The following is a 72,089-nucleotide window of genomic DNA, read 5'->3' as shown; positions in this document are numbered from 1 at the left end:
GTGTGTGTGTGTGGGGGGGGGGGGGTGTCTCCCTGGACCATTTTGTAGAGTGCTGCTAGCCCACTGAGTTCCTCTCAAGACAGCTGCCACTTTTGAACATGGGGATGTGGGTGCCCCTGGGAAGACATTATGTGGCGAAGCAGCATTTCCCACGGGATATTCACTGCGCAGGTAGCAAAAGATGACTTCCCCCTTTCCCCTCTATAATGTCCTGGGAAGAGCCTGTGCTGCCACAAAGCTGAGCATGACAGAACATCTGTTTCATACTCAGGAGGCCCCAGCTTCTCCAGGTAGGGTCAGGAAAGCCTTCTGCTTGAATACCCTGGAGGGACCCAGCTTTCCTGATCTGGCCATACCGGCTGAGAAAGATGGTGCTCCGAGGTATCTTGAGGGCACCAAGACCAACGTGGGACTCTATGATACCTTGAGCCAAGGGGGGAGCCCAAGGTATCTTGCGGGCATCAGGACCAAGGTGGGACTCCATGATATCGAGGGCACCAGGTTGGAAAAGGAGGTTGTAGCTTATAGGCAATACCAAATTAAAGAGACACTGATCTGAATTTAGTATAAGGCAGTTTCCTATTTTCTTACTGAACACATTGAGCCATATACATCTCTTACAAATGGGACACTAATTCTTTCATTCTAAAAACTCCACTCTAAACTAAAATAATAATGATAATAATAAACTGCAGCAGTCTATACTTCTGAGGAAGCCAATGACTGATTTCCCCACTTGATTTTATGTCATTTTTTTCACTTGCTGCTGTGTAAACAAGAAAGTAAATGTTCTTATGTAATGCACAGCACACAATTTAATCCTTGGTTTAGTAATGTAAATGTTAAGATGAGCCTTATGTTAAACACAAGTTGACTCAATCCTACAGACTGAGAAAGAGCTCAGTGTAAGGGCAATGTCAAATTAAACTGTGGTTTATGAAAGAATGCACGCAACTAGCCCATTGATCCCACAAAGGTGCCACCAGGTTAGCCCTCCATGGGTGGGACTCCTGCTTGGAAACCGACAGGCATTTCAAATTGCAGATGGTATATTTCAGTCAGGCTCTCTCTCACACACAGAGTCATTCTGCCATTTTATCTGTCCCTGCACAGCTTGCCAAGTCTCATAATTTCCTCTAACAGCACTTCTATTTCCTCACAAAGTGGGACATACGCAGTATTAGCATTTTGCTCCTTTGGATTCCCCTGACTGTTTTATAAAAACACAGAGAGGGAAGGTCTCCGAGAAAGAAGGCTTACATTATGGACTTACCATTCCAGCCACGCTGCTCCAGTGAGACCAGCTTATGCAGAAGAGAAATCTGAAAAGTAAAATCACGCCAAATCAAATCAAATGGTTAGCCACCATCATGTGACACTATTTTTTATTACTATTGCTGTTAGATTTTATGAATCATGCCACCCTGGACAGATTTTCTTTTTATAACTCTGGGTTTGCATTTGACAAGTGTAGGATAATAAAGAACTGTGACGAAGAAGGCTCGTCCTTTGCAGAATATGGGGACATCCCAGAGAGGGGTAGCCACTTACAAATTGCCCCAAAAAGGAAACACATCACAAAACCCGAGAATAGAAGAGGGTACAAATTTGCTCATGTGCACACGTACGCATATACTAATTTAGATGGGAAAAGCGTAGTGCTTGCAAGAATTCTTATACCTGAAATAGAAATGAAGCAAACTCACACCATGTGAAAGAACGAGACCTGAACTCCTGTGTTCTCCAATTTCCCACCTCCCAGTTTCAGTGCAAATGTAAATTCGCACCATCCTGTAAGTCTCTTCTATACTTTTGCATCCATGAAGCTGTGTTGCAGCCATTCACAAGTGCCCCAAAACCCTGGGAGAGTGCAAAATACTTGCTTTTTTAAAACATTGCTTGCTTTGGGTGACTTTTAATCAGAAAAGATCTCCAGACAATTCAAAATGGCATCCACCTAGTGGGGGGTCCTTCTTTTCTACATTAAACACACACACCAGCTCAGATCATTTTGCCATGATTACCGCTCAGTTGGTGCACCGCTATCTCAACTCCAGTGAGGTCTGTAATGATATTCACTAATGTCTTTTGCAGAAATGCAGTGCTCCACAAAAATCTTTTTTTTTCTTTTTTCCTCCATGAAGGAATGGGTAAGCATTGTCTGTGCCTATGTCTAGCATGGATAAAAAATTAAACCTGAAACAGACAAGATCAGGGTGCTGTTGTGTTTTATGCTGAAATGGCCCTGCTATTGTTCATTGCCAGAAATCTGGGGTTCCACCCACAGGAGTCTGCGTGTTTGGTCCTGCAGAGAGACAGCAGTGTGTATTGCAGCCTTCCCCAACGTGGTGCCCCACATATGTTTTAGACTATAACTCCCAGCATTGTTGACTATTTGCCATGTTGCCAGGCCCAAATAAGTGCTGAAGCCCCAAACATCTGGAGGCCCAGACTGGGGAAGACCTTGTATGCAGCACATTTCTGTTTGCCACCTGGTGGGGAGTATGTTCAAGTGCGTACAGTCAAGGCTATGGTTTTTCCACTTGCAATGTATGGCTGTGAAAGCTGGACCATAAGGAAGGCTGAGCGCCGAAGGATTGAGACCTTTGAATTGTGGTGCTGGAGGAGACTCCTGCGAGTGATCAAACCGGTCAGTCCTAGAGGAGATCAACCCTGACTGCTCTTTAGAAGGCCAGATACTGAAGATGAGACTCAAATACTTTGGCCACCTAATGAGAAGGAAGGAGTCCCTGGAGAAGAGCCTGATGCTGGGCATAATAGATGGCAAAAGAAGAAGGGGACAGCAGAGGATGAGGTGGCTGGATGGAGTCACTGAAGCAGTTGGTGTGAGCTTAAGGGGACTCCAGGGAATGGTGGAGGACAGGAAGGCCTGGAGGAGTGTTGTCAATGGGGCCGCGATGGGTCAGATGCAACTTTGCAGCAAACAAGCAAGCAAGCGGAGTATGTGCAGGAAGAGGCTGCAGCATGCATGAGCTGCTTGCAGACTTCCCCCAGGTACCTGGGTCACTTATGCTCAGACATCATGCTGGAGCTGGGCAAGTTTTTGCCCTGATCCAGCATGACTCTGCAAAGGTTCCTCTCAAGTTTAGTGGCATGGCAGCAAAAAGGGACCATTTCTCCATGTTTAGTAGACCAGTGGTTTGCAGCCAGGGTCCAGATGTACAGCAGCAAACAAACAAAAATGGGGCGGGGGCTGATCTCTGGGAGACAGTCAGCATCTTTTGACCCATCTCAGACCTGTAGAGGAGAGATGGCCCATGAGGAATTGGCCCCAAAATTTGACAGTACAAAAGCAGCAGTAACAAAATTGGTCATTCAGCAACAAAAGCTTGAAAGGGGGAACGATCCGCCTTCTTTTGCTGCCACACTGCCATATTTGCAGACAAACTCAGTAGTGGGATTTCTGCGGGGAAATAGTCCTTGGGCCCTGGCTGTCCCTCTGCTTGTACTAGTTAGTACCAAAAGGAGCCAGAAGGCTAACGAGCACCCTGAGCCTGCCACCTGCTGGAGAAGGCAGCTCTGGACCCCTACAATCACCTCCCAGGAGCAGGGTTGCTGGTGAAGCATCGAGCTTCCATTCCTTGAGCTCTGGTTGTGATGTGGAATCCATTTGCATGCGAAGCTGGCCCTCGCTGAAGTGTCATCCAACACTGCCGTGCCGTTGTTGGACAGCTCCTCCATTATCTGGCACATCCTGAATCCTGACCCATTGGACAGCTCCTTGGCCTCAAGGCCAAAATCTGAGCCACGCGCAGTGACGCCTTGCTCTCAGTTCTTGCCGCCTTCTTAAGATGATGATGCCATGGCGGTTCTGTTCGTGTTCTTTCGATGACGATCCCATTCTGCTTCTGTTATTTAGGAGCATGCTTGTGAGTATTCTAGAGCAGGGGAAATGAAGTGTTAGTTGAGAAAGTGGAATGAAGTCTACTGTCTTGTCTTCAGCACAGTGCCAGCTAGAGATCGCATCATGGAAAAACTGGAAATGAAAAGTTCTTTGCGTAGAGCATCTTCTGCCATGGGACTGGAAGTGGATACAGTGGGTGGGCAGACTCACGAAGAAAATGCAGAGCATCTGGAGCAGAGACAGGATGCAGTCCCAGGACCTTGCTGTATGCACCACTATTGGAGCTTGCCAGAATGGGAAGCTGCCACCCAGCATGCTGCCCTGCTGCTCTTGGCAATGATGATACTCCTGGTGAGCTTCCCTGGTTCAGTCCCTGGCTTCTCCAGGTACGGTTCAGAACACGTCCTGCCCCAGACCCTGGAGAGCCGCTGCCAGCCATTGCCCTCTCGCGTTCAGCTGGGTCCCCCAGATGGCTCTACAGGAGCCCTGTCTCCCTGGTCTCTCCCAAAGGGCAATAGTTCAGTGGCAGAGCTCACACTTTCCATGCAGAAGGTCCCTAGCATCTCCAGGTCAAGCTAGGAAGGGGGACATTATGCTTGAAAACTCCTGCCTTTCCAAGTCTGGTATCCTCTGGATGTCCTGGGCTGCAACACTTGCCATTCCAAGTCAGCTTAGCCATTTGTCCGTTTAGACTGAGTGTAGATTTCCAAGTGTTTTGCGCTCTGATGCCCACAATTGGCCACACTGGCAGAGCCTTCTGGAAGTTGAAGTCCAAAGCATCTGCAGATGCACCTTCTACCCACTGTTGGTGCACCTCAGGGATGGAGAACATGAGATCCTCTTGATGTTGGACTACTGTTCCCACCAACCCTCCCTATCAGCTGCTCAGACCAAGCATTCCCTGCTGCTGGTGTAGATGATACTGGGTTGGTTGGCCCAGTGCTTTAGATCAGTCACTCTAGTTATGGCTGGCGTAAGGGTCCAGCCACATGGTGCCCGGCTTGGAAGCATGTTTCTTCAGCCAGAACATACTGTTATGTGCATAAAGGCCAGGCTGTTCTCCTGCAATCCTTATCAACCAGGTCTTCTCAGTGGTACTAGTTTTGACTCACTTTGGGGTTGCCTGCCTTATGCAAAATATTTCTGTATAACATCCTCTACACACACACACACACACGCTACTTTTTGGCCCCACAAGGTAGCTCACACTCATAATTAAGAGTACAACAAACATATCAGTCATGTGGGCTTTAGTGAGAGTTTAGATACCATACCAAGAGGCAAACAGTGGTGAAATGTATATTCCAGGTCTATATGGCTGAACTTGATTTGACTGATGCTTGAAATATTTTGTATCCTGCTAGGAGAGACTACAGCTTCAGTTCAGGAGTTCATCATAACTGCTTTTAAGTAGATTATTATTTTTGTTTGCTTCTACAGGTTTACTACATCAAATAAATGTTTGTAAAAGAGGAGGTTTTTGGGTAGTCTCAGGCCATGCCCCAACATTGCTTGGAGCTGAACTTTTCAGATTTGCCAGGCAACTTGCTCTCTGGTGTGCTCATGTTTCTCTTCTTAGTGATGAGGTTTGTAAAACCAGATTTCTACTGAGTTGCCAAGTATTTTAAAGCTGATGAAGGCACTGTTGATTCTTGCACCATCAAGCTTGCACCAAGAGTGCTTTTATACAGGGGTTGATTGATACCTATACTTCCTATAATTTGGGGGTTTTTTTAATGCAAACATATTTTCTACTCAAGAAGCTGAAATCTCTTATAAACCAGATTGCCATTTGTCTGACCACACAAATTTATCAGGCCCAAAATGTGAAATATAAAGCACAGCAGAAGGAATTTGCCTTAACCCATTACAGCAGACATGTTGGGAAAACAGTGAATGTCTCAGACAGACTGCGGAATATCCTCCTAAACAGCAAAAATAGGGTGATTTTAGCTATTAAGAATATGCACTTCTCCCATAGATATAAACTCATGATTTTTAAGGGTTTTCTCTGATTTATATAGTAGATGTAGTCAAACATCAGAACAAGACACAAACATTTCCCATACACCCCACACTGATCTTCGATGTCTTCTGTCTATCTTGCATGCATGGATTGAACTATGTAGTTGAAATGCTTTCCTCTTTATGATTCTGTTTTCTTGAAATTTCATAATATAAAAACAATCTAAATAATAAAACAGATCTAAAAAATCAGAACCAATGAAAACATTCTTCTAACAGCAGAGAAAACAAATAAAACCAAGATTAAAATCAAATTGAAAGCTTGATTTTTACTTTTTTTTTAGCTTCACAAATCACAGGAAAGACAAGGACACAGCCGCCAGTCACCCCTTGTGAGGAAGAAAATAGATGCTGGAACTTGGGCTTTGCCACTGGGAAGGAAACATTCACTCACTTTAACAAATCCACATTACTGCTGATCTGAATGAACTACGCATTAGCACCAATGAACATTTGTTAATGTGGATTTGTGCAAACATTCCAATTTTCGTGTGTGTGTGGGTGGGTGGGTGTATGCACAGCTTTGGTGTTTTTCTGTCCTCATATTTTCCTATGCCTAAATTTGCATAAATTTGAATTGGATTTTAAAAAAGAAAAAGAAAAGAAAAACAGTCCGCAAGTTGTTAAAGCACAAGAAGAGCTCTGCTGGATCAGACCATCATGCAATGGCTGATAAGGAGCTCATGGACAAGCCCCAGGCAAGAAATGTATATAGGCCTCCAAAACTTCTCAACTGGTATGCGTGGACATGTGACCCCTGAAACTGGAAGTAGCCTATATTGACCAGAACTAGCCGTTACTGCTAGTCTTTTCTTTGGAGACATTGCCCAATCCTCTTTTAAAGCTGTCCAATTGGGTGGCCATGAAGACATCCTGTAGGACTTGCTATTCATATGAGCAAAAAACACAATCACAAAAAGCTGTGGGTCTTTTTCATAGAAATCTGAACTTATTATCTGAATTCCCTGCAGACATCTCTAGCATCCTAAAGAGTGTGATCAGTTTCTTTCAGCTCAGTCTGACTCCGAGATCGCCGTTCAGACAGTTTGTGAACCACTGAAGATCTTTTGGGAGACACACACTCACACCGTGGTGACTCCTTGTCTTTAAGGAGATAAATTTTCTGGCATGTTTTATTTCATAGAAGTAGAATCCTGAAAAATAGCTGGAGCTAGCACCATCCATTCACCTTCCTGGAAACTGGTTTCAATGACCCCTGTCTTGCTTTTCTGGGAAGTCTGCCAGAGACCTTTGAAAGGATTGAGAATGCTGATGGCCCATCTGGAGAAATTGTTGCAAACATTAACAGGAGGCCTGTGGAAAGGGTTGAGCAAAACAAGCGTACCTGGAACCTTCCCTCTGGCCAAGGCAGGTTAGCGGCAGAGCAACTGCAGAGGCAAGGAATCTGGGTGGTGCGAGGGGGACCATAGAGGGAGAAGGCTGGAAACAGTGCCCTCCTACTGCTACAAGATTGGAAGAGGCCAATAACTGTGTCTGAATGTGACCCACCTCTCCTGATGCCCAGCCTAATATTGATGCTTGCTCTGATGCGTGCTGAAGTGTTGACTAATTTATATGTGTCAGTGCAGTGGTCCTTTGTAGTAACCTGTAAGGCACTGGGGCAGTCTTCCTGCCCAGGTGAATGGATGGCGCTGTGCCAGTGGATCTTGGCACTGCTCATTTGCCATAGAGAAGGCACAATTACACATTCCTCAGTGACGGTATAGACCTTGCATTTGACACATTTTGAAGCCGCAGGAGATGAGGCGGCCCAGGGTGAGGGCTCCACAGCCCGTCCTCACCTCCTGCTGTGAGGCAAGAGCAGGCTGGCATGGAGGGATCCCCCCTTGGGGCATGCACCATGGCAAGGGCCATGCCTGGGACCCACCCACACACAGGGTGGCACAAAGTGTCCAACTCTGACAGCTGGTGAGTTTTCTTGGAGGTGTTGCTGTATCTATTCTAGAGCTATTCTAACTCCTGCAAAGCTGGGTGCATTTGCAGGCATGTCAAAAATGAATCATCTCAGGGTAGCAAGTTGTGGGGGCAAGAGAGATGCCTTCTATCTTCCCCTGGTCCCAACTGCAGCATTCCTGTCACACCATCCTCTCGCTTCCCGACTCCACTTTTTACATGGCACAGGAGGTGCTGGAAAACCCATATGATGATTGTGTCTGGCCAACTGCACTGGCTCTTGGTTCATTTCTGGGCCTCATTCAGAATGCTGGTCATGACAATTGAGGGTGATGGGATCTGGAAAATCTGCTGTCCCAGCCTGTCTTTGCCCAAGCTCTGAGATCCTCACCAGAAATCTTTCTCTGGGTTTCCTATTGATTGTACAGCAGGTTGTTACTGGGGAAGGACTTTTCAGTGGTGGCACCCTGTCCCTGGAGAGGTTTACCTGGTAGTTGCTCTGACATTTTGCTGGTGTCGGGTGAAGGCTTTCCAAGCCTGGAGGGACAGTGCAACAAAATGATCAAGTGTGCACAATACTGTCCAATGCCACAGCCAAGAATACAGAACCATAAGAAGGGAGAACAAGGACCCATCACCGTGTTTTGTTTCCCCTGGATTAATTTTCACTCCGCTTTCATAAATTTTTTCTTTTTACCTTACTTTAACAAATTTGCATTTTTATGGGGTTTTAAATATTTTATTGCATGCCACCCTGATAACATATCGAAAGGGTGGGGTATAAATCTAAATAATGCCTAAATATACTCCAGCTGCATGGCAGCTCACACCCCCATAGACATAAGTTGTCTCCTACAGGCCAGGGAAATGGTCATACACAATTCTTGTTACATCTGTGTGTGATGACTCCAATCTCACACACAGAGGGATGAAAAGACGGTCCCGCTACGATGAATCGTGGCACCCCTCATTTGCCATGTACAGGATGCAATTGGTCGTTACTCAGCCATGACATAGATAAAAGTATCATCTCACTAAAAATATTGGTATTACTAAAATATTGATCTTAATAAGTAGAGGCATATCATTCATCAGGGAAATATTTGGCCTCCATAAAATGATAAACGCTTATATCATTAGCCCAGTTATTTTTATTGGAGTCTTTCATCATCACTTAATGACTCAGAAGGGTTTCAAGTGAGAGGAATAAGACAATGGCCCCATAAGGCTTTGGTGGAGGACACTCTCGCACAGTGGAGTAGGGTGGCCGTTTTTGTGTTGTCAGTGAAGAGGAAAAAAGAAGATGAAAATAGCATAGGGAGGAATGTTCCTCTCCATCTGGTATGCAGAGAGGCAAATTTAGAAATAATCAATGTACTTTAAAGAAAAATGCAAAGAACTTGCCGTAATATGAAGGACTGTGAGTAGGTTAAAAAGGGTCCAGAGGAGGGCAACAAAATGACACAGGGTTTGGAAACACTGCTCTGTGAGGAGAGACAGAGAAATGGGCATATTCAGCCTGGAGAAGAGAAGAATGAAGGGGGACATGAGATCCCTCTATAAGCACCTCAAAGGCTGTCACAAAGAGAAAGGTCAAGATCTCTTCTTGCTGATGCCAGAGTGTAGGGCACGGAATAATCCATTCAAGTTGTGACAACCCAGATTCAGGCTGAACATCAGGAGAAGCTTCCTCACTGTCAGAGCAATACAACAGTGGAACCAGCTGCCTAGAGAGGTGGTGGGTTCTCCCACACTGGAGACATTCAAGAAGAAACTGGACCTCCATCTGAGTGGGATGGTGTAAAGTGGTATCCTGCAAGACCAGGGGGCTGGACCCAATGGCCTTCATGGCCTCTTCCAACTCCACCATGCTTTGATTCTAGGTGATGGGTGCCGTGTTCTCCCTTCTTATGGTTCTATATTCCTCGGTTGGAGTTGGGCACTGCTGGGGATGCATGATCATACTGTTTCACAAATCTTCAGAACTTGCCCAATCCACAAGGAATGCAAACAGGAGAGCATGGGCAGAAAAGAAGGGGGCACGGAAGGGAGAAGAGAGAAAGGAGAAAAGAGAAATAAATTTGCATGGTCCTGTATGTGTGATCAGAAAAAAATGCACTTTCAAATTCTCATTAAAAAAATGAAGCATTTTTATGCTTTGGTTAATGGGAGGAAGTGCACACTTCTGAAAAACATGCCTGAAATTGCATGCTTTACCCACTTGAAAAACCAAAACAGAAGTGAGGCAAAGCTAGCTTCAGCCTGGTGTTAAGGGTGCTGTGGTGAGGCCCTGCATCTCTTGAGCAGGCAGCCCTTCAAACAGAGGACTGTCCTCTAGGGCACACCACCTCCCCAGGGCAGAGGATGCATGCACCGAATCAGCAAGAGGGTGGGAAATGGAGGATAAGAGGTGAAGATGCACTTGCATACGCTCTTGTAAGGTGACTGCAGCAGCTTGTGTGGTCAGAGCAAGGAGTGCCATGCACAAGGTTTGGATCCTTTTTCAGCCACAGGCCAACTTCCATTTTGGAGAGGCTCTTGAAAGTTGCCTTCCAGTGCTGGCAATACCAAGGCAAAAGGAGTGGAGCCGAAGTACCCCAAATACCATCACTTTCTAGCTGAAAGCTCTTCCTGCAACAGCTAAGTCATAGGGATGGCATCTGAGTCTCTTCAAACATCAAAGGCCAGAAAACCTAATTTGGAGGTGGAGAGGCTGCAGAAAGGGGATTGGGTGGAAGCCCTGGAGGGCCAGGTGGAATCCCAGCTGGACAAGCTGGAAGTACAACACCCCTGGGCTAAAACCATGAGAAGAGATGTACCATTGTGATGTACCACCCTAGGAGCTGGGAGCCCCAAAACTCAGTGGCTGACACTGGGACCATCCTCTCTCTTTCTGTCCCTCAACCTAACTTTTCCAGCAGGGTTTTTGTTGGACACATGGGCAGCTTCATTTGAACCCACTTGAGGAATTATAGGATGGCAATGTCATAAATCGGAATAGTCCTGCTGGACCATACACCCCAAGTCCTTGGGATTTACAAAGCATGAGACCAAAAGATTCTGGGAAGAATCCTGGAGTTACCCATATTGTGGCAAGCTCAGCCTACCTGCTCAATGCAAGAGCATTGAACAGAACTGGTTTCTGCTCATTCTAATTTTTACAGCTGCATCCAAATATTATACAGTGGAACGGCAATTAAATTCATCCCAATCTCTTAGCATAATTTCCCTTTGCATTAATTCTCAGCAAAGCAAGTTATGGGTGTAATATTCTGCTCGGTACTGGTTTTCATAAAGTGAGAAATGGTGCCACAGCATTGTAGTAACAAACATTTTTATCTAGGAGAGTGAAGCAATTTTTATTTTTATTTTATAAAGTGCACATTATGTTGCTGGGGGTTTTAATTGCAGTGGAGAAGGGAAACGAGAACACAGCATTTGTCCCTTTAAATTATAGTTTGTGTGTTTCCTTGCCCCCTCACTTAATCTCTGTAAGCAGGTAATTTACTAGCTTTCTAGAAAGCACCCATGTGCAAGGCAATGTTAGTGCACTCCAGGGATGAATTCAAGATTGATTGAAGTCTAACTCTTTGCACTGTGCTAAGCTCTGTTTTACGTGCACCTAAATCTACAATGATTTCCAGACAAATAAGATGGAAAAGAGCATTTCATTCTACATAATTGTAGACCTGGGTCTAGTCATGCAAAGACTAGAGAATTGGAAGGGAATGTTTAAAACTGTGATTTCTACCTGTAACTTGAAGAGGGGGCTTCCATTTTCCCACCAGAGCACTCTGCAGAGCACATTCTGCTGCCTTGTATAGGTCAAGCTCACCAAAACCTGAGTTTGTCCAGGTCCCCCAATCCCGCTTTGAAGCTTTCCTGAATTGTGCTGGTATCAGATAGAGAACTCATTGCTGCATAGAAATTCATACGTATTTCCCCAAATGTGCACATTGATTTTTAAATGCAAGCACTTTCTCGCATGGCTTAAAATGCATTTGATTTTTTTTTCCCAAAAATATGCTTATGTGAAGGCAGAAGTGAACACAGTGCGTGTGGGTACATGCTCAATTCCATGAGGTGCAAACTGGGAAAACTCTGGGCGCAAACTGGGAACATTCTGGTCAGAAACAGAGGCTTCTGGCCAGCTTCACATTGAACCCCATATTGGGAAGCACACAGTTTTCCTTGGATGTTCTTCACAGTGGTTCTTTTTCCTGGATGAACAATCTGTTTCACACAGGAGCAAAAATTAAAGCCGCCCATTTCAGCCCCCATGTCAGCTATGAAAAGTCTGCCCATCTTGTCGCAGTGCCTTTAGGATTCTAACCGGGTCTGTCCAAGGGCAGGCAAGCTGACACACGTGAGGAACTGGTCAGGTTCTCTGGTCTCAGCCACGTGCAACAGCCTGTGTTTGTGCTGCCACGTGTAGCAATGGGGGAAGGCCACCGGTTGAGCGGCCTTCATTCTTGGAGCATTCAGGCTTCCTCGTGACTCGGCTCATGTTCCGACACAGGGCTGCACACAAGAGGAAGTCCGTGGACACTGGATTCTGTGGAGCTCCAACACATCCTGAGATGGGGGTCTATGGCTGAACGTGTGTGTGTGTGTGTGTGTGTAAAATGCTTCTTGCACAAAGACAAGTAGCTATCAGGGAGCAGGATTCTGACCTTGCTTGGAAGCTAGTTGGTTATGCTTGTGTCCCACCCGCCAACAAAGAACTTGGGTGGAAAGGTGGAGGGCACTCTTGTTCCCCATATTTGAATGGGAATTATGGTGGTTTGCCCTTCTGGTCTGGGGAGCAAGCACCAATGCGGTTTTCCCATCTTTGCCATGGGAGGGGAATAACTGGAAAGAGGAGAGTAAAAGGAGCAAAAGTTTGCTCATGTAACATGAAGGCATCATTTCAGCTGAGAGTGGAGGAAAAGTCTGTTTTTGTCTTCTTTTCTCTCACTGTATGAAGGCAACTTTACTGTCCAGTGGAGAAAATCAGCTGAGAGCTGAAGGAACAGGCCAACATGTGAACACATGGGGACATTTTGGAAGATGCTGAATGGAGAAACGGCATGAATAATAAGCAGAGCTACAGCTGCAGAAATATAATTCACTTACAGTCTAAACGGAAGGGGTGGCACAAGATTCAGGAGTAAAAGGCAGAGCAAACCGATTTCTCCCATGACCTGGGGGAATGCTAGAAAAAGGAGATATTGATGCCGGGCTTATGACTCAAGCAGCAAAGCCAAAAGCATTATTTGTTGCCTCAATGGGCCTTTCCCCAAGACAGGATCTACCAGAGCTAGGTGCTGTTTGCTCTTGTTGATGTCAATGGGTGATTGGGCAACAGACAGTTTGAAGGGACCTAATTGGGACTGAACCATGCCCAAATCCAGCACATTTTCATCTAGATTTTTCTTCTTGTCCATCAAGATTGAAACACTTTAAGACTATTAACCCCATTGAGTATCTAGTATTTATGGTAATTGAAACTTTGGTGGGGGGATTCCTTTTGCTTTGCTTTTGTAAAATTACAACTGGCATGGTAAGTATAAATGCAACTATAATGAAATAACAACCCTAAATCAAGGAATCACAAACACTGTTGCGATAAGGAATTAGAATGTTAAAGCTCATGCATGAGACATCTAAAGTTCAGCACCTTAGAGAGTTAATTAAGACTTAAGTTAATTGGCAAAGATCTTATCATTGGATGGGAAACACAACTGATGATCTTGTTTGTGCTTAAACAGAATAACTGAGGTCATTACAAGACTTCTTGGTACATTATTGACCAAATGTATAATTTCTTAATTAATTTTGATTGACTTCTAAAGTATCTTGTTTCTTGTCTTTTAATTCTCTGACTTCTTATCACGTAGAAGTGGGGAATACTAAAATCTTTTCCTATTATGGATCTGCATTTCTGGTCCCCAATGACAATTACCTAGAGTTAATTGTATTAATGCCACTGTATTCATTAATCCACTCCAGCTCCTATCTCTGATACACAGTTTTCATCCATACTTCTGCTCACCTTTTGCCCTCTCCAGAGATAGGATGATGCTTCTGACTCCTATGAAATAATTGTTATTTGTTGGAGAAACTGTGGTAGTGTCCTTTTCAGGTGAGTTAGTAGGGTTGTTCTAGAATACACTTATGTACAATCTGAATATTGTTCTCCAGAAGATGACAGGAAAAGCAGCTGTCTTGCAGTCTCTCTGTATCACAGAGACTGCTTTGAAAAAGTTGGATCCTTTTCATTCATTTATTTATTTAAAACATTTTCATGCCACCCCCATCGCAATGAAGCCTCGGGGCGGCTCACAACAGAAACAAAATACATAAATAAACACAGCAATGGTGGTGTTTGGGAAGGGTTAGCCGTTCCCGTCCTGTTTGGTTGGTTATGCTTTTGCTCCTCAAGTCATCACAAGGATGAATGAGACCATATATGTCATCTCTTCTGAGGCCCCAGCCAGCAGCTCTGTTTTCACTCCCTCTCCCTTTTTTCAGCTTTCCTCTTCACGTTCTTGTGATGGCTTGGGAAATTAGGCCCCCAAACAAGACAACAGGTAGATGAAAGTTTCACCCTTAGAAGTGGGTGAAGACTTAGTCTACCTGTGTCCCCTGCTTCACTACTTTTCTGCCACATCTGCCAGTGTTTCCAGGGTTCGGAAACACTGCCCTATGAGGAGATACTGAGGGAACTGGGCATGTTCAGCCTTGAGAAGAGAAGACTGAGGGGGGACATGGTGCCCCTCTAGAAGTCCCTCAAAGGCTGTCAAAGAGGAAGGTCAAGATCTCTTCTTGCTGATACAAGAGTGCAGGACATGGAATAATCAGTTCAAGTTGCAATAACCAAGATTCAGGCTAAATAGCAGCAAAGGTTTCCTCACTGTCAGAGCAATACGACAGTGGAACCAGCTGCCTGGAGAGGTGATGGTCTCTCCCACACTGGAGACACTGAAAAAGGAACTGGACAGCCATCTGAGTAGGATGCTGTAATATGGTGTCCTGCAATGAGCAGAAGGTTGGACTCAATGGCATTTATGACCCCTTCCAACTCTACTATTCTATGATTCTATGATCTTTCCCCAGAAGACTTGGCTCACAGAGATAGCACGTGCATAAAAACAAGCACCAAGCGCCAATCTTAGCATCACATAGTGGTGCCAGGATACTAATGAAGAGGATGATTTTGTATGATTCTGCCTCATTTCATTATGCTAAGGGGCACTCCCCACCTGCAGAAATATTTGAATATGCTCTGACATTTCTCTCTCTCTGGGCTACATTATTGCAAACGCTAAGTTTTGCCACTGCCTCTCAGACTTATGGTCGTATAGTTTCATGAGGGATGATATAAATGAGCGCCACACAGAGCAACATAAAACAGCATTTAGTTTTCTGTTAAATCAACTCCAAGACCAAAGGAGACATCAAGTTCTCTTTCTCATTTGGCTTTGGTTTAATTCTAAAGAGCTGGTGGTCAGAAAATGTAATGTAGACACATAATTATATTCAGGAAGTGAAAGGGAAATGCATTTATTGGACAGTCCCTGGAGTCTCTGCATTTAGAGAGCAAATTCTATCTTATGGAGCTTATGGATCTGCTAAAAAGCTGTGGAGTCACCATAGAGAAGCAGGCATGGGAAGGCTGGAACAGCAAGTGGCCCTGGATGGTAGGTTACGCTGAGCGGCAGTGATTCACCCAGAATTCCCCAGTGACCTTCATGGCTGAGTGGACTGGAACCCAGAAAGCCAGTCAGCCACCATACCCCACAGCATATCTTAAGCCCCACTCATTTCTACAGGTCTACTCTAAGGAGGATTGACACTGGATAAAACCTTACAGGAGGATCACTGTTACAATATCCTGGCCACAAACTATGCAGAATGTCCATGGGAGGTGAAGCACCCTTTTTTGAAGTGGATTCAGGAACTAGCTGGGTTGAAGTGGAATTTGACAACATATCAGAGTTGTATATAACCACAAACTCTTTTTATTAGCTCTGTTCTGGCCCCCAAAGTGGTCCTATCTTGTTACGTTCTTTTGCTTCTGTCTTTGAGTGTTTGAAATAAAATTCAAATGAGATTGAGCACTTGTAATTAGGTTTTAATTCATGCTATTGTGAAGTATTTTTTATCTCTATTTAGTTTTACATTTATAACATCATAAGCTGTCTCAAGCACCAAAGGGAGAGGAGGAGGGGACACTAATTCAGTGTTTATAGAGTGGAAATTAGTATAATGAGTTTGAGACAGAAAGTGAGGTCTGATTCCCACATTCATCTCTAATGCTGCCACAGCAGAAAGCAGCCATGCTTGTTGGATGCATGGTGGTGTGTTGGATTTGCACTAGATCAGCAGCCTGGGATGGAACGCTTTGCCTTGAAGTGGCACATTTGCTATTTGCAGAGATTAAAAATAAACAAATCAGATCCAGCTATGTGATTCTTTACCTGAAGTATATAATGGCACAATCCATAGAAGACTGTACTATGAGATTTCTGTACATATGTTGATTGACCTTGAGAAGCTCTCCAGAAATAATATAAAAGCTCATCACAAGGTGAAACAGGGTGATTTAAAATGCACAAACTAAGCACCAACTCAACAGTTTCGGGGGTCTGTCCATTGTATGAGTAACAGCTAATCTTTGAATTATTCAGTTTGCATGATTTATCTTTCATCTTTTAGAGCCCAGTCTTACAATCCAGTTTATACAACAGCTGAAAGACAGAGAGCATCCACACGGAAATAAAAAGCATAAGCAGAATTGTTTGTATAAAGAGGGCTTTAGAGGTCACAATGAAAGAAGTTAGGTTGGGACTGCAATTCCTGAAGGAGTCACCATGAACCAGAACACCACATACCATCTCTAAATCCTTCCTCCAAATGCCACCTCCACAGAGGCTTGTATGGTGGCAACAAGGAGGTGATCTTCCAAGAGTGTACCACCTTCTCTGTGGTAGCCCTCAAACTATGGCATCACCTCTCCACTAGAGTCCGCCTGGCACCCTTAATCTTTCTGGTGCCAGGATAAGGCCACACTCTTCGCTGACATGTCTACCAAGTTCAAATAGCACATGGGCATGGGGGCATGGTGATAGGTTGGGCATGACTTCACGACTAACAACAACAATGGGGGCATGGTTACCTTTTGTTCTTTTTTGAGCGGGCCAAGATTTAGAGGTTGGTATTAGCTCATGAAAACATGGCTTAAATGTGTTAAATGTAATATTATGATCTTTTTACAGCTCGATCTGAGATTGCATGTCATAGTGCTTGTTAACTGTTGCTCACCACCCTGAGAGCTTCAGCTACTGGGTGCTATGGAAATAATGCACACAAGCAAATGCCATTGTGGGAGGGAATGGTCCAGATGTGGAGCCACCCATCAAAGGGGCCCCCTTCCTGGTGCTCATCAACTGGAGCACAGAATAGGGTCTCTAAGGCTTAGGGTCTTATTATGGGTAATTGTTTAAATAGCATTAACATGTTTCTAAATAACATAGTCCTGGGCCCAGTGCTCTTCGACATCTTTAAAATGATTTCAGTGGGGAAAGATCATCAAATTTGCAGAAGATATAAAACTGGGTGGAATAGCAAACCCTTTAGAAGACAGAATGAAGATCCAGGGCAATCCTGATAGACTTGAACACTGGGCTGAAACCAACAGAATGAGATTCAATAAGGACAAATGCCAAGTCCTCCACCTAGGAAAAAGAAACCAAATGCATTGATACAAGATGGGGGATACGTGGCTCAAAAGAACTGAAAAAGAAAAAAGATCTTGGAGTAATTGTGGACAATAGGCTAAACATGAGCCAACGATGTGATGCAGCTACCAAAAGAGCAAATGCTATTTTTGGATGCATTAACAGAATTATAAAATCACGAGAAGTAGTAGTTCCTCTATGCTCTTCACTAGTCAGACCTCCCCTGTAATACTGTGTCGAGTTCTAGGCACCAAGATTTCAGAATGATGCAAGAAAATTAGAAAGGGTCAAGTGGAGAGCAACAAAAATGATCCAGGGTTTGGAAACACTGCCCTGTAAGGAGAGACTGAGGGAACTGGGCATGCTCAGCCTTGAGACGAGAGGACTGAGGGGGGACATGAGATCCCTCTAGAAGTACCTCAGAGGCTGTCACAAAGAGGAAGGTCAAGATCTCTTCTTGCTGATGCCAGAGTGTAGGACATGGAATAATCAAATTATGACAACCCAGATTCAGGCTAGACATCAGGAAAAGCTTCCTCACTGTCAGAGTAATATGACAGTGGAACCAACTGCCTAGAGAGGCAGTGGGCTCCCCCACGCTGGAGACATTCAAAAAGAAACTGGACAGCCATCTGAGTGGGATGGTGTAATGTGGTGTCCTGTAACAGCAGGGGGTTGGACCCGATGGCCTTCATGCCCCCTTCCAACTCTGCTATTGTATGATTCTAGAAACATTAATGGCTTTTAAGGATTGTTCAGGTACTTCTCTTCTCCCTGCAGTCCTGGATGATTGGCCCTTCTAATGGTGGGGTCACTGGAATCTGCTGGGACCACCTTTTGCCTGTTTCTGTTGGCATTTTGGCTGCAGAATCAACTGCATGTGAACGGATACAGAGCTGGGAGACAAGATTCTACGTTGCATCTAAAATCTGGACTCCCAAACGTGCTTGCAGCAATTAAAACCCTCTCCAGTTAAAATGCGAGACCAATGCACTGAGACCAAGGAGTACTTCGATGGAATTTAGTCCAGACATGACTCAAGGGTGCCTTGTATTAGCCTCACTTTAGATCTAGGACTGATGATGCCTGTACTGCAGACTTTCTGAGAAGCAGACATACACCATTCTGAGATCTGCTAAATATAATCAATGAAATATCTTAGTAACCTTGCTGCATCCCACTGAGAAGAGAAGATCTGGAGAAGGGCTTATGGTACTAAGTACTGGGGCATTCACAAACTGAAGGGTTTAAAGACATTCCATTGTGAAATGCTAATTGTGATCCTGATTTAAAGCCTGTTGTGGACAGTGAAATAACCTCTGTTCCTGATCCTAGAGGATCTAATTGTTAGCTTTCCCAGAGCAACTGCCAGTTCTGCTTGGACACTGTTGCTACGCCTGGGATCTCCAGCCCCAGTGGATTGGAAGCTTTCAAATGTTGTCTTTGCTTCTATTGAATACTTGATCAGAGTGCATCCTGTGGTCATAAGCACAAGGGAAGATGTGTTGGTGTGCTTTCATGCTCTGTCATCTCAAGTGGACTTATGGGCTTGATTCCTATAATAACAAGGTTTCCTCAGCTGTTTGTATGCTGAGAAAGAAACCACCAGTTAACCTATGGTAGCTCTCATATGCATAAAAAATGTACTATTCTTTGGATGGACAAAGTTTTAAAGCAAAAAAAAAAAAAAAGCTTTCTTTCTGGAGTGCTGGTTCAGGCATTCATCTCTCATGCAATGGAGAGTCCCATTGCATGCCAGAAGACTCAGTGTGCACTCTTCTCTTTGAAAACATACTAAGTATCTGGGCTACATGTTACACTCACTGAATGAAAAGAAGCCATTTGTTGAAGCCAGGCTCTGAGTGCTGAGACTTCTGAAAGCTCCCCTGAGTCAGAGAAAGCTGGAGGGGTTAAAACTGCTGTTTCCAATCTTCATCTGTCTGATAAAAGATGACAGTATGTCTTATTAAGAGTAACACAATTTAATAATGGAACCAATCACCTAGGTTGTGTGTGTGTGTGGAGGGGTGGGCTTCCCATTGCTGAAGTTTCCAAACAGTATCCTGTGTCACTTGGTCTTGAAGCTTGTGCAAGAAGTATAAACAAAAGTGAATAAGTGGAGGGTTTCCTTCTAGACAGATTAATTCAGGACCATGGACAGCTTCCAGTGTTGCTTGCAAACACATGTGCCACCCCATCACAGCCATGGAGAGATGTTGTTTCAGCAGACAGCTGAGGTGAAGCGAAGCCTTGGGTTGGGCTGCTGAGGCCTGTAGAATAACTGGCTCCACCTCCCTTGAGGAATGGGTGATACGTTTAAATGGCCTTTGCTCAATTCCATATCTGTTGGGTTCTGGGAGGTTGGGAACTGGAGGCGTGGTGTGGTGTGTATTGCCTGAGGGTGATGATATAGCTTCATTCCCTGATAGTGAGGGTGTGAGAAAAGATAAGGGAGTGAAGGTTCTTCCTTGAGTGGAGCAGCCTGTATTTCATTTCTCCTTTACAGGGGAATAAGCCAATGTTAATCACAGGAAATGGGAACTTTAAAACGTTGCAGCCCACAAATGTATTAATATGTGTACACAACTCACACACATTGATTGTCAGTGATCTGCAATTTATCCTATTTCAGTCTTGAATAAATTATGTTAATATTTATCCAACCCAAATAATGTTGTGCTTTCATTTGATTTTGTTGCATGGTCTTCTCACAACACATTTAATTTTCCTGTTTCCTTGCAGAAAACTGTTCCTGCCCCTCATTGCAAAGGTATTCCCAACTGTTGGTTTGCTCAGTTAATCCACTGAAAGAGGAAGCATAATCTTGCACACACTGTGCTGCTCATTTGAATTACTTTTGCATGTTCAATACTTTTTTTGTCCAGCATACCCTCCAACATTTCCCAAGACCACCATATGCCTGAAGTTCTACTACCCACATTCTAATACCAGGGATAGTTGTGCTTCTCTCCAGTTTCACAATGTTAATGTTGTATTCTGGCCTTCCCCATTTTGGCACATTTTTACTTCAGTTCCCATGAGCCACAGCTTACACAATTAATAGTTGGGGATCTTGGGTTTTGTCCAGCATACCCTCCAACATTTCCCAAGACCACCATATGCCTGAAGTTCTACTACCCACATTCTAATACCAGGGATAGTTGTGCTTCTCTCCAGTTTCACAATGTTAATGTTGTATTCTGGCCTTCCCCATTTTGGCACATTTTTACTTCAGTTCCCATGAGCCACAGCTTACACAATTAATAGTTGGGGATCTTGGGCATTTTAGTCTGGTGGCTACCTGGTTGGGAAACACAGCCATACTGTGTGATCACATTTTGTTTTAAAAGCCAAAAGAGAGGATGGGGAGAGGAAGATTTCTTTTTCTACTCACTTTCAGTCTATTTATTTATTTAAAGCTTTTATTGACCATCCCATTGCTAATGTCTCGGCCATTAGGGCATTACTAGCCTAGCCCACCTTACAGGCTTGTTGGTATGAAGATAAAAAAGGAGTGAAGTAGGACTACATAAGCCACTTGGATTCCATGCAAGAGGGGGAAAGGCAGGATATAAATCTAATGCAACATACATATGGTATAAATAAATGGTTCAAAATTAGCATCTCCAGCTGGTGAAGTGGATGGTTTCCCACAGTTTGTGACATCTTTACATGGGGTGCCATGCAGAGGTGGGTCATGACCTTATTTGCCCTGCAGTGGAGGGCAGGACATGTTCCAATGGAGCAAAGCTCAGGGAACCAAGATTTATGGTGGGCACCAGGAAGTACTTCCTGGGAGTTAGAACTCTGAGGATATGAAATGGGATTTCATGGGAGGTGGTTGAAGCCCCATCGGTAAGGGTGTTCAAGGATGGACTGGACATTCACATGGTAGGCATGTCATGAGTGGAGCTGGCTAGAGCTGGGGGTCAGACTAGATGGCCCAGGAGACCCCTTCTGACACACTCTGTTTCTATGTCTCTATGTTTCTACCATGAAAGAGAGGAGAGGTTAACTCCTAGAGATCCTTGGAAGTGACTGAAGCCCCAACAAGTGACACATTAGTCTACCAAAAGCAAAGTCAGGGAAAGTGACTGCCTAGTGACCAGATCCAGGAGAAAATGCCCCTCCTTGGAAATAGTTGGAGCATCAGTTCTCAGAATGCTAACTCACTGCATGGTTTTTTCTCTATCAGAAAATGCAGATCCAAGGTAGACTCTTACATGCTTCTGATGATTATCAAGAATTATAGCATGGGTGTTGCACCTCTTCCAACTTGAAGACTGAGTTCCATTTTTGGAGACATGTTCATAGACCACATTCCAGAAGGAGGTGGAAGCCAGATGAAGGGGGTGATGCAAAAAGATTCAGTGTATTAAAGCTATATTTCCAGGAACTAAGCCTTAGAAGAGGCATTTCAACCTTTTGAAGGAAGGAAGTATCTACACAAAAGCTGGGAAAGCCTCAGATGGTTGGTGGCTGAGGAAGAAGGGCCACGGAAAGGGGTTCTGGCCATCTGGGCTGGATTAGGATCCCAGGAGGGCCAGATTTGGGCCATGGGCTTGAGTTTCAGCACTCCTAAATGTTTTACAAAAGACCAAGGTCCTTCTGGATATTTGAGCATATCCATGGATGCCACTGAATGAGAAGGGACTAAGGATCAGTGGCAGAAAACACATGTATGATGCAGAAGTTCCCAGTTCCCACCTTCCAGCAGCTCCAGTTTGGAGCAGTCAGAAAGCAATTGATGGAGAAGACCCCCAAGCACACAAGGTTGCTTGGGAAGCAAGTCCTCACCTCATGCCAAGTGTGGACGTTGTGCTTTCCAGCTTGCTCTTGGTCCAATTTTGCTGAGAAGGACTTTGGAGGATGCACAAGCCCATGGGTCAAAGAGCAAGGGGCTAACATTCAGGAGTACCCTTCACTTCTATAAGGGAGGAAACTTATTTTTGTGTCACAGCACCAGTTATGATACCAAAATATGCCTGCAGGTCCAATTCCTAGCAGCCAAAAAATGGAGTTGGAAAGCTAAGAAGACCTGTCCCTGCCAAGACCCCTGGAGAGCCACTGAGAAGCAGGGCATGCTAGGTGAAGCTGGGTGGACCGACGTTTTGACCTGGGTGAACCACCATTTATAGAGTGCTTCCTATGCCTGATAAGGAACTTGGAATGAATATGTCAGTCCCAGTCCCCTGAATCCACAAGAATCTGCTTTACCTCAAGGTTGTCCACACTTCTAGCAGAAGGACTAAAACGAGATAGGAAGATGAGCGTTTTTACCCACAGAAAGACACGGGGCTGACACATGAAATGCGCTGCCACAAGAGGCAGCAAGAATGATGGTGCAAGTGGGCGCCACGAGGAAAGACTGAACAGCCTGTCTGGAACAGTCTGGTGATTCTTCAAGCTGGGTGAAGCCAGGCCAGGGGAAGGGGGGTGGCACTTCTCTCGGCACCTTTCATCCAACAGCGTTCGCCATCTGGGCACTGTTACTGTGGATTTTATAGGCTGGATTATTCCGACTCAGCAAGCCTGCTTTTATGCACAGTTGAAGAAGGGAGCAGATATTTTATTTCCCCTTAATCATGAAGCCAATACATCTGAGCCTATATCAGTTACATTGTTTTAAAATTAAAGGTGGAAATTAAATATACTAGTTAGTTTCATCTAGAATCGAGTGTGCCTCTCTCTCTCTCTCTCTCTCTCTCTCTCTTAAAATGACCTCATTAATTCTCCTGCACTGTTAAGAGGGGATATTTTCAGAGCAGCCATAAATTTCTCCTTATACCTCAATGTCTAATACACACACACACACACACACACACACACACCTCTACCTTAAAATGATGTGCAAATGGAACTGTGCAATTATGTCTGATTTAATGTTCTAAAATAATCCTGCATGATTACACGAAAGGTCTCAGGTTATCTTAAGCAGTGATATTTTGGATTTATTACAAAAGCAGTATAGGAAGAAGGAGACCTTTAGGGAGCCAATTAGACTTTGCTGGTTGGGCTCTGCTTAGCTGTCTTAAAATGCTTCAAAACTTAGCATCAGAAAATAATCAATTTCTTACCTAAAGAGGATAAAGGACAAAACCTCCAGCTCTTATGACAGAAGGATTCAAGGAATGAAAGGGGAGGATCTGTTCCCCCCCACTCCACCAAACAAGCAAAGATTAAATTTGCTGCTCTTGCCAATTTTGTTGAGATGTGGGTCTGTTCTGTGAAATGAATCACATTGTGGGAGTTCTCTATTTATGGGCTCTCTGGGATCTCAGAGCAAAAACAGCCCTGAACACAAGTCAAGGATGTTATTTTTCCCACCTTAACGTGCATCTTCTGGCAGCTCAGTCTTCTCTCTCATGGTTCTGAGTTCCTTCATTACTCATGAGCCACAACCAACAATAAAGGTTCTGCAGCCCAATTGATGCCCTTGCTTTACACCTGTGCAATCCCATTTCTCCAAATTACATCCTCGGACACAATAAATGCACCCCCCATGCTTTCCAGTGTGCGATGTGGAAGAATCATTTGGGGTTTGCACCTCTTTCCATTGATGAAGACAGAGGGAAGGAAGGGGTGTATGTGGGGGTGGGGGGGAGGTCAGCTTCTCAGGTAGATATAATGATTGGAGTGGGGAGGAAGACTGGCAACTGAGGATGAATGCCTTTCTTGTGGAAATGGAACAAAATCAATCCAGAGTCAGGCAAAAAGGAAATGGGGCGGGGGGATCCCCTCCGAGGCAATGTTACAGAGTGTTGTTTAAGACCAGAGCTCCATTTTAAGAGGGAATTATTGTAATCTTTATTGCTGTGCTTTGGATCATGAGAGAGATTGATTTTTCTTCCTTCCTCCCTTCTTTACAACTGGATATAACAGAATTGCTTACCTGCATCGGACGGCCGTGTTTGGCATGTCAGATGTGCACTTTTGCAATTGAGTGAGTGCCTGCAAAAGGCTGTGAGCAAGCCCTGCCATCATCCTTGCCCTCACTGCAGAAACGGGACGGAGGAGGTTGTGGGTTCACCCAGGGCATGTTTTCCATGCCTCCAAGCAGCTTCCTCATAGTCCTGAGTGGGGGCACGGAGGTGGGGAGGGATCAGCTCCATTTTAGGGATCTTTAGAAAAGGAATAAAAACAAAACTGCTAATTTCTTACAATGGATAGATTTTGTTAAAAAGTTCCTCAGCAGTTCTTCCTCAGCATATAGGTATAGCAGCTGGTTTGTTTTAGTGTTTTTACTGTATTGCTATTTCATTTTACTATATCGCTGGATAAATTTGGGGAGCAAGGGGTGCCCCCATTACTGTGGGGGAGGTGTGATATTGGGGGATCAATAAGCTGGTTGAGGAGATGAAGGGCTAGATTTCTGGCAGCTATCCCCTCTTCTGCTTTCTCCCACAACCAGATGAGCTCTGCGGCACAATCAGTTAGCGTATTCAGCTGTTAACCAAAAGGTTGGTGCTTTGAGCCCACCCGGGGACTGTGTAACACTCTGGACAGGCACATGGTAGGCATGTCATGAGAGAAGCTGGCTGGAGCTGGGGGTGGGGTGTCAGACTAGATGGCCCAGGAAGCCTCTTCTGCCTCCCTCTGTTCCCATGATTCCTCACAGCCGTACCAGCTTGCTCTTGGGCTTCTATTGTTGTTGCTGAGTGCCAGCTCTTTCCATCATGAGACCTCCCTCATTCATGGCTGGATTGTGGATGAGGGGCCTGGTCTGGCTTGCATTGCTGAGACCTTGTTGGGCAAAATGGGAATGACCATTTTCTCTCAGCTGTGCCCATCTGGGCACTTGGCTCAGTACTAGCATCAACTGGAGGGCCAGGGAGGGGAGGTGGACATGGTCTATAGGGAAATAGACCTCACGGTCTGTCTCAAAGGGTCTTGTCCACTGGAGTGTGGATCTTGAGTATTCGTACCTTGTGTTGGGTGCTTGAGACAGATTCTGCCATCCCACTTCCCAGAAGATTCTCTGATGGGTAGGTCATTGTTTTATTGTACCATTCCCTTTTATATTAATTGTACTGCGATGATTGTATAATTATCACTTTATGTTAATTACTGTATCTTGATTTTATGAACTGCCCAGGGAGTCATGGTTGATGGGTGGTATAGAAAGATAATGGGTGGGTAAATATATAAATTCGTTCTATGGTTTTCAGTGCCAGGTAAAGATGCTTTTATTTTACCAGCATTTTAAAAATTAACTTTTAGACTTAATATTAGTATCACATTTTATTCTGTACTGATGCTGTATCCAGGTGAGGCAATGCCATTCTAAATCAGTGTCTGGGCTTGATTAATGGACTGGATGAGGCCAAATAAACTGAAACTTAATCTAGACAGAACAGAGAGGTTGCTGGTGGGGGTATCTTCCATCCAGATGGGTTTTACACCTGTCCTGGATGGGGTTGGACTCCTCCCAAAGGAAAAGCACCATGGTTTGGGAGGTGAGTCTGGATCCTGAATTGTCACTGGAATTTCAGGTGGATTTGGAGGCCTGGAACACCTTCTATCAGTTTAACTGGATCCACCAACTGCAACCCTATCTAAACTGACAGAACCACAATAAGCCTTGCTCTAGCGACCTCTCATTCAGATTATTGTGATGTACTCTAGGTGGGCTTGCCTTGGAAGATGGTCCAGGAACTCCAGCTGGTCTGGACAGGGTTGTAAGGCTGGCGGTGAGGACTGGCTGACATGAACACACTAACAATTACCACTATATCATCAACTATGCTACCTCTACCAACTCCACTGGTTACCAATTTAAAGTCCAGACCCAGTTCAGAGTATTAATATGGACATTTCAAGCTCTGAATGACTTGGGAGCCACGTTAACTAAAGGAATGCCTCTTCCCATATGTTGATCCAGACTGTAGGATGTCTATCTGAAGTCCTTCTCAGAGAAGGGGAAGAGCTTTCTTAGTGGTGGCACCCTGACTTAGGAATCAGCTCCCCAAAGAAGTTCTCTCTCTACTCTTTTTGGCACCAGGTAAAAACCTTTTTATTTACCCAATATTTTAATGGTTAAAATGATCTTTTAAAAGAATTTTTAATCTATTTCATGTAAGTACTACTATACCCTAGATTGAGTTGTGGCTACTGTGGAGAATTTTTGTTGTGTCCTATTGTTGCTATGAAGAACTTGTGTATGTTTGATTGAATATAGCTTTTATTGTATGTATTGTTTGTTATGACTTTGTAAACCACCCAGAGAGCCATTTTGGCTAATGAGTGGTGTAGAAATTAAATAAATAATACCTCTATACTGATTTCATTGTGACTGATATGGTTTTATTGTCTTATTGTTCTACTGTCTTGTTTTATTGTCTCAGATGTGTTTTCTGCTTTTGTTTATATGTGTTTGACTTTTAACTTGTTAACTGCCTAGTGAGCCTTTGGCTATTGGGTGGTGTAGAAATGAAATAAATAACTAAGTAAATTTATAGATTTATATCCCACCTTTTTTCTTGTCGAGAATTCAAAGTTGCTTACATCATCCTCCTCCTGCTCACAAATCTTATCCCTGTCAACAACCTTATCAACAACCCTGTAAGGTAGGCTGGGCTGAGAGTCTGTGACTGGCCCAAAGTCACCCAGTTGGCTCCATGGCTGAGTGGGGACTAGAGCCTAGGTCACCTGAATCCCCCTCCCACACCCTTAACCACTACACCACATGGGCTCTCCAGTGTGACCAGCCTTGGAATACTGTGTGTGGTTTTGGTAGCTGCATCTCGAGAAAAGGGCAAAGGGTATAAAAAGGGACATGATCACCCTGTAGGTCTGAAGCAGCTTCCCTACAAAGGCAAGGTACAATATAACAGGTGATCTAATTTCTCAGGAATCCTCACAATGCAGCTAGCAATTATCTACCTGTTAAAGATGGGAAGCTGAGAATGGTGGTTTGGCTAATACCATCCAGGTGATCCAAGGAGCACTTCAAACTGGGGCAATGAGCATTAAAATACCCAAATTCAGTTCAGCGGAAACAAGCATAGCATTGGGGTAAAGTCCCACATCTCCACTAGCAGCAGCAGCAGACCTGGAAAGGGCCGTAGGATTGTGGTGGAAAACTCAGCTTATGAAAACACAGTGTGGGGCTGCTGTGGAAAAAGTAAATCCCAAGTGGGGGATCATTAGGAAAGTGCTCAAAATAAAACTGCTAATGCAAAGACATTATGCAAATCTGCAGCGAGACCAGACTTGAAATACAGCTCTGATGAGGCATCTCAGAAAGGATGCTGTGGGGCTAGAAAAGGTCCTGAAATGATCCCCCTGTAGGCCCAGAACTTATCGCTAACACGGATACATCAAACTGTTTGAGGATATTTGGGGAGGGGAGTTGTAAGATTGGGGCAAGCCTGAAGTCAGTGCAATTACATATGGTATGGAATAAGCAGGAAGGACGGACGGACGGACAACCGAACCAGCGAAAACACAGCCTCATGTTCTCTCAAGAACCCAATGGGCTCACACCATGAAGTTGACTGGTGGGAGATCCAGGACAGACAAAAGGTAGGTGGTCTTCATACAGCGCATAGTTAAACTTCAGAATGTTCTACCAGGATAGAGCTGGCCCCTGACTGAGGTGGCTTTAAAGAAGTAAAGCTTCTTCCCCACCTCTTCCATGTTTGTGAATAAGGTGGTCACTTGGATATGGTCCAACCGAGAGCACGCATAACTTTTATATACTCTAATTCACACAGAGAGAAACAATTGTTATAGCTGAAATAGAAATAGCAGTGCATAGCAGCATAGCCTGTGCCCGGGGAGCTCTTCACTGCTCACCAGGGGTTCCCTGCTGATGGGCAACTGCTTTGGTGGCTATGTGGGAAACAATACAGCAGGACATCCCCTCAAACAGCAGGTGCTTTCCAACCGAGGAGGGCCTTCTATCATCCCCTCCGATGCATGCCTGCCCATTGTAGGCAAGGACATGTAGCCATCATGGGAATGGTTAGGGTGAAGGATGCCCAGGCTCAGAAAGGCAGCTCCATGACGGAAAGGGAATTTGAACATAGATCCCACTCAACATGGTTCAATACGTCAGTGACAGAACAGGATTCTAGCCAACCAGCTGCAAGTTGCAAAGAGACTGACAATGAGCTGGGTAGGTTTTCACATGCATTTTCAGCCTGAAAAGAAACGCCAACTTTCCCACTGCTGGTGATCATCCAGACGAGGTGGGTGGGCTGCTTGGGACTGAACATCCCAGACCTTCCAGGGTTCTGTGACGTGTCTAATAGTGGAACACCTAGAAAGGAACCCTAGCCCAGACAGCACTCCAGAAGTAAGCAAGAGGAACCTAATGGAACCAGACAGAACAAGCAGAACTCACAGTCACAGAATCACAGAACAATGACCAAGAAGTGATTTCTTTGAGTAAGTGGACTCTGTCAAGTTGTAACCTTCTCCTTGCCGTTTCAGGTAGGGACACATGAAAATCACAGCATGGAGCATAGAGTTTATGTCAGTGAATAATGTTTATTTTACTTTTGCAGGGAGAAATGTGATTCACGGCAAATGGGGCTTTCTGTCTGCTTGCCGAGTCCACGGTGGACGGAGCATTGTATCATGCTATCTGCAGGGCTACAGCAGATTACAGCTAAATATCCACACCTTCACATTTCGCAGCTGTTCCCTTCCTTGCCAGACTTGCTGGGCTTCTTTCCAACTTAGCTCAGCAAAAACAGCTACCCCCAATTTCTCATGGCAGACCTCTTTTATTTATTTAGATTTATTGCCATACTTAAGCAGCTCTTCTTTTCCCCACCTGCTTTGTTCTAGCTGTGTCCTCTGCATCTCTGCCTCCCATATCTTATCCATCAGGCTTTCCTCCATGGGACTGACACACAATCCCGGGGTGCCGTGAATGAGAACGGAGACCCAATTCACTGGGCTCCATTGGGAAAGCCAGTTGACTTCAGCACTGTTTCTGGATGATCCGTGCCTTGGCTCGCAGACCATGAAGCTGCTGCTACGGTTGCTGATGCACTCGGGCAGCTGCCATTTCCCCACTGAGGCCAACGTCCCTCAATCAAATATTGAGAGCTACTGGCTCTCTGGGGTTCTAAAGCCTGGAATTAATTGGTGGAGCAAATTTATTATTTTTTATTTTAATTAAATTAATATTTTTAATTAATTAAATTTAATTAATATTTTTCACCGCCTGCTTATTTAAGAATTCCAGCACCCAAAAAAGAAAGAAAACCCACATACATTTGCATACAATGTGCAAATGCAAATATAGAAATGACTACAGTAATTTAAGTAGACCAGATACTGAAGATGAAACTCAAATACTTTGGCCACCTAATGAGAAGGAAGGACTCCCTGGAGAAGAGCCTAATGCTGGGAGCAATTGACGGCAAAAGAAGAAGGGGATGGCAGAGGATGAGGTGGCTGGATGGAGTCACTGAAGCAGTTGGCGTGAGCTTGGGTGGGCTCCGGGGGATGGTGGAGGACAGGAAGGCGTGAAGGAGAGTTGTGATGGGTCGGATGCGACTTCACAACTAGCAAGCAAGCAAATCTCATGATGTTGTGGAAGGTGAACACTGTTCTTCACTTGTCAATCTCTTCTCTAGTTCTAACCTTTGATGAAACACTTCTCATGCCTGTTTAGCTTTCAGCCACAATTGGTCAGAACAACTTTTCAAATAAAGAATATATATGAAGGAATTCTACATTTGAAAAGTTGTTTATTACAGAAATTGTGTGTGTGTGGGGGGTGTGTGTATGAGTATACATGGGAATATATATGATTTGGCTAACTTACAGGAGGAAAGCCCAATGACTTAGATCATACCTGTGTTAATGCTGCACATATAATTAGGGAATATTTTAGGAGATGTATTACTGCCCCCTCCCATTGTTGTAGTGAAAGGGACATGTGTATCGGGTGAATGCTTGTTTCTTTAAATCTCTTATGCATTTTCCCTTTCAGAAGCATGTGAGTGGTGCTGTCTCTAAAATAATATTTTAAAATAATAGCAGCACAGCAAATTGAACTTTTATAATCTAAGAGGGGAATGATTCTATGTGTATGCAAAATTAATGTGTGGTTCTGTAGCCAGACAAAAATGTTTCTTGCATTTGAACATGCGACTGCTTCAGCTTTTAAAGTCAGAGCAACATTGGAAAGGAATGTGTTTTTTGGTCTTCCCAAGATTCTTAGGAACATATATAAGAATATACATGCATATGCGGGATCAGACAAAACTCTGTCTAGTCCACAGTAGCCAATCAGCTGCCCCTGGGAAGTCTGTAACCAGGACCCAAGCCCAGCGGCAACCTTTTGGCCATGTCCTTCCCCAGTTGGTGCTTGCAGACTTGCTGTTGTTGATACTGGTAGCCTTGTGGTGTGGGGTGGTGATGAGAATGCTGCATTAGCACTGGAGAAACCCAAGTTCAAAAGTGTCCTCTTCAGCCACAGGAAGGTCACTGGTGCTTGACATTCTCTGACAGGTGGCCCTGTCTGATCAGGTTGTTGTAAGGACAAGGTGGAAGGTGTTAGTGATATCTGGCACTAAGGTTTACCGGAGTGAAGGGCAGGGTATATATTAAAGAATCAGATGTTCTGATATTACTGTAAACTGCCCAGAAAGCTTTGGCTATGGGTGGTATGGAGATGATGATGACAATGATATCTGTATTGTCTGAAAACGTTAAACCTGCCCTATTTCAAGGTCATGTAGTATATGCAGGAAAAAATAAGTCATTATTTAAGTCTTCATTTGCATCATCAGCAGTGTTTGGATCTAGACATAGCTAAGTTATGACTCCTGTTGGATTCAACATGACTACTCTAAGCATGGCTAAGCCCAGGTCCAACCCAGTGGGCGAATATCTTTTCTAATTTCTTCTGAAGAAAGCAAGATGACCACCATTGGTCCCAAGCCTACCTGGGTGCATTCCCTGTCCCTGTCCCTTTGCTCTTTCAGAGGCATCCCATTCCCCTTTCAGTATGGGCCCCGCAGCTGTGCAACTATATGTGCAGTGAGGTTTCCATCCACATGGTCAAGCCAGAGTTGCACACGGCAGTATGCACACAGAGCTTGGAGTCACCTTCCTCAATGTGAGCAGAAACCAAGAGTGATGTCCATACTGAAGGACCATGCGGACTGAAAGAGGAGGAGGGGACTACTGTTTTTCCATTCACAGAGAAGCAAGCAGATGGATAATTTCTGTCTCTCTTCTTGCAAAGAATCCAAAGAGGCATACCAGGATTTCCTCCCCTCTATTTTATTATTCTCACAACAGCAGCCCTGGGAGGTAGACTAGGCAGAGTTCATGACAGGCTCAAATTCAGCAAATGAGCTTCATGGCAGAACTCGGATCTCCCAACACTCTCACTCCAACACCACACTGTCTTTCCACATCTTAGTCGGGCTAGAGGATGGGACTGGAGTCAGGGAGGCCTTAGGGAGTGTTCAAATCATGTGCCCCTAAGCAGGAGCCAGAAAACGTGGCAACACAGCTCTTGGTGAGTTGGCCAAAAGGGTCAGCTTAGCCAACCCGGATCGCTTATTCCCTTGCCTTTTCCAAAACATTGCGTTGGATGCCAATCTTCTGCTTTACAATACATTCCTAAGGACTAATTTTGAAAAATGACACTCATGCCTTGGGACGGACAGCCACCTTGTCATTCGATAGCAGTTGTGCCTTATTTAATTTCACTTAAACCTAATAATTAATTTTATCAATGGCCAATTTAGTGCAGGCAAACCATGATTAACCAACATGCTCATTTGGACCTCTGTGTTATCCGACAACTCCTACAAATGGCTTGCCGTCAGCTTGGCTGACCTCCGCCTTGCCCGCCTGCCTTCCAATAATTATGCAAATGATTAACTGATCTTACACATTGAATTCTAATCCTGAAAGGCCCCATATACTGACATTTTAATTCATTAGATTTTCCTCTCAGACTGAATTTTATTCATGGAGCTGGGTTGTTAATTCATTGCCATTTTAACATCACCGTTTGCATCAATTCATGGTGAAGTCACACTTTCATTCATCATTCATCCCTTGGTACACGCTGAATAACGAGGCCAATCATTGATAGCACTTCTAAATGCCTGGGTTGGATGTTACATTCTGCAAATCGGGGAGAAGTCTTGCCTCTGTCAAAGCTCACCGACAGAACACCTTTCAGCTTGAGGGCTGGACTCCGTTTTGCAGAAGCTGTCAGAGGCCACATTCCAGTGGTGGTTGGTGCCCAGAGAAAAAGGGGTGGGGTCAGAAATACCTGCATCATTATTTTCTATTCTTTAGGACACACCTGTGCTTTTCCACATCTGCACAGATTCTGGAGCAGTGAATAGAAAAGGCCTCCCCTTAAAATTAAATGCAGATTATCAGTCGATACAGTGGTTTGTCAACCAAAGAAGGCTTCTAGGAACAAATAGGCCTTTGTGAGAGACACTGGAAGCAGCAAACATTACTATCTGGCTGAGCTCCAGAGGCAGGGAGTTCCACAAAGAGGGGCCACTGCATAGAGGGCTGTTCATGGTGTGGACCATGAACCATCAGAAGCATGCCAGCTCATGACCACAGGGAAGACCACAGGGAATAGCACATTCTGATTCTGTGCTATCAGAATGCCTTCTCTCAGATTTATTTTAGCTTAATTCCCTTCCTGCTGGTTGTTGTACCTTCAGAAAGGCATTCCAGCCTTCCAGAATGGGGGTGGGGAGCACAAAAGCTGGGGAATAACCACACAGGGGAAAGCAGTGGCCACCTGAGAAACCCCAGAGAGCTCTTTTGGAAATCCAGGTGGGTCAGAAGTTTCCCCTTTCACTAGAAAGTTGCACAAGTAACAAAACCGTTGCTTTAAAACTGTGAGAATTCACCGTGTCCAAGCTGCACTGGATAAGCAGCAAGGCACTGAATTTGTCATATTTTCCTAAAGAATAATAATGACTTCTTATCCATCTGCCCAGAGTCAAACAAGCCAAGTCAATAATCAGAGCAAAACAAATGAAACACTGTCCATTATGTATTATGCTTAATGTGCTCACATTACTTTTCCCCTAAATTACAAGATAGAGATGGAAAACACACTGAGAGGTTGACAGCCTGAAAGACAGACCCCCTGCCCCCCCGCAAATAAAATCCAATGGCCATGCTGCCTGGGGATGATGGGAGTTGAAGACCACCTACATTTTGCAAAGAACGCCACTCAGAGAAGCAAAATGCAGCATTCTGCTTTGTTCGAGTGCCAGGATAAAATGGTGCTGTACGTGCAGCACAAGTTGCAACACTGGGGGAAGTTCTGCTTTTGTCCCAAGTAGCCCATATTGCTTCTGAGACATGCCCAGAGGAATTCAGAATCAGGGAAAAGAAGATTCATACGCAAAGAAACACTGGCTCCCGGCTTGTGGAACTTTTTTTTTCCTGAATGAGGAGTAGAGAGGATTTAGGACAGAATAAAACATTTGTGAAGGCTTCCATAATTTGATTTTATTTTTAGTGCTGCCTTTTGGATCAGAGGAAAATTCAGTCTTTATTTCCAAAGTAAAATTGTTATCTCTCCATGCATGCAGCTAGGGCAGTGAGCATGATGTGATTGTTCTTTGGTAATCTTTTTCTAACCTCTTAATGACTCCTCCTGAACAGTGACCCATCCTTTAAAATTCTCTGTTGCCTTGGGGTGGGGTACGGAGAAATGGCTTGTTGAAAGCCTCAGATTGGAACATTGCTTCCATCTAAAGCAAGAGACAAGATTCAGCAAGCAGACTCTTCTGCATTGGTTTCTAACATCCAGAACTCTGATTCCGAGTCCTGCACCATGGATAGGGCATGGATATAGGACAAACCTATTTCCATTCCATTTTTTTATCAGTGTTTGCCCAGTTCATTCCTTCCGGAATGAACACAGATTCAGAGGCAACATGTGGTCAAAGTCCATACCACTCTAAGCTTGTGGTGTCATTCATCCATTCCAAAAGACACTTTCAACATTTGGTATCCCCCCCATCCAAAAACTATACACCCACGTGTTTTGTAATGCATACAATACTCTTGAATCAATGGAAGAAGTAGATCTACTTTTCAAAGAGATGCAAAATGATTTGTACATTTGGAAAAGTACATATGAAGATGTGCACAGACGCATTCTATGCTAACTAACCCCAAAGCTCACCTGCTGATATGGGCCTCAGTCACAATAAGCTCTGAAGCAAAAATCAGAGAAGCTCCAGGTTTGCTGGTCCATAAGTCCCACTGCTGTGACCACTGCAGTTCCCACATGAGCCATCACTTTATCTGATGTGGCTTAGGCTTGGTGGTGACTGTACCGCCCAGAGAAGACTCTTAATACCAGGCCCATGAGAGATGTGCCGTGGCCATCACCAGTCTATTCAGAATGCTGCCATTACCCTCAAGAAATCCACATCATGGAAGGGGAGAAGCCATGGTCAGTAATGCTACCTACCGCTACTCAGCAGAAGGTGGGAGCAGTCACCCCGCTGATGGAAGGGAACACTCAAACCTGTAGGGGAGCCTGCCTAATCCTCAATATGGGCTATGTTTCTGTCATGAAGAATCACAGGACCAATGGCACCAAACCGTATAATACTCCCCTGGTGACAAATCTGATTCTGGGACCTGAAGACCTATTCTAAAGGCTCATCCTTCTAAATAGGACTCAGTCCTGTAAGTACAGTAGGAGCCCTGCAAATTTTCAGCCCTTGAGCTTTACGGGGCATTCATTTTCCCCTGATCCTAAGGTTTACCTCTCTTCAGGAAAGAAAACCACTTCAAGACAAGCCTAGAGTGCTCATGTGCCTTCTGAGTGAAGGACTGTCCCCTGTTTGAAGTTGTCTTTTATCTGAGTGGCTCTCCTGTCATGCCCACATCTCAGTTAAAGATAAGGGACCAGAAGAAGACAACGTAAGCAGATGCCTTGAAGTTGTTTATCCACAATTAGGACTTGGACCCCCAGATTGCAAAGACAGGCACCCAGGTCTTGCCCACAGTGGAATGTTATTTCCATTCAAATGATAATGGTTTCTAAATTTACATTTATACATTAGCATGTGCACTTTTTATGCAGATCCGAAGCCCTCTTTTTTCCTTTTTGTTGGCAATGCATAAGTGACTACCCTACTGGGAATCCAAGGGCAGTATTGAATTCAGGAGTGCAACTAAGGCTTGTCTGGAGGAAGGCAGTTCCCTCTAACACAGCCTGAGCACATTCCCAACATACAAGAAGTTGCCTGGCTACAGTTTGAGCCTGTAGATCTTCATCCAATCCATCACTGACTGAAGACACATTTAGAACACCCATTGACTTGGTAGGACTGGATGGAAAGGGATTGGTACCACTATAAACATAGCAGCGATACTCTGTACCTCAGATATTGAGCTTGGAGGACACATGAAAATACCTTACCATGCATGCATACATCCTGTTACAGCCATTAGATGACCTGCTTTCATTAATCTGACTATTTACTAATTGCCTGGACTAATCCTTAATCCCAAATCATTGAAGTTTCTGCAGTCGGAAGAAGGGTCTTGACATGGTCTTATGAACTGGCAAAGCAGCACCTGATACTGAGTCCGTGCAAATTGTGAGAGAAAGCATGAATGGTTTGCCTTTGGGCGCAAACAGAGACAAAGATATTCGCCCTCTGTGTTTAATTGGGTGGGAAGAGGCTTGGAGGCCCATGGAAATGTTCTCTGGAATCCGAGACCAATATCATTGCAGCCTGCTAAGAGAGACCATAGCTGAGTGATGGAGCACATGTTTTGCATGGGGATAGTTCCAGATGATTTCAGACTGGAGCAGCTCAGGTTGAGGAGGATCAGACAACCGGTGATGGGAAGAATTTCCACTGCAGAGTATCAAGCAGCACCCCTAGTCAGTATGCAATGCTGGAATGGATGGAATTGTGGGCCGGCCTGCTTCCTATGCCACTGGCATTTGCTTCATGATGCTTTGCATGGATATTTGTAAACAATGGAGGCATTACAAAGACACCAGAGGCTTCTCCAGTGCTGTTCCTCTCACCCAGGGCATGCTAAACTCAGTAGAGATGCCACGACTGGGCATCCATCGCTTCACTGCTCATCCTGATATTGCGACCAGCCTGATAGGTTCAGCCGAACCACATTCAGAAGGTTCTCCAATCTGTTGACTCACATACTGCAAATCAAAGTCATAAAGAATCTGGGCCTGCCTTGCTGTCTGTTGCATTTGGGCTTTTAGCTATCACATAACTGCTTTAAAAGTCAGAAAGCTTGTACAGAATTGGGCTAGTCCTCATTGTTATTCCACTTTAACTTAATCGAACACTCTGCAGGGTCTGACCTTATTTCAAATAACAAAACCTCCCTGGAATAAATTGCATTAAGAACTGGAAAGCCAGGCACAGTGAGACCCCCTGGAAGCCCTGGGAGTGGGGCAGAGCCTTTTCAAAATTTGCATTTGGGGGACAACCTTGATTTTGCAGTTCCAGGTAAGAACACCCTCAGGAAAACCTAGTTTTCATACAACATAAAACATTTTAAACATAAGACAGATATCAAAAAGCAAGGTGTACTTGCACCTTTCTCTTCTTGCTGATTTATTGGTGCAGGCCATTATTTTTATTGATTACAAAGACCCATGTGCTCTTCTTCATCCCCTACCCCATTCTGACATGATTTGGTCCAGGAATAATTGTGCCGCCTCATCTGCTTGGTACATCAACTTTAAGCCATTCTCTGACAGCACCAGAATATTTCTTGCTTATTTAGACAACTGCTTATCCTCCAGCAGTCATTAATACATTAAGTAAGGCAATCACCTTTTTCTCTCCAAGGAACCCAAGGTGGCTTCCATAACCTTACTCCTCTTTCCCATTTTGTCCGCACAACATCCGCTCTGTGAGGTTGGGTAGGCTGAGAGTCCATGACTCGCTCAAGGCCACCCAGTGAGCGCTTTCCAGCCAAATGGGAACTTAAACCCAGCTCTACTAATTTCTAGGCCAACACTTCACCTGCTACATCATGCCAGATCTCCATGGTTAAACTATGGCTGCATGTTACGTGAAAGCCAGGTCACTATGAAGGAAGAATGAATGCATCCATGTGTGTTTGCTAATGCCTATTTATGGCATGTATTTATTACATGTCTGTCCCACTTGTTCTTCTGCAGGGAACCCAGTGTGGCTTATACAATCTTCCTCCTTATAATAAGCTTGTGAAGATGGTTGGACTACAAGTCATTGATGAGCCCAAGGCACCCTATGAACTTCTTGGCTGAAAGGGGGCTCAGACCTGGGTCCCCCAAGTCCCTGTCCAGCCCTCTCATCACTGCACAGAACTGTCTCCTGACTCCTCTGCTGAAAGAAAGAGTAAGCACATGCACGTCATGCCCCAGCGCTCATACCTGGGAACTCTGCCAGTGGCTTCCCGGCTATGAAAGCTGCTGCTGGATGCTAAAGAGCAAAGATGGGGTTTGTTATTTGGGCTATAGATGTATGAGATCAGCCTTCTCCAAGCTGGTGCTCCCTGAATCTATTGGACTACAAGTTCCACATCTCTCAGCCAGCATGGAAAGCTGGTTGGAAAGATCTTTGCAGGGGATCTTCGATGAAGAGAGGGAAAAAGGCACTAGCATGGGCACAACATTGAGAAGAGACTTATGGGAGAAAGGTGTCCAATCTCTGTGAACAGAGGGTCAGCTCAAATTCTGGAGAAGCCTTTGAAGGCAACCTTCTGGTGGCAGGTGGGTCAAACTACCAAGTGGTTGAGGTTGAGGTTCTTGCTCTAGCTGTGTTTTCCCCCCTGACAGTAACCACTTTTCTAGGGTCACAGGCAGAGAAAAGTTTTTCCCGTAACTTGCTACCTCAACCTTTAACAGAAAATACCAGAGAACTTAGGCGACAAGGGTGATGAGAGCAATGAAAATTTGCAACCTTTCCATGTGATCCACCACTGAGCTTTTCTCCTGCCCAGAAATGAATGCAACTCCGCTTGAGAGATGTCATTGTTCTTGTTACATGCCGTCAAGTCATCTCCAACGTTTGGCAACCCTAAGAATGGAAGCCCTCCAAAGCATCCTGTGCATGACAACCCCCAAGGCTGCGGCTTCCTTTGTGGATTCAAATCCATCTCATATTTGGTCTTCTGCCTTTGCTGTTCCCTAGCATAATGGTCTTCTCTAAGGAGTTATGCCTTCTCGTGATATGTCCAAACTACGATCACCTCTGGGGAAAGCTCTGGATTGATTTGATCTAGGACCCCCTTGGTCATCCTTCTGCCAGGCCAGGGTATTCACAAAGCTCCCCTTCAGCACCATGTTTCAAAATGCTTTGATTTTCTTCCTTTCAGCTTCTTTACTGCCCAGCTTTCATACTCGTACATAGTGAGAGATTTCATTAGCCCTGTTAGAAATACAGCTTTTGACTTCCCTTGAAATTCTTCAGGTGTTTTGCATAAGAAGGAACCCTTAGATTTAGTTCTTATTTTCCTTCAAGCAAAATATCAATAACAATGCTACTGTCTTATTGCTGATGTCTGATTAATACATTTTAGTTTTGTTTTCAATTAACCAAAAGAGAATTTTCATCTTCCTTCTACTTGACTTTCTGTCTCTGTGAAAGAAAGGAGGTCTCATTTTGTTTTCCTCAGCCATTTGTATTGTTTTCTACCTCCTTCACCAAAATGCAAAGTCAGCTGTGATGCGCCTATCTTAATTGTTACAGCGAACAAGCATCCCACCAGACAAAACTCTGCTCTATGGAATGTAAAATATAATTAGAAGAGGACACAAGAAGGACAGTTTGACATAATGAACCCAGTGGCAGGCATATGAGTTGCATCCAGTCTTGGCAAAACATACTTTATGATTTGCTATTAAAATGATACATTTAACTAACAGGGAGACTGAAACAGAAAGAATGAATTTGCGTATGGCATTATTAGCTTACCTCCTAAGCGCTGGCTTGACACCACTCCTAGAGGTTAAAAAGAATATGACTTTTTTCATATCTTAGTTTATTTTAAGCATGTGCAGATGTAGCATGGCCGATTGCCTTGCTAACTGTGCCATCCCACTGAGCTTGCTGTGTTTGAGAGCATCAAACATCACGTGAACCTATCGACATAATAGGCACAAACTAGTTTTGCACCATTTGGAGGTTTGTGGTTTCTACCAAAAAATCCTGGGAGTTGACAAAGATCAAGTTTCCAGTCTAGCATAAATATACTCCCCTTTTCTTTTACATGCAGAGTTACCAGATCTGTGGATGCTTAGACTCTTGCCAGGGAGAATTGAGCTGAAAACCCCAAATGGCCATAAAGTTCAGCATGACTCAGTTGAACCTGGTACTGGTGGAACAAGGTGGACAGGAGAATGAAAAGGGGAAGAAGGATGCAGGCTATTCAAATTCCTTGGAAGACAGACTCTGCTAACCCCCATACCACCAATAAAAACATTGGACTCTCTGCATGTCCTGTTTAAGCAGAGCAATCACTGTTTGTACCAGCAGGAAAATTCTTTGAACTGGATTGTGTGTGTGTGTGTGTGCATGTGTGTGTGTGTGGCTGGGGTGATTTCCATTGGGAATGGAGCAGAGGGCAAAATCCCCCTTCCCCACCCCATCCCCAATCTGTCTCCCCACTGCGCACAGCTATTTGCTTAAAATAATGTTCAGTCACCCAAGTTCAAGCCACATTAACAATAGTTTGGCCTTTCCTAATTCTATCTTGGATTGTAAACTGCCTTGCAGACCTTGTGCAATGTAAAGATTCCCTCACTCTATGAAGGAATAAATTTCCTCTAGAGTAAGCAAGTCTTTGGCTATAATGTAATAGGTATTTCAATATTATTGCTGTTGTTATTTTTAAAATCAGAATATCTCCAGATGCAGATCTGCTTAATTAAAACTGACCACTGTCTATTGAATTTTCAAATACTTGGATCTTTACCCTACAGAGAGATTACTACAAAGAAGACTGTGTTTACAGCCTGGGCTGCTTTAATGAAGTTTATAGGAATGAGCTCATTAGTGCAGCTTTCCAAGGAGTTTGCATTTCAGACGTCACGAGAGTTGATTTTACAGCCTTTTAGCACTAGCATTAAACCCTCTGTGATTCTGACAGTGCGCTGCCAAAAATTGCAGAATGGATACGGGAACTCCAGAAGTTCCACTAATTGCCTGTAAAACGCAATTGCCATCTTCTCACTTTTGTCAGACGGGGCTACAATTGACATTTTCCCTAACTGTGCAGCAGCTGATTTCGTGTGTTTTTCCCAATTCCATTTGCCTGTTTTTCAATCTATAGTAATAAATGCCAACTTAAAATAAATAGATAATTAAAAACAACAACAACAAAAGTGAAACTCTGATTTTCTAATGGAAGCATATACATCACATCCCTCCATTTTTTTTTTCAGAATAAAAATATGTTAAAAGACTGATGTCCTTCTCATTCTACAATCAATTAACAAATGAACCACATTTCCACTGATTAGCAGGAATATCTTCAGAGAAGTTGAACTTCTTCAAGTAGAATGTCAATACAAATAGATTAGACTGCAAATACAGAAGCCACTGTGAAAGATCAACAGACATGTACCAGAAAGGACTTTGGTTTTAACTATCATTTTGAAAGCATTCCTCTATTAGAGATTTCAACAAAATTAGCAGGGATTTGGTCTCTATGGCAAGCCCTGGGAATCCTAATTCCATGAACAGAATCAAGGATGCAAAGGGAGGATTCTCAGAATGTTGCCAAACCAGTTTCCAGAGTTCTTTTGGGGACGTTGTGGTAAAGAAAGGGACCTAAAGTGGCTTTGCACTTCATATGGATTTGGGCAGACGGCTGAAATACTAAGCTACAAGCAGTAGGATAAGTTCCAATTTACTGATATTTGCAAGAGGAAGAATGCTGGAGTATAAATGAAAGACAACAATAATAAAAACAATAGTGATAGTACTATTTGGACCCCATCCCTGACTAGAATGTTCCCCCTCCAAGAGCTTCCCTGAACTTGAATTTGGACCTCAGGTTAAAGAGGTTCAGCATGAAGGGAAGAAATAGAGGCTTGTGAACTCTGGTTGCCGCTCAACATTAGCTTGCCTGAAAGAAACAGCCAGTGGGACATCCTAAGTAAGGGCAGGAGGAGGAGGTGCCAGTTTCTTGGAATGTTTGGGCCAGCCACAGTAAAAGCAGAGTGATTTTTTTTTAATGCGTGGCGCTCTAAGAGGATGTCTGCTTGGAACATTCATTTTCATCCTTTTTCTATTCTCCCTCCCTCATTAAAATACAGAGGAACTTCCTTACTTGCTTACAGATACAAAAACCATTCTACTGACCTAGACAGAATGGAGACAAATTGCTCTGATCCTGCTCATGCAACTCAGGTGATTGGGAAGTTGCTATTCACTGAGCTGGCACGGCACATTTTAATAATGAATTGTACCACTGTGTCGTTCGTACAGGTATGTGTGCCATATTTTATTTGCAGCATCCACCCCCGCCCCCCCAGACTAATTAAATTGCTCACAAAAGGCCACTTCACTGTATTTCCAACAGAGAGAGGCAGGAAGGAAGCCTGCCTATTCAGGTCACAGGTCCATCTCTTGGATCGTACAGATGCATCACGACAAAGTTGTGTTAGGCAGCGCACAAGCGGTGGGGTGATGGAATCCAGAAACAAAGGTAAGGCATGAATCTCAACAGGAGTTCCTGCCAGCTAAGAAAGCCAGCGGATGCATGGGGACTTTAACACCTCCTTTGGTTTTAGCAAGCGTAATCTGTTCCTGCTTGTTCCCTGCTCATGTCTGGCGCATGAGCGGGGAGGAGATAGCAAGAGCAGGACTTGTGGTTCATCCCTTAACCTCTGGAGAATGGATGCATTAACCAACAGTCAAGCCTTTTGAGTCTCCCTGCCTGGATGCTCATTCCAATGCATGGCCATATCAGATGGGGAACCTTGCTTTGTTGCTTCTCCTACCCAAAATAAACAAGTACATACATAAAATCAAGTGCGTTCCCCCCCAAAGTTATGCACCAATTGTGCACATGCTTGAAATGCTCACCTTTTTATCTTATCAGTGCAAGCATCTTTGGGTGCAATTTTCAAATGCACCTATTTTACGTTACTTTTTTGGTCACACCTGGGGGAAAGGTGTGGCTCACAACTGCTGAGTGCATTTGAGCAACTGGATAAATTCTTTTCAAAACTGAAGTGAAATCGATTCCTCCTACATGTGAACCCTCTGGCTGCATCCTGTCAACCTCTCTGTGTGTCGGAAAGGAATGCCTATGTGCCTTCAGGCCTCTTGATTATGTGATAGCTGCAGGTACATGAAGGACCTACAGGTGAATGCATGGAAGGTACTTGTGGCCATTGAGCATACGGAGGTCTGGGCACTGAACCAGGGGTCACAACCCTGACCTCCCCTTCACTGAACAGATCAAGCATGCACATGTGCATATTGGGGGTGGGGGAATGGAGTAGATGCATTAATGTGTGAAATTATTTATTTTTTAAACCTCACCCACCGAGCTTTTCTGCAAAAGGCCATTAATTTGCTGCATCTAATTTCAGTTTTGTCACAGAATGGAGTTTCCAGCTTTGTGCAAAGAGCTTTCCCTTCCCTGCTTTTCTGCTTCTTAACCTCTAGATGGAGTCTAGATGGAGCCATGGTTTAGTGGAATAACAACTGCGCAAGTGTAAAAAACTCACTTTGTTTCATTTTCCCAAGCCGTACTGCATTTCCCAACTCTAAAAAGTCCCCCTCCAAGAGAATGCTTTCTAAGAACCAATGGACATCTATGAGTACAGAATGGTATGCAAATGATAAATGCCTTGTGTAGAAAAACTTTTGTACAAGTGGTATAGTAAAGTGTTTCTCTCTACTCCCATTTTAGCTGCACAACATCCATGTGAGGAAAGTTAGACTGAGAGAAGATGGCTAGTCCCAGATCAGACAGATAATGTGCTGAGTCAATATTTACACTCTCCGTCTCTGACCCTATTGAGATGCCCCCACCATCTCAAAGAGAAGCATAGGACTGAACTCAGTGGAGCTTCTCTCCAAGGAAAATCATTGGGAGAAACTATAAAGCTGCAAAATCCATAAAGCAGTTACTCCAAAGTGATCCTACAACAGTTCCATAAGCATTCTTGGAACTTGTCTAAAAACCCTGGTGAATCTAATAGGTAGTGCATACAGGGGAGAGAAACAGCTGTAAAAATACAACTGTGCCTCCCCTTTCCTAAAAAGAAAAAATAGCCTGTGAGAATTTTCAAGCTCTAGCAGTAATTTCTAACTAAACATTAATCACACATTAAAATACACTCATGATTGTTACCAAATTAAACAGAACTGGACAACTTGATAGCTCATCTCCCATGGACCACATGAGAAGAAAGTGTAGTCTGGGGCAAGAATGTTTTGCTGACGGTCTGGGCTCTTTTGAAACCTGTTGTATTAGCTTTCTCCTGTTTTAATCAAGGGAACACATGCAAATTTCTAGCTGTACTAACTTCCACATCAGCTTTCCCAGCTTGGTGCCCGTCTTACGGGCTGGGCACCAATTCTCATCGTTTCCATCAATGGGGATAATTGAAGTCCCATTCAATGCATCTAGAAGGCACCAGGTTTGTGGAAGGATGTTCTGTAGCTACAACTCAGAAACCCTTTCCATGAGTCAAAGACCTTCACAAGCCATATACAGGGAAATTCTTGTTTCATTCTGGATTGCAGTGATACAGTACTAACACATGTACTTCAAATACTTAAGATTTTGTGTTCAGTTCCTAGCAATGCCAAGTTTGTTTAGTTTTGTAAGTTTCTCCAGTAAGAGATGCTTGAATATTTCTTCATATTCAGGATGCAAATAACTCTTAATAGCCACGTTTGCACATATTTCAGTTGTAACAGAGTAATAGTTACAGATTTGTCCATTCCAGTCAGGGCTTGGAGTGCTTAGATCTTAAACTCTGGGTTTGAGCTGCTGTGGATTCTTTAACATATGCGCTAAATTATGGTTAGTACAGGCAATAACAACATGCTCTTCCCATGCTGTAGCCTCACCTTCTGAATTTGGTGATGGATGAGAATTTGGATGTGGTTCCTTTTGATAAGGATTTACCAAAATCTGCCAAATTCTTTCATATTCAGAATAAAAGGGACTTACGTTTTAAACATCCAAGCATGGGAGAACAAATGGACAGATTCTTTCATCCCTGCTTTCAATCCATGTCCAGTCTCAGAATAGCGAGGCTAAGACAGACCTCTCTGATAAAACAGAATTCCTTGTATTTGTAATAGAAAAGCAGCCAGGTGGGGTGGGATGATGGACTGATTCCAGGCTTACAGGGTGTACCTTTTCCTAGAACTCCAAGATCCACCAGTATGAGTCTTGGATATACTTAGAATTCAAGAATTTTGAGCCCAGGTGCTTGTTTTGAATACCAGAACTGAACAGAGCTCACACAAAATCATTCCTGGTTTCCCAAGTTTTCTTTGTTTCAGCAGCATGATTTTGGGAATAATTTTGCTGCTGGATTTTTTTTAAGGAAATCTCAAGTATTTGCCAATCTTCTCCAAACCACCTGGAAGACCACAATAAGTCTCTGAACTTTGGGCTTGATTCAGTAGAGGCCTCTTCTAGTGTGCTTCAAGATCTTTGAGGAAACAGGAGATCTGGCTTAAGAAGAAAAACAGTGGAGGAGATGAATGTTCCAGTGAGAAGTGGCCTTGCTGTTACCCTCCTGTTTTAACTCCCTCCAAAATGTTCTTGCTTGCAGTGCTTTACTCAAGACTTCTGGGACTTCATGGCCTCTGATGGGCCCCTTCTTCCAGTGAGTGGCTACTGGCACCTTCTATATGGTTAGAAGAACCTGGAATATGTGAGTTTGTTGCAATTCTCCAAACTGTACTTTAAAGCTTGGTTTGGCCCAAGTCCCATTTGAGATCTTCTTTTCCCTGGTTAGGTTAATACAAATGGGAGAAGTTTGGTATTTTGAGAAACACGTGCATTCCTCAACTGTGCATTTTGCAAATGCAAATGTAAGTTCAGGAGTTTGCAAACGTCTTTTGAACACTGAGATAAAATGATCCTCCATTCCTGTTCTGCACTGAGCGATGGCAACAGTTGGAGAGCAAGTATGTTGAGTCCATTACACGAGTCCATGAAATATGTTGAGTCCATTACACGCAAGCTGCCTGGTAGTCTTGTCTTAGAGCAGCCTTCCTGATCTGGGCCCCTTCCAGATGCAGCTGGAGCATGGTTCATGAGGAGAAGTTTGGAGCTGTAGTCCAACACGTCCAGAAAACAACTTCCAGAGTAGCTTGGCTAATATCCCAAAGTTTCCTGAGCTTTGATGGAACCACAAAGGCATATTTTGAAGAGCAGGCAGGCAGAGGCCCGGTGTCTGCTGTTTCTATCATGCTAAGGAGAAGTGATCTCACAGCACAGTAATGATGACAAGACTGATTATCTCTCAGGATGGATGTAATGCTACATTCGGGGTCGAGGTACATAACTGCTTTTCTCCCATTATATGTCCCTTTTGTACTTAATGTATTCTCATCAATGGCAGGGTCATTTTCCAGGAAGGTTCTGTAAGAGTCCCTCCAAACGACTCTGCCTATTCTTCTCAACAGATAACTTTGCAAAACCTCTTCATTTGTAGGTAGGTAAGATGAAAGACAGACAGACAGGAGCAATCCTAAGTTATGCTTTTAGCCATCCAGAGACCTTAGTAATTGGACGGTATACAAATTTTAATTAAAAAAAAAGTACCTTTACTGGCAAGACACTTTCAATAGATTAGGACTGATATTGGCATAGAGAAATATAAGGACTGCTCTGTAAAGGGCTCTGATTTGGCAATCTTGGATTCAGCAATTGGGTGCGTATTGAGTCCCACTTTTCAACAGAACAACTTTCAAGATGGCTTTCAAGTTCTATAAATGAAGTAAGTGCTACATTAGCAGAGCTATACCATTTAATTGGTAACCCACAAATCTCCACATGCACACAAAACTCTCATTTACACATGAAGGTTGGATCAAAACTCGGATACCTATCCTACTGAAAGGGGCACCATTGATTTCTGCATCCACTTTCTACCTGGAGTTCCTGATCTAACAAGTGGTAGACAGATACACTGCTGTAGTTCCCCTTATCTGGGTTGGGACACCCACAGCAGTGCTAAGATATAAAAAGTTTCTGACTGATCCCAGCTTCCTGTAAGAAGTGCTTTTCCTCCTCAGCCCCTCCCTGTCTCCTAATTTGACTGAGCTCTACCATCTTGAAGCATCAATCTTCTTAATTCTCTTGCCACTACATAAGAAATTGAAGCAATAAACCACAACCTGCTTGTAGTGGTGTTAACGTTATTATGTATGACGCTGGCTGACAAGAGGACCGTTTTTCCATTAAAGTTCAACCAAAGATATGAGCACATAATCTTGCATGCATCTCCCTCTTACACTGTTTTAAAACACACGCACATGCAGATGACTCACTCCAAAAGCTGACCTTAAATTCACCCCATGCAACATTGAGTTTGCATAGGAAGGGGAGAAACAGTGCTCCTGTCGCATCTTCAGTACTGACAATTTTAAAATGCTTTCAGCTTAGACCCTTCACTGGAGCTGGGGGCTTGGAGGTTCTTTCCCCAAGAATATCCAATTAAAAATAAAGAACCGCAAATGAATCCATACAGTCAAATGTGTGTATCCATATTCCATGGTTATGCCATATTTACTCAGTTTTGTGTTTCATGCTATGAGGTCCCTGTTATTGTCAATACATGCACCCAGTGGCGTGGGCAGAACTTAAATCTGTCCAGTTGTAAACATTTATTAAGCACCAAATAAAAGCTAAGGCTGATTTTTATGTGCAGAATGCACCATTTAAAATCCCACATGTAAGAGCAGACTCATTCTCTGAGTGCTGATCCTTATGAAACCCAAACAGCATCATGCATGCATGCATAAGGGGAAGTAATCAGCAACTTGGGGAAAACCCCCAATTTTGCAGAAGTGTGGAAAATCTTTATGGGAAATAAAATTCAAAGGGTCAACTTTTTCTAAGCTGAACAGCTGCCACTCCTCCACAACATTTTATTGCAGGTCTCCCTTGTTTTAACATTTCCCCGTTCTGGTTGTGGGGGACTCAGCATTAGTCTTGTAGTAGGGAGACCATACCCAAGTTCCTGCTCCATCAAGAAACACAATTGTTGACCTTGGTCACCCATTTCTCAGCCTAACCTTTCACAAAGGAGAAACCCTAACCTGAGAATAAAACTACCATGCTTGGTATGCCCACCTATCAAGTTATTAGCTTTTTGCCACCAGCTGTATTTATTGGCCAAATTTATATCCTGCCTTCCTCCAAGAAGTCGGAGGTGGCATTCCCTCTCCTCTCCATTCTGTCTTGACAACAAGCCTGTGGCTGTTTGCAGCCCCAAAGGCACCCTGCAAACCCTACAGCCTCTTACCACATGGCAACCCTGGCTTCATTTAAGCCATTTCCCATGCAAGACAAGGAACGATGAGGATCTTGGAAAGTGGTGCTCCTAGCCTGCTCGGCCTTAACCACTCTGCTCCTACAGTTATTGTGACATGAACTTTGGCTGGGCCATGTGTGGGGCAAGAGTGTGTCTAATTCCAGAGCAGACCACTTGACTGCATCCCAGGGTTAAAACCTCCCCAGGCACTCCAGTCTCTCTACAAACATTAAAAAATTGCCTCTTGGCTGAAGCTTTGCTTCATCCAATATTGATTTTGTATGTGTTTGGACATATGCTTTATACATTATGGAGAGAAATAACCACTTTTGTATCTACACGCCAGTTCCCTTGGTGTCATTGACTCTTGGTGAAGTGTCCCTCTACATGTGGAAGAAGAAAAGGTTAAGCAATTACAAATACATTAATTTTAAAAGCAAAAACAATGAGGCGAATGGGAAAGGGAGAAAATGGAGAGATGACCAACAGGAAATAATATACTAAACATGCTGGATGGCAATTGAACAGACGTCGCTTTGTTCAGGAACAGGCCCAGCAATAATGACCAAATGAGGGACATATTTTGAGGAAAGAAAAGTCTATGAAGCAAAATAAATTTGCAAAACTGCGACGGGATTTCCTTTGCTGCAGCTGCGAGCTATTACCAGCACCAGTAAATCATTCAAGGGTTGCTTTTAAAAGTGCAAACTGACAGTCCTCTGGGAATAAGTTTGGGAATTTTTGCAATTCATCATCTTTGCTTGGAAGTCAGCAAGAGCTTCCCTGCTGAAATTAAAAGACGCTTTGTAATCCCCGAGTCTGCTTTTTTTCCAAGTGATTAAGAAACACACGCGGCGTTTAATCTGTAGAAGCCATGTGGATCCTCTTGAATCTTCTTTTCCATTCAAAAACAATTGCTTTGTCATGGGAAGCCAGGTCTAAATAGGGAAAGCCAAATCTACCAGTGTTGCTGTCTCCCATGTTTGTTTTTAAAATGTCAAGTTCTTTCCCTCCTGTATGTGAAGAAATTTATGGATTTGAGTTCTGATCAAGAGGAAAGTGAACAAATCCTCACCAGAGTGTTGCACACCAAATACGTGTCTGTTACAGAGATTTGATGACTTTTTAAAATGAAAAGCAGTGTGTATTCTTGAAAGCTGCAGTTATTTCAGGGCCAAATCTCCACCACTTTCAGTAGGCTCTGAGTCTTTGCTCATTCACTTATGAGTTGCCATCAAAGAGGACAATTTGCATGGAATTTATTCATGCTCACTCACTTCGGAACCTGGACCCAGGCAGTTGTCCAATGATACCAGAGTTGTGCCCAATCCTGGATGGCTTCATCTTGCTTCCTACTAATGCCACCCCTTCAGGCTGGGCTGTAGGCTCAGTGGCAGAGTGAGGCTTTATACACAAAAGGTGGCCAATTCGATCCTGCCAAGAATTGGCCCGAATCATGCTTCAATATAGTTCTGATAAGGATTTTCCAAAATTTGCAAAACAGGAAACAAAAAACTTAATTTAAAAAATCAAATGCAGGGGAAGGCAAAATGGGTACATCCACCCAGCGAGGCCCAGGGCTTTAAACATGTGGTCCCAACACGGGCCTGAAGCCCATGTATGCAGCCATGTTTGCAGTGCGGAATGACAGTGGCCCCTTTCTCTTTTACCTGGAAAGTTGAGCGGTAACAACTGAATCCCAAGCAGGCACATCAAGGCTTTCTCCATGCTGGAGCATTCTCTTTCTCTCAGAAAGACTTGCACCTTTCTGCTCAAGCAGCTCCAATAATGTTGCCAGCTTCCCCATGCAATCCAGGGAAATGGGCATGCCATTTCAAATGATGGCTGCCATTCTGTAATTCATTTAAATTGGTAGACTGATAAAGTAAAACTTTGGTGAATTAATTGGTGGAGGCCAACTTTAATGGCCAAGGGCAATCTTTAATCAAAGGGGCTTCAAGGAAAGGGCACATTCCTTTACTTTTGAGACTATTTTTGTCCTGGGGTGCCACTATAACAGGAACTTATGACCATTCCTTCCCAGAAAGAGTAGTAAGTTTTGTTGATGTAGTAGGACATTAGAACTAAAAGCGATCTCCTATTTTGGGAGACCAGTGTTAGGAAAATTAATTTAAATTGATTAGTCCTAGGTTCAATTATTATATAGTATATATCAATCTTCTGACCACCCATTAGTGGGAAGTAACAAAGAAAACTTTCTCCTTCAAGCTCCGTTTCTAGAAGGTACCAGCAGACAATGTGGAGCACTGACTCCTAAAAGTTGTAGACCTTTGGTCTCATGGATGTTCTTATATGTATTGATTCATTTAGATTAATTGCACATGGTCCTGGTTGTAAGCATAGTGAGAAGCACCACTGCCTTCATTGCTCCCCCCCACAAAAACAAAACAAAACAAAACAAAACAAAAACAGAAAACCCCCCAAAGAATGGCCAGACAAGGAATCATGACTCATCCTACCCATACTCCGTTTCAGGATAAGGAAGAAAAACACTTGGCCTTTTGATGAAGAGTTTAGCATTTGTTTAAAAAAGTCCCGCAGAATTTTTTCCCCAAAACTCATTTGTGTTCTCTGTATTAGCTCATGCCTTTCTTTGTTTCTGCTTGCAATCACTGATCCCTTCAATAATTATTGCCTAATCACTCTAATTATTACATTAAGCTTGAATGCTGTGTGTGTGTATTCAATTTTATTTTCACAGTGTCTTGAATTTAAATGCCGGTAATGACACTTTTCCTTGCCTAAAATAAATACTGTAGTTTTGATCATTCCTCTTTTGCAGTACAGTAATTCTTGAAAATGAGGCAAAGTTATAGGCCTTAATTACAAAACTCTAGACCAAATAGAAACACAAGAGTGAAGCAAAATCCATGCTCATAAAGATATGGAAATTGATTTTAATAAAATGATGGTGTTCAAAGCTGATTAGAGAGAGGTGATTTGGGATGTCTGAGCAATGGCATTGTTTGATCGTCAATAAGCTTATCATTATTAGCCATTGTTTCTAAGTTTTCAGCAATAAAACAACTTAGATGAAATGGCTTCTTGGCAGTGTTTGCACTGTCAAATCACCCAGCCACATTTTGGGGAGCACTTGGTCAAGATACCCCCACATGGAACCCCTCTGGGCAACAAGCCTACCTTTTCACAGCTGTCGCCACCGGCTGGCGCTTCTCCTTCGCCTCCTCTCTGCTGCTGGTTTGCCCGATAAGCAGAGAGCTGGGGAGCAAGTGCGCCAAGTCTTCTGCCTCTGCCCCTTCTCACCAGGGTTAAATGGCCCACCAAGAGGCAGATGAGCAAATAGATTGCAGGGAAGAAGAGAGATGACCCTGGGACTCAGGTGTGCTACCCCACAGGTGCCAAGTCTACTCCTGCACTGAGTGCAGGGGAGTAGCTGCCCTTCCTTGAGATGAGATGGAGAATGTGGGGAATAGTCAGTTTGCTCCTGAATGTTGGCAAGAAACTGCACCAGCTTGAGATCTGAGGGTTGGTTCTGGGTAAGGCACCCTCAGTGAGCCTGCCTCCTCCCCCACACAGCTGTTCTCTCTCTCTCTCTCTCTCTCTCTCTCTCTCTCTCTCTCTCTCTCTCTCACTGGTCCCGGTGCCCACCACTGCCCAGAGAGCAAAGGGCGGGCAATGTGTGAGCCAGCAACTTGACCTGCTGCCCTTCTGTTCTCCACCAAAGCTTTCCTACAGGCCAGAAGAACACAGAGATAAAGAACAGTGGGTAAAAAAGCAAAAAAGGATCAGAGAGGTTTGATGGTCTACCACTGCCCAGGTGTGGTTATGAAGGGTACCAACGCCATTCCAGCCAAGAGTCAAACATGACTCCTCTCTCCTTTTGACATGCTCCTGTTCTTCGGATGAATACTTTGCATCTGCGAAAGTTCTCCCACTTTGCGAAAAGACAACAATGGACTGGAATCCAAACCACTCTGACCGGTCCCTGAGGAACTGTGCACTTAGGTTTCTCCAAGAGCATCCATTATGATGTTATAGGGGAGCTCAAATGTGCTAACTGTTCATATGCGTGTGGTTGTGCTTGGCATTCCTTCCATGCAGAATGCCAAGTCACTGTCCAGCCAGTTAGCCCAGGAGACCACCTTAACATTGCAAAGCCGGAGCTCCGGTAAGAAATATAGCCCACACCTGCAGCCTCTGCTACCTACCAGACAGGTCAACAGGCTGCGTTGGCACCCCCACATTCCATTCGGTACTTGATTTGTGTTCTGGTGGCTTGTCCTTGTCCACTGAATGGCTCTGTCAATGGACAACAATGAGCTTTCCCCCAACCATGCAGCAAAACGCCTCTCTGATCCTGCCTGCCTTCCTCATTCCTCAGCCTCAGGAAGCCACGAACTAGCTGGATCACATCTAGTCCACCATTCTGAGTACATAGCAGCCCAGCAGTTGCCCACTGGGTTCCACAAGTGGGATATTAACACAATAGCCCCCTCCTGCCCATGTTCCCCAGCAACAGCTGCACATAGGCATGCTGCCTCTGACACTGAAGGCAGCCTATAGTCATCAGGACTAAGGGTCATTGGTACCCTCCTCCTCCATGGACTCTTTTAAGCTTTTGAGCTGGCCATCACTGCATTTCCTAGAACTGAAGGATTTCCTTTGATCTGTGCTGAATTAAACTGCTGTTCCCTTTGTCAAGTGTCTTGAGGCTTTGGCCCCGTGTGAAGGTGAAGATGCAGCCTAAGGTGGGGGATTCTAGGGTAGCATGTGGCCGCAGTCATCTGGGCACATGCTCTGAACCACAGTGCAGAAATGTGGGGCATCTGAGCTTCATTCTCTGGCATCCCCAGATAAGGCTGAAGCAATTGCCCAGAAACCTGGGACAACATTGCTGCTAGTTAGGGGTGGCAATCCAGGGAGATGGGCCAATGGTCTGACTTGGCGTCAGGCCTATATTTTCCTGCCTTTTCCCAACTATTCATGACAAACCTGGAAATGGCCATTTGGGTTCCTGCTGCTTGGAAGTCAAGTAAAGCTAATGCTCTATTTCCTTTCCTTTCTCCCTGTTCCCCTACTCTGCTTTACTGCACAGTGGGGCCAGCTCTCCATTTGGGTTTGTTTTTCTAAATAACTGTGACACTGAAAGATTACAGAGCAGCACTGATTAAACGTACTATTAGAATTAGTGTTGTACTGGGCAAATTATCTCTCCCCCCACCCCACCCCTTGATAGCCCTGCTCTTCCTATAAAATTTCATGGTGAATTTTATGCTGTTTCCATTTCCCTCCTTGATTAATAAAGCCCACAGCTCCTCTCATTCAAATATTATTACTAATTATTCATGATATGCAAATGTGATCCCAAATAATAAAAGCAGAGCTTTAGTGCTTAATGAATTGGCATGAACACTGAACTTTAAAGTGTGGATAATGGTGCAAATAGAACTTGCCAATTATTTTTACAGTCCAAACAATTAGGCTCTGCTTAATGCTGAAGTTTTCGGAATCTATTTGTCTTGGAGTGATACATAGCATATGTTCTAACAAAGCCAGAAACAGCACTTGTTTCTGTTTGTACTTTGCTACCGATGCCTCTGCTTTTCTTCCTATCTGTCAGTTAGCTGCGTGTGTATCCATTGATATTATGCATCCAGACTTGAATCCAGGGAGAACCTAAACTGAGGAAGAGTTTGGAGCTCCTGTTGGAAGCCCCCACTTGGCTGAAGGTCCAGCCCGGGTCACCAGGACGCTTCCTCCCAAGCCTCTTCAGGAAATCTCCTGCACCACCCCTCCAGCTCAGCTGCCCTCCCTTCACCCTCTGTGCCCCAGGGGCTAAGCTGAGGAGAGGTCCAAGAGTAGATAATGAAACAACATTAGGATAGCCACTTACAGATCACCAAAGGAAGGCAAGAAAGGGCACCAATATGCATTAAAGAAGACAAGAGAGGATGCCAATTCACACAAAGGTGCATATGCTAATTTATATGTATCTCTGTTCATGGGGTACTTCTCTGTACTGCTTGCCACCTCCTATGAGGAAACTGCTCTTCTACTGGCCGGCTCCTCTGATGAAGATCCTCATGTAGAGCAAACGCCTCTATTTCTAGCCCTAAGAAGCTCCCCTGCCTCTGTAACTTTGAGTTCCACAAGCAAAAAGTTTCTCACTGTTGCCAATTCCATTAAAATGCATTTAAACCTACTATTTATTTTTATTATTTATTTGATGTATATGCCACCTGATTAGCCATAGGCTTTCTGGGAGGCTTACACGCAGTCAGAACCACTATTAAAACAACAATGTAACAAAACAGTAATAACACTGAAATCAATTATTATTATTAATAATAAACAACTAATAGTAGTGATTAAAAGTAAATTAAATAAAATGATAAAGAGAGAAGGGGATACAAAGCAATCAACCAATAATAGAAAATAATTATACTGCTCCATAAAATTATAAACCCATAAGATTACAGAATTAAAATGGTAACAACGACGAAAACCTTCAAAACAACCCTTTAAAATCAAGCCCAAAGATTCATCCTCCAAACTACCTGCCTAAAACACCTAAAAATATCTTTAGCTAGTGTCCAAAGAGTCCCATGTCAACTGCAGCCTGATCCCTTGCGGGACGGAATTCCATAGCTGGGGTGCGATACAGGAAAACAGCCCCGTCCTTGCCAGCTCCGCACTCGCTTCGCCTGGGGAAGGAATGCAGAGGAGGGCTCAGGTGTGGACCTGGGTGACCACGAGGGTGTAGGTGGAGAGAGGTGCGCCACCAGAGAGCATGGCCCCAGGTTGGTCAGGGCTCTGTGTGTCACGGAGAGCACTTTGGACTGGGCCTGGGGAGCAACCGGCAGCCAGAGCAGGCTGAGCAGGACCAGCATGATCTGCTCACAAGCGCCAGTCCTCGTCATCAGGCGTGCTGCCCAATTCTGAACAAGTCGCAATGTCTGGACCTTCTTCAAAGGCAGCCCCATGTAGAGCACATTGCAGTAATCCTATGCATGAATAACCATGGCAAGGCTCCGCTCATCCAAGTAGGGACACAGCTGATAAATCCGCTAAAGCTAATCAAAACACTTAGGTCTGGTGTATACCAAGCAGCCAGTTGGCCTCAGCAGGGAAAGAGGGCACTTGGGGGCAATCATGTGAACTTCCTGGACCATCTCCGTATTCCACAGAGTTAACTGAGCATCAACAGGAGTGCCTACCATGCCAGTCAGTTAATCCTCCAGAGCTGCCTGGGATCAGTTTGGATCCATCAGCCTCTGGGGATGGACCAACTTAATGATCCCCCACTCCTGCAGAGGGAGAAAGAGGCCAACAGCTCTAACCTCAGGAGGAAGTGATCTGACCATGAAAGGTGGTAGATGCTAGCCCCTCAATTTTCAGAGCACCGTCCTCCTGCCCAGGCAAGAAAATTATGTCTAGAGTGTGCCCTCATAAGTGTTAGGCCAATGACATGTTGGAACAGCCCTATGGATCTCATCCCATCCCAGACAAAGTTGAGGTCCCCCAGGACTATCATAGAGCACAAAAGTTGGCTTGAAACTCAACATCAAGAAAATGAAAATCATGGCATCCAGTCCTCTCACTTCCTGGCAAATAGATGGGGAAGAAATGGAGGTAGTGACAGATTTTATTTTCCTGGGCTCCAAGATCACCACAGACGGGAACTGCAGTCAAGAAATTAAAAAGACGCTTGCTCCTGGGGAGGAAAGCTATAGCAAATCTAGACAGCATACTAAGAAGCAGAGACATCACCCTGCCAACAAAAGTGCTCATAGTCAAGGCGATGGTTTTCCCAGTTGCAATGTATGGCTGTGAAAGTTGGACCATAATGAAGGCTGATGACCAAAGAATTGAGGCCTTTGGATTGTGGTGCTGGAGGAGACTCCTGCGAGTCACTTGGACCGCAAGGAGATCAAACCAGTCAGTCCTAGAGGAGATCAACCCTGACTGCTCTTTAGAAGGCCAGATACTGAAGATGAGACTCAAATACTTTGGCCACCTAATGAGAAGGAAGGACTCCCTGGAGAAGAGCCTAATGCTGGGAACAATAGGTGGCAAAAGAAGAAGGGGACGGCAGAGGATGAGGTGGCTGGATGGAGTCACTGAAGCAGTTGGTGTGAGCTTAGGTGGATTCCGGGGAATGGTGGAGGACAGGAAGGCCTGGAGCAATGTTGTCCATGGGGTTGCAATGGGTCACACATGACTTTGCGAATAACGACAGCAGAACTAACATCCACCAGGTCAGAGATGACCTCTGTCAGCTCAGGCAGGGATGCTGCTGGGCAGCAGGGTGGGCGGTACAGTAGCAGGACACCTGATCTCTATTGGTTGCCCAACACAAAGACAAGACATTTCAGGCTCAAACTTGAGTGGACAGGAAACCTCGAGATGTAGATGGAGTCACGATGAACTATGATCGCCCCCTCTCCTTGGCCCTCAGGGCAATGATGGTACTGCACCAACATTGCAGGTGGAGAAAGCTGGGAGGGAGTGACCTCCTCTCCGCCTTGTCCATCCAAGTTTGTTATACAAGCCAGGTCAGCCCCTGATCCACTATTAAGTCATGGATCAGTGAGGTCTATCTATCAGCAGACCTGGCATCAAGTAACAGCACCACCAGGCCCAAGGGTGGACGAGCATGGCTGCCAGGGATCCTCCAGCTAGGGGAAGGATTAGAGGAGGGGAGAGCAACAAGGTGCCTGCCTCTCCTCCTATGCTGGCCTGTCCAAACCCCAATGCCATATCCCCCCCCCCAAATCACTGGGATGGGAGCACCCCCAGCCTGACTCATGACAGCAATAGCATATAGGATGATGCTTCCAATCACAAAACAAAAACCAGGCAGCAAAACCAAACCATCTTTTCCCACCTGCAATCAAACAACTAATCTTCCAATCAAATTATCAGTCCATAACCAGCATCAACCAACAAGATGGTCTTACTACAGTCCCAGCTAACTAGATGTTGACTTATTCCACAGCACAGCACCATTACACAATATCCACGTTCATACTGCTCATCCATCCATCCACCTCCACCACAACCTATTTAGTCCATCCACGACTTTCGCTACATCTACAGAAGCCCAATTGTCAATGAATCCATCCCTACAGAAAGGACTCTCCCGAGAAGGAAAAAAAGGAGGTCTCTGGGTGGGCATCAAATGGTGATGCCCTTTGGTGCCAGCCAGCAGAAATAGCCCTTACTGAGCTGCTTCCCAGCCCTTCTGGGTCCACCCCTCCATGCTCAGCAGCACTTTCTCGAGCTGTTGATGGAGCTAGGCCGGGCCATGAGAATGTTGCATGGTTTCTGTCCGTGTACAGAGGGAGTCCTGAGGGCCCAGGAAGTCTGTGGAAGAATAGCATGGGACAGCTGACTAGACAGGCATGAAAATGGCCACCCTGGCACCATCCAGCTGAAATAGGCCCTTACCAGGCTGCTCCTCACTCCTTCTGGGTCCACACCTCCACAGCACAGGTGGAGTGCTTGCATCTCTGCTTCCCCCCATGGTTCTCCCACAATTTGCTCAAGTTGCTGGCAGAGGTGGGCAGGGTGGTGAGAGGATTGTGTGGCATCCCCCATTGTTCAGAAGAAATCCTGGGGGCCTAGGAAGTCTGCATTAGAGTGGTGTGGGTCAGTTGGCTGGGCAGGTGCTAAGTGCCTGCTAGTAGCTGGTTTAAGAGGCTTAGGTGAGACATGAGCACCACCACTAGACACCAGAAGAAATAATTAACAGGAGATTTATTAAAAGAGATATTGTGGTGATGCTCAGCACTCTTGGTGAGCATCGCAGGATCATCATGACCTAGGTCCTGAAGATGATGATCTTGAAGACTCAGTGGTAGGAACTTTGGAAGAGGCAGATGCCTTTGAAGCACCCTCAAGTTCACTCCCCAAGGTTCTCAGGCCAACCATGAGAGCAGAGATGTTTTGCAAAATGGGTCCAAGAAGGGGAAAGACATTGCCTTTCCTAGTTGCTGACCCCATGACAAGGCGCTGAGAGAGATGTGCTGCACAGTTAGAAATCTTGCTTCATTCTTGCTGCCTGGCCCTTCAACAGTGGAAACCACCTGGAGGGTGGAGCCCACAGAGCTACTGAAAAGGAAGGGTTTGGAGAAGAAATTCCCAGTTTGGGTTCAACACTCTTTGCACGAGCAGAAACTTATCTTTCAGCTTACTAGACAGTTTTGAAAGTTACTTGTAAGTGCCAATAAAGATCTGCATTGCAAAGAGACTGTCTGGTGTTTTGGAACCTAAGGACAAAAGTGAAGGACAAAGCTCACAAAATATTGCCAGTATTTATTTTGGGGGTTTCAGAAAACTCATTAATAGCCATTCTATAGCACTTAAGGGATGTTTTTATTGTTCCAAGCTGCTAAAGGACTTTTTGCCTCTTTTCCCTAAACCTTCACCAGGCCAAATACCTTTACAACCAGCTCCAGGGTGCCATTTCCCTCCAACAGGCGCGCCCATCCCATTGTATTAGCCTGGATGGTTTATCTGTGTTTTTACTGCCTTCTTGTATAATAATCCTCTGGCAAGATCTTTGGGCAGCTTCCCTGCATCACACAGCCACCTGCTCTTCACCATCCACCTAAAGTTATTCCACAAAAAAGAACAGCTTAAAATTCAAGTCTTCATTTTCTCCCCATCTTTGCCTTGGTCCTTCTCCAACACAAATAAGCTGATCTTCTGATCAGCTCCTAAGCCTTTTTGGGGAACAGCTCTTCATTCTAAATGGAAATGAGTGAAAAACATTTCAAATACAGGGTGCCTTCAAATAGAGGACTGCCTCATAACTGAGGACATGTGGTTATCCCATTCAAAAGATGGCTTACGTTATGTTAATCACGAAGTTGTGTCCAGCCCATTGTGACCCCATGGACAACATTCCTCCAGGCTCTCCTGTCCTCCACCATCCCCCGGAGTCCACTTAAGCTCACGCCGACTGCCCCAGTGACCCCATCCAGCCACCTCATCCTCTGCCGTCCCCTTCTTCCTTTGCCATCTATTGTTCCCAGCATTAGGCTCTTCTCCAGGGAGTCCTTCCCTCTCATTAGGTGGCCAAAGTATTTGAGTTTCATCTTCAGTATCTGGCCTTCTAAAGAGCAGTCAGGGTTGATCCTGTCTAGGACTGACCAGTTTGATCGCCTTGTGGTCCAAGGGACTCGCAGGAGTCTCCTCCAGCACCACAATTCAAAGGCCTCAGTTCTTCAGCCCTCAGCCTTATGGTCCAGCTTTCACAGCTATACATTGCAACTGGGAAAACCATAGCCTTGACTATGAGCACTTTTGTTGGCAGAGTGATGTCTCTGCTTTTTAGTCTGCTGTCTAGATTTGCCATAGCTTTCCTCCCAAGGAGCAAGCATCTTTTAATTTCTTGGCTTCAGTCCCCTTCTGCAGTGATCTTGGAGTCCAGGAAAATAAAATCTGTCACTACCTCCAATTCTTCCCCATCTTCCCTTTTATCATGCCCATCTTTGCATGAAATGTTCCCTTCATATCTCCAATTTTCTTGAGGAGATCCTCTAGTCTTTCCTATTCTGTTGTTTTCTTCTATTTCTTTACATTGTTCATTTAAGAAGGCTTTCTTATCTCTTCTAGCTATTCTCTGGATTTCTACATTCAGTTGGGTGTATCTTTCCCTTTCTCCCTTTCCTTTCACTTCCCTTCTTTCCTCAGCTATTTGTAAAGCTTCCTCAGACAGCCATTTTGCTTTCTTGCATTTCTTTTTCTTTGGGATGGGTTTAGTTGCTACCTCCTGTACAATGTTGCTAACCTCCATCCATAGTTCTTCAGGCACTCTGTCTATCAGATCTAATTCCTTAAATCTATTTCTCACCTTTACTGTATATTCATCGGGGATATGATTTAGGTCATAGCTGAGTGGCCTAGTGCTTTTCCCTAATTTCTTCAATTTAAACCTAAATTTCGCAACCTGAAGCTCATGATCTGAGCCACAATCAGCTCCTGGTCTAGTTTTTACTGACTGTATAGAGCTTCTCCATCTTTGGCTGCAGAGCACATAGTCAATCTGATTTCTGTGTTGACCGTCTGGTGATGTCCATGTGTAGAGTCGTCTCTTGGGTTGTTGGAAAAGAGTGTTTGCTATGACCATCGTATTCTCTTGACAAAATTCTACCAGCCTGTGCCCTGCTTCATTTTGTACTCCAAGGCCAAACTTGCCTGTTATTCCGGTTATCTTTTGGCTTCCTACTTTAGCATTCCAATCCCCCATGATAAGAACATCCTTTTTTGGTGTTATTTCTAGAAGATGTTGTAGGACTTCACAGAACCAGTCAACTTCAGCCTCTTCAGCACCAGTGGTTGGGGCATAGACTTGGACTACTGTGATGTTGAATGGTCTGCCTTGGATTCGAATCGAGATCATTCTGTCATTTTGGAGATTGTATCCCAGTACTGCTTTTCCTACTTTTTTATTGACTATGAAGGCCACTCCATTTCTTCTGAGGGATTCTTGCCCGCAGTGGTATACCTGATGGTCATCTGAATTAAATTCACCCATTCCTGTCCATTTCAGTTCACCAATTCCCAAAATGTCCATGTTCAGTCTTGTCGTCTCATGTTTGACCATGTCCGACTTAACTTGATTCATAGAACTTACATTCTAGGTTCCTATGCAGTATTTTTCTTTACAGCATCGGACTCTCCTTTCACCACCAGATACATCAGCAACTGAGTGTCCTTTCGGCTTTAACCCAGTCGCTTCATTCTTCCTGGCGCTACTAGTACTAGCCCTCTGCTCTTCCCCAGTAGCACATTGGACACCTTCCGATCTGAGGGGCTCATCTTCCGGCGTCATACTTCTTTGCCTCTTGGTACTGTCCATGGGGTTTCCATGGCAAGGGTACCGGAGTGGGTTGCCGTTTCCTTCTGTGGTGGATCACCTTTTGTCAGCGCTCTCTGCCATGGCCTGCCCGTCTTGGGTGCCCCTGCGTGGCATACTCATCACTTCACTGTGCTACACAAGCCTCTTTGCCACAACAAGACAGATATCAGGACCAGAGGTTTACTTAACTTGAGGGGTATATTCAAGTCAGGTTATGAGAGAGAAATACATATTTGTTTCCCAGGGCTCTAGTCTGAACTATGCCAGGGATCAGAATATCCACTTTTTGCTCCTTTGAGGGCCATCCCACAGTCGAATTTGTTGTTCCTATATTGTTTTATTCAGTTCTATTTTTTCTTTCCCAAACCACTCAAAGCAGTGCAAGATCTAATCATTTAAAAACAAAATACAAATGAGACCAGCTTGGCCAATTATAACAGAAAATCAAACTACCAAAGTGACAAACACCGGCAGCAATATCCATTGACCGTGAGTCAAAAACACTTTCAAGAAAGAAAAAGCACACATTGGCTAGGAAAGATAGCACAGAGAAACCCAATCTAAAAGCAGGTCCATCCTTCTGATTTTAATTGCTCAGGAGGTCTATTGATCACGGCCTCTCTCTCAGGAGCTTCAACAGACATCATTTTTCCCTCAGCAATACATAGGGCAAGTTTAATGTAGGTGGACATTCAAAAACATCCTGCTGCACTGTCTATTCTGAACTGGATGAATCAGTTTCACTGTCTATCCTACTTGAATTTCAAGTTCTGTCTCCCAGAAATGATGGATATTGTACATATGGACATACACGTATAAAAATGAACTGAAACCAAATTTCCACCCATCTGTATCAGCCAAATTTATTCAGTACCACTATTTCAGCATGGAGAAGACCCTATAGCACCTGCCTAGCAAATAGCTATTAAAAATGAGGGGCCTTTCCAGAAAAGCAGGAGTTTGGAACCCTAATTCAGACACACATGTGTGTCGGGGTATCCTGGGATTCAAGCCAGCCTTTTTTGGAGCAAAGTGCTCAAAACCGTGGAACTGAAGGGCAGAATCGGTCAGTCTCAAGTTATCCTCTATTTAATGATGATGATGATGATGAGGAGGAGGAGGAGGAGGAGGAGGAGGAAGTTGCAGCAGCTCCTCATGGGGTTTCTGATTTTTAGTTCTAAATAGGAAGAACTTTTCTGTGCCATTTTGGTAAGCCAAAGAAATGAAATCCTGGGAATGTAGCCTATTTCCATGTGCCAATATGAAGCTGCGCCAGATCAGTGGCAATTTGAACCCAGGCTCTCAGCTAGGAGGATTCTTCCATGCCAGCTGCTAGGCACTGAATATATGACCCTTCTGCCTGCAAAGCTGGTGTCCCACCACTGAGCTCTGGGGGACCATAATGGTCAGATCACATTGACTTGCAGCCACTCTGCAGGTTCTCCGGTGGAGGCTTCTATGACCAGATGCTATCAGATCCTTCCTACTAGATGTGCCAGGCATGGAACCAGGACGTGCTCGTCCCATGGGGCAATCTCCTCTCACCTCAGAAGTCCATTGTTTGGGGCCTGTGGCATGAGTAGACGTCCCCAGGTTCTGGTTCAAGCCCTAGAACCCTCCATAGTTCATACCAAGAAAGGTCCCCCCATATCATCATGGCTCTCTATTCCCCACGGTTTCAAAAAAGTAGGATTGGACTAGACCGAGGAAGAAGACTCATGGGAGACATAGTCCCAAGATTTCCTTTGGTGAGTGGGTAGCTGAATCTTGCTTTCAAGCCTGAAACATTGAAATAAACTTTGCAATCCACAAGAAGCTACAATCTATATCCTGTCCATGTCTCCGTTATGTGTTGCTTGCTCCATAGGATATGATTCAGTTCACTTGCTCAAGAAGCCTGGCGTGATCCATAAACCTTCTTGTGATGAAACTGAGCCATGCCTGTAACACACTCTGTTCGACATCCTCTATGATGCGCTTCCCATGTGAAATTACTGCTCTTATTCAGAAATATGCATCTTATGCACCATATACATGATACAACATGGCAGGTCTGTCCTTCCAAACCCCATCCTTGCCTCAATTTCTGCTTCTAATTCACTGTGAACTAATCTGTGTAGGTTGACACTTTTTCAATCGCCAGACTTAAGCAGACGGCTTTTGTTCTTTCTTGATTTGGAAATTCCCTAGCCTTTGGCTTTCAAACTCATTTAACATCCTGTTTTGTGTGGGTTAACCTTACATAAAAATGGTGGACCCATATCAGAGGCCTTCAACAATTAGGTGATTTCGGATAGGACTTCTTTGCATGCCAGTGTCACAAATATTGATGGAATAGGAAAACCAAGAGGCCAGCTTCCAAAGGAAGTGTTTTTGTATTACCCTTTCAATTTTGAAGGAATCATTATTTCAGTACATCAGGCAAGATCCTTTATGAAAAGCTAATCTTGGATCTTCCACATAATAAAATCAAATAGATAGATTTTTTAAAATGCCTGCATGTGTAGCATCAATGGAATCCAGCTTCCCATGTTTCAGAAAATACTGCTTTCTGTAGGATGTTAAAATGAATAGGGTAGGGGTCTCACTATATATGGAGAAGATCTGAAGCACTCTGTAATTGCCGCTGAGTAAGAAGGATTCTTTGGCATGAAAAAGTCAGCAAGGATTAGCTCATTAAGCAGGACCTAGGCTTAAACTACCACCGAATATTTTTTTAAGATTAAAAAAGGAAACAAGAAAGAGAAAAGAAACACAAGTGTTATCTGAAGTTTTCCTGCTGGGTGGGTTTAATCTCAAAACATTTGAGTATCAAAACTGAATGAATATAGAGCAAGCAATTAACAAAGAAGAAATTGCATTTTTAAAATATCAAAATGGTGTTGGAGATAACATCTTCTTTTCAACATTAATAGAACAGGGTATTACTGCCATGTTTTTAGTGCTTTAACAGAGGAAAAACAGGTTTGGATTTCACAAATTTAAGTTCAACTCTACAACAGGTGGTCTGCACCTAAACAGAAAGATTTTTGCTGTGTTGCATGCATTAGTTAATACAACAATGCCAGGGTGCTTGTGTTACCAACATTGCTTTGCATCTTGGTTGCTCTAATGGCCCTGCTTGCGTGTTTGGGCACAATCCAATGAGGGTGCCCGGAACCCTCCAAAATCAGGGGATTATAGGAGTCTTTTGCTACACAGCAGGGATGGTGGCTTCCACACATCCATTCAGCAACACTCAGCGATCAAGTCGTTTTAAAATCTAACTGCAGTGCTGCAGAGGGAGAGGGAAGAAGGCCATGGCTTCATCAGAATGCACTGCTTCCAGGTAGTGCCAGTCTCTCCCTGTTTCCTCCTCCAGCATGCCCACTAAGTGCCTACCCTGCAAGGTAGGGCAAGGTTGTAAGCCACCCAGAGAACTTGAGCTATCGGGCAGTATAGAAATGAAATGAATAACTGAGGGTGGGTCCCCAACTCTGTGCTTAGCATGACTTTCCATCTCAGGAGCAGGGCATCTGCATGGATTCTGGCCGCCTAGCTAGGTGTCACAAGGTTGCTCTGCCATTCAATGTGCACAGCTCCAAAAAGCCAAAGTACTGTGGTCCGCACACAATTATTACAATGCAATACCAACATAAATAAATTTGCACAGAAATTGCACAATTTAACAACTCAGATGACTAAAGCCAGTCCATAATGCTAGGCCTGCTTTTAAAAAAAGCAACTGGCAATATCCCCTTCCTTCCCCTGTACTCATTGGAGCTGGTAACTGCCTTGGCCGACTTAACCCAGACCCAAAAAGATAGCAAAGTTGGCACCAGGAAGCCTCTATGAGAAGATCATTCCACAATTTGTGGCGCCACCCCCAAGAAGGCTCTCTTCCTGGTTGCCACCAACCAAGCTCCCCCTTACAGGTGGATTTGGAGTAACGTCCTGGAAATGTAGTGATAGACCACATTTCAGCTGGGAGGGGGTTTCCATCAAGCGCAGAGGCTCAAGCTGTCTAGGTCTTTGTTATTAGAAACAGACAAAGCGAGTCAGAAAGGGTCTCCCGGGCCATCTAGTCTGACCCCCGACTCCAGTCAGCTCCACTCACAACATGCCACGGGCTGTACCTGAACCTCTCCTTTCCATTAAAACTGCCTTCTCATCTTCATCCCACTCCAGCTGATGAATGTGTTACATGTGAATCATGAAGCAGATTCCACCCTGCATCACAAAAGCTAGATGCCTGCATCATCTTAGATTTGTTCATCTTTCAGCTGCCACAAGATTCTTCATTTCGTTTCTTCCTGCCACTATATTGACATACCCCTAGAAAGCATCGCAAACATCCATGGCATGTCATGGTTTTAAAAGATGGATGCAGGTAGCACTTTACAGAAAAGTTGTTCAGTGGAGCAACCCTTTTTGGGCATCTGTTGACCTGACCAACGTTATTCAGTTACACCAAGTGCCCCAGTATTTTCCCTTTGGTGAATGAAGTCAGATTGTGGGGGATGATTATGAAGTGAAATTGCCTAGAAGCAGTTTGTTCCCAACACCCTTCCTCCATTCTGACTTGCCACTTTCCTAACCTTGTTTCAGTTATGTTCCTTTCAAAAAGTGGAATTTTATACAATATTTAGGCTGAACCTGAGAAAGAAACAGTAGTTTGGGCATTAGGTGATGGTCTACATGCAATGTTGCTTCAGACTCTTAAAAATTCCACACCGACTTTCAAGAAAGCCGGGCATCAAACCCTGATTCAAAAAGGCAGATGAACACCCCCCCCCCCCCAATTGGAAACATAAGTTTCCGTTGAAAGGACTCACCAACTTTGGAGGGAATTAGGATGAGTTTCTAACTTGCAATGAGATAAAGAAAATAGGATAAATGTGGCTGTTGATGGCATAAACAGATGCTCTCCCATGTAATGAAGCACATGGGCTTAATTTGGTGCTGTGTTCCATCAGGAGGGCCGTCTGCAGAACGTCTCACTAAATCTATGCTACATTGGCACCTATGTCCTGCTGAATTTGGCATCACACCTTGCAAGCGGGCATATAGCTACCCTAACAGATGGCAATGGAGCAGATATACCAACGAAGCAAGATGCACATGTGCCAAAGGAAGTCAGATCCCCAAAACAAACAAAAAGGGAAAGGCAGAGTCTAGTGCTGTAGTCATGAATTCTATCAGCTCCTCAGCTTACATTTACCCGTAGATTCTAAAACACAAGCTTTCTTAGTTGATATACAGAAAGCATATCAGTCACCGTGTTGGTCAGGGTTAATTTTTTTAAAGAAAATAAAACCAAATCCATAACTTGTACATACAGCTAATAGGAAATACTAAAGGGAACCTTTTAAAATTCAGAACAAGGGTGTAGAACATCTGTCCTGACATCCAGTCCTACCCAGCTGAGGTCCCCAAGAGAACTATTCCCCTTTCCCTTACTTCCACTCCTTTTCCGTAGCTCATTGGGATAGTTTACTAAATTTTGTGTATATTCTCCCTTTCTAAAATGCTGAAGTGCTTACCAGCAAAACAAGCTTTAAGCTAAAATAGACCAGTATATTTGACATCTTTTCCAGAATATTCGTTATGAATGTTGGCATCTTTTCCCATACAAATGGTGTGTGTGTGTGTGGGGGGGGGATGACCTGTTGTATGAACCTAACCTGCAGAGTCTACAAGTCCACACTCATCTGAATCCATTGCCGATTTCTTCAACATTCTTAGCACCACGTTGTGGCTTTTCATTTCTCAAGGCCTTTTAATCTGTCATAGCTTTCAGCTTCTGTTATGCCCTGTGACTTGAGACTTTATACTGCATTTGCAATGCCTCTGGTTTTATTGTTACCAAGTTTTAAAGGGCTGTGCTTGTAACTGGCCACCTCGAGAATTTTGCTTAGGGTGAGATACAATAAGAAAGCACACACATCAGCAGGTATGTAAGCATGTCGTGAGTGGAGCCAGCTAGAGTTGGGGGTCAGACTAGATGGCCTGGGAGACCCCTTCTGACTCGCTCTGTTTCTATGTTCTGTGCTGAACAAGCCCACCAGTGTGGGGGATTAACATCAGCCATTCACTAGGAAGGGGCATGAACTCTTCCTTGGGAAGGAGTTGTACAACCTGGGAGCTGCCACCAAAAAGACCCTAAGAACATTTGAAGATGGGGATGTATGCAAGCAGGAAGTAGTCTATTTTATGTCATGTGGAATCTGGCCTTTAGTAAAGGAGAAGCCAATGCATCACATCAGCTAGAGTTTCTCTACCCTGTACAAAAAACAGCTGATTAAATGAACCCTTGAATCAGGGAGAGAGAACTTCAGGTCCAAAACTTTTACCTGGCCCTCCTAGAGTTCAGGTGAAGTGGAGCTCCCCACCTGAAGAGTCCTTCTAAAAAGAAGAAAATGAAACTTAAACCTTTGATCTTGAACTTCAGAGGCATTATAGGATGATCTTCAGATTAGCTACCATTTTTACCTCCGTCTTGTTGTTTCTCTCCAAGATAAAAATTGTATGATGAGCATACTCCACACAAGCTGTGCATAACCAAGGATGGCTTCCAAGAAGCCACAGAGCAATAGCAAAAAAAAGAAAAAAAAGAAAAAAAGGGGGGTGGGAGTTAGTGGGAAAAACTCCCCCAAACCTTCAAACATGGACGTTGTGTGACATCTGCTGCAGCATTGTTATCCAACACCATCCATTCTTTGTGTCACAAATCTATAATAGTCTCAACTTTTATTTGTGAAATATCGGTTCGTCAGCAGCATCTCCAAGCTGGCAGGCACAGACTGACAGATGCTCTGATTTCATCCTCATCTTCGGCTTAATGCAGCTCTCTCATTACACCAGCCAGAGCTGGGGAAATTATTCCTTCACTTTGGAAAGCCGACATGCAGCCATCTGTCTCTGCGTGGTTATCAAAACTAATATGGTAATGTGGAAAAATCAGAGGCCCTCAATGATATCTGGAAGCTACAGAAGATCGCCTTAGGACAAAGTGGTACTCAAACTTTGGAATGCTGAGGCTCCCGAGTCAAGGACGCTATAGGACAAACCTCTCCCAAAATTAAATAAAGGGGAAGGAGAGATAAAGCATATCACACATTTCCATGCATGTCTCTCCTTGGATTAAGAGCCCTTCTCTTTCTCTAGAGGATTGTAGGAATGGCAACTCTAGGAAGAAAGAAGGGAGAATTGAAGCATTTTCAGATAACCATTCCCAATATGGTGGCCTTGTGTCCCACTTTACCAAGGGCAGCTCTGAGCCAATTTTCCCCACTTTGTTTTCTACCAAATCATTCTCATTCCATTTGGTAGAAAATAAATTGGAAGTAAGAGAAAATTGCAGAGAAATTTGGAGTGCTTGGACTAAACTTGGAATGTGCACAAGTGCCTTTACATTCTGCAATCTTTTCCAGCAGTTGTGGCTTCCCCAGCTTTCTGCACTTCAGGTGAAGCCACCATGAAGCGATTCCTGCCACAGGTTATTTCTCAGATCAGGAAGTACAGGAGCCTGGGAGACTTCAGCAGCAGCATCCACTTTGCTGCAATGGAGCCATTGCTCAAATAGCCATTCAAAATGTCAGATAAGAAGTCCTGAAAATGAGACAGAGAAATGGCTGTGCCATTCAGGCAGGGCTAAGGGAAGATGACTTTCCAGAAAACAGAGGGGAGTTTTTGGAGCAGTAGTTCTCTTTCTTCCCTGAAGGTAGACACAGCACTACCACAGTGACACCCCCACCAGTTTCAGTGAGGCACTGCGATTACACATCTGCATTAAAGATAAAATGCATTCACAGCAAGAAAAACCCTGGAAAGTTCCTATGTTCTGAAGAAGGACAACTCCAGATAAGCCACAACTTCCCAGAAAGAGACTTTTATCAGGAGGATTCTGAGATTGTCTTAGCCACCCTGAGCAGAATTTGCAGTTTTCTCCCAACACTTGCATGTGGTAACTCTATCCTTTCTACAATTCCTGTGAATGATGCTAGACATGGGATATTATGGAGGATGAAGGTCAGCAGTGTGACCTCCTCTAGAACCCCAGGATCAGAAGGGATGCAGACAGATGGAGAACAAGGCAAGGCATAGTAAGGTCAGAGGCCACAGCAGAGTCAGGAGCAAGCAAGCGTCAGATAGTGACAACATACAGCAGGGTCAAAAGTCAAGATTCAACATACAGCAGGATTCAAGATATGAGTGAAGACCTTGCTAGACAGGCAGCAGAAGCGAAACCAGGAACAGAAAGCAATGCCACAAATGCATTGTGTTGCTGTGGCAAAGCCAAACAGGACCAACTAAGCTTTTATAGAACCTCCTAGAGTTCTCAGCTGGTCGGCGTGACTGTACTGGTCCTACTCCTGCAAGCACCTATAGATCTGATGCCAATCCTGCGAGTACTTGCAACATGGACCGAGGGGAACTGCATCACCCCAAGATCCTGCCAGCAAAGTTGATGCTCTTGCTACTTGCACTGGAAGTGCAAACAAAACAATCCCCTTAAGAAAAAGAAGCTGTACCACAACATCAGTGTAGAGTGAGCCCTGTCTGTGAGAAACCATGGAGGATTTTCCTCCTCCCTGTGGAGAAATGTGGTGAAAAGGCCCCCCCAGATTGTCTGCCCACTACTATGGTCAAAACTTTCAAGAGGCCATTTGTGCCCTGTTCTAGCTTGAAGGGCTGCCTGGTGACAGCCATCCATGATGTAGACTCTATCCTAGAGGTTCCCAATCAGTACCATTCCTTGCCCCATTAAGAAAGTATTAAGGAAGCAACTATGAAATGTTAGTTCAGCGTTCCAGCCTCTGGAGCTACCACTGGTCAGCTGTTTGTTGGGCAAGAAGGGAAAGTAAGCCAAAGGGGTGGATGAGAGAAAAGCTAAAAGAGCAGAGACTCAGAGAAGTGGAGCGGGTGGGAGAGGACTGGCAAGGGTAGGAGCCGGAAAAAGACATGCTTAGGGGGACGGACAGGGAGAAACACCATCTGGAGAAGGGAAGCCGTGAGGAAAGGGGTCAAGGGAAAGCAAAAACCAGATAACCATGCCCCGGCCCTTTCCCTAAAACTGCCAGTCATTCAGTACTAGGTTCAATGCAGCCCCAGCCCTTTCTGCAGGGCTGAAGTGACTTTGCTGTCCGTAGAACAGAACCCCAGGAGCTTCCCGGAGGAGGGTATGATTCTTGGGCAAGAAACAGCTTAATGCCTCTGATATTCTCTAAAAACATCTGCATGGCTGCAAATTAATAAACTGAAGAATTGGGGTGGAAGAGGGGAGGGTTGGATTATGGCTTTGTTTCCAGAGAGGAAGAGAGATGCAGCTTTGAGAGGTAAGAATATACATAATACATGCACATTCTCCCCAAGTCTGAGTTCCACCACCAACATGCAGACTCTCCCTTTTAGAATGCACTGTAGCACTGGGCTGAAAGATTCTTGATCTCCATGGAAACAGTAGGATTCTCATTAAAATACTTTGGCCATCACTTTTTTCCAAGATAGGGTTTTTATTATGCATAAATACCTCCCCCCACTACAAAAAAGGAGGGGGCAAAACACCCAGGGGATCGAAAACTTGATTTGGCATTTGGCTTTATAGACTTTTGTCATTGAACATTTATTTCCTCTTATTCCAGATTTTCTTGCATCCTTGTAACATTCGCAAGTGGTTTCTTTCCCCTGCTTCCCTGTCTTCCTTCTCCCATCACTGCCTATAATTTTACTAGTTCAAGTTCTTACAAATAAGCAGAGCCATAAATAAAATGCCATGGAGCAGAAGTGCAGAGCCTCATTGGTTTGTAAGAGCAGGTTGCTGAATATTTTTATTTTTTTGCACTTTTGCAACAAGAAAATGGAACCCCAGAATCCCAGCTATACAGAGACCTCTGCTTTTTTGACTCCCTTTCAGTCTTACAGAACATGCTGTAAATAGGTCACCCAGTGCCCAAAACAGTGCTGCTGGTAGATCCCAAAGACAGAGCACTGCCTTATATTGAGGGAACTCACCAGTCCTCCTAGCTGCTATACCCGGAGTGTGGAACTTCAGACATGTCAAACAAAGCTGGACCCCCACCCCCAGATCCCTTGCAGCCCTTCGGGGATTTCTGAATCTCCCTACCTGCTGTGCCTCAAATGCTGATCACTTGATGGTTCCCACTTTGTTCATGTGGGAACACGAATAGTCAAAATGCCTCTTAATGCTTAGTTCTTGGTAGTAAAAGTCAAGATGTGCAGTTAATTTGGACTCTGCCCCTTTTTCCTGACCCTGGAATGTGACTTGAGGGCCAAAATACATCACAGAGAAGCTCTCAAGTCAAAAGAGGCTTTATACCCTGCCTGCCGATGGATAACCCAGTTGGCAAAACCCAAGAATGAGCCAAGTCCAAAGGGCCACCCAAGGGGTGGCATCCAAGAATAGCCAAGGATACAGCTACATGTTCACCAAAACCTTGTAGCTCAAACTAAGGCCAAATGGAACAGGATCCAGTGGCCATATGAGCGGGGGGAGTTAGTCTGGAACCTTCTTCACTGAGAAGGCTGAGAGCCAGTTCAGTTCAGTGGATACCCATAGATGGAGAAAGTAACACCTCAGAGGTCCAGCCACTCCTGGTGTGGAAAACCTCTGGTTCACCCTTAAAGGTCCCAGTTTGTTTTATTTATTTATATGGGTATTTTTAACCCATCCAATTACTACATGTCTCTGGACAGCTTACAATTCTCTGGATGGCTTACAAATAATTGTTTGAGCCTGTTGCACCCAAATGTGCCTTAGGGCACACTTCCCTTTCTCTTAGTTCTTTCCAGGCTTAATCAAGAAACTTGACTTTTACTGGATAGGGGTTTTTTTAAGTGAATATATTTGAATACCATCATGCAAAACTTCTTGCTTTGTTTGACTGACTTTTACCTTCCTAAAAATTACCTAGAATAAGGTCACTGCAACCTGCTATATGGCACTGGAAACTTTGGAGATGGAAAGGCCCAAGCAAAAGAACAGTCTGAAGGGCAAACCTCAAGAGACACTTGAAAGGTTAAATACACCAGAGAGACCCTTGGTGATGAAGAAAAGAAAATTCCACAGCCTGACTTTGATTGAGGCTTTCAATCAAGGTGTGCTTTACATCATCTCAGCTGCAAGGCAAAAAAGGGAAAAATCCTTCATTTGGATTACTTATAGGGTGTTATTAAAAGTCGTGTGTGTGGGGGGGTCAAATTGATTGAACTGCAATGGCTGGATTGTTCAAT

This window comes from Varanus komodoensis, unplaced genomic scaffold (assembly GCF_004798865.1).
Source record: "Varanus komodoensis strain SLA01 unplaced genomic scaffold, ASM479886v1 scaffold18_3, whole genome shotgun sequence".
NCBI classification, from domain to species: domain Eukaryota; kingdom Metazoa; phylum Chordata; class Lepidosauria; order Squamata; family Varanidae; genus Varanus; species Varanus komodoensis.
This window is presented reverse-complemented; position numbering follows the sequence as displayed.